Source organism: Homarus americanus, unplaced genomic scaffold (genome assembly GCF_018991925.1).
Source record: "Homarus americanus isolate GMGI-L3 unplaced genomic scaffold, GMGI_Hamer_2.0 scaffold52806, whole genome shotgun sequence".
NCBI classification, from domain to species: Eukaryota; Metazoa; Arthropoda; class Malacostraca; order Decapoda; family Nephropidae; genus Homarus; species Homarus americanus.
Window position 1 is genome coordinate 9189443 of NW_024720773.1, and position 72089 is coordinate 9261531.

The 72089-nt window shown below is 44.9% G+C and overlaps 1 protein-coding gene across 2 annotated transcripts; it reads right to left on the bottom strand.

Moving 5' to 3' along the window:
- Positions 1-13786: 13786 nt before the first annotated feature.
- On the bottom strand, positions 13787-52590 carry LOC121861043. Of its 2 annotated transcripts, none has more exons than XM_042358530.1 (4): positions 52210-52590; positions 16135-16494; positions 14344-14469; positions 13787-14118 (listed from the first exon to the last, which is right to left on the bottom strand). In XM_042358530.1, exons 2-4 carry the CDS (start codon positions 16489-16491, stop codon positions 14041-14043), a joined length of 561 nt encoding a protein of 186 aa, XP_042214464.1. In that variant the 5' UTR covers positions 16492-16494; positions 52210-52590; the 3' UTR covers positions 13787-14040. The 2 variants fall into 2 exon arrangements, with proteins under 2 accessions (XP_042214464.1, XP_042214465.1); XM_042358531.1 differs by having other exon boundaries at positions 16135-16497.
- Positions 52591-72089: the final 19499 nt, after the last annotated feature.

The window sequence follows — 72089 nt, forward strand, 5'->3', positions numbered from 1 at the left end:
GTCTCACTCATCCCAATCACAGACGCTATCCTTCCACAGGTCACGGAGAATTCATTTTGTTAGTAAATTTAAGTGTTCTTGTGCTGGTTCAGATTTTTCTCCAAGGGCGCCTTCCACTGCAATTTCCGTCTAATAATATAATTAATAAACCCCAAGTCAAGTGAAATTAATGTCCAGAATTCCGACTGATATATATATATATATATATATATATATATATATATATATATATATATATATATATATATATATATATATATATATATATATATATATATATATATATATATATATATATATTTATATATAAAATACAGAAAATGTTTCAACAATATAACAGAGATTACAGAATTTATAATTTTTAACACTGCAGGTAAGAATGTTAATATCTATTCTGGTATTGATTTTGCGATATTTTAGTACATGGTAAGTAGTGTGTGTTAGTAGGGGGTCACAGGTCTGTCCTACCCTCCCGTCCCATCCACCCCACCTGTTCTATCCACTTGTTCCATCTATCTGTCTACTCCCCCGTCCGTCTATGTCACATGGTGCCTCACATGACCTCGCCCAACCCCCACCCCTTCTCACCTCCTCACCCCGACACGCAAATCCTTCCCTGCCCCCCCGAGACCTCGTGGCCTGGGTGTGCCTGCACTATAGTCATGATAATAATAATAATAATAATATTCATACGTGGATGAACTGGGAGCAAACCAGTCGAGAGAGAGAGAGAGAGAGAGAGAGAGAGTCGAACAAATATATACCTTCACGCTGACAGGAAGGTCGCAAGGGAATAATTTCCTTCCTAACTGATTGATCTGAGAACACAGTTTACAACCTCACTTAAAGTTACGGTACCTTCAGGGATTTTCATCGATCGTAGGAGTTCTCCCAAAGTGAGAACTAAGGTAACCTAACTCTAACCTAAAACACCATCGTTTTACCGTGACGCGGCAGATGATAGAGGAAGTCCCTACCCAGACGCAAGTATCCCGTCTCCATATTACAGAAGCCTGCGGTGTGGGGGGGGTGGGGTAGTTTAGACGGGGGGAGGGGGATGGCTGGTCCAGAAAGGGGTGGGGTGATGGGGGCTGTGTGGCTCAGAGGGTGTAGGGGGGGAGCACGGTACTCTAAGGAAGTGGTGGTGGGGGGAAGGGAGCTTGACCAGAGAGGAGGAGGGTGTAGAGACGTTAGGGGGGGTGTAATGGGGGTGGTTAACCGTAGTCACAATGAACCACCAAACACACAAAAGAGAATCCAAAATGGCCACCCTCAACCCTACATGTTATTAAATGAACCCGGAATATATTTTTCACCCTCTCCCTCCTCATCTCTTCTCCATCTCCTACCCCTTCTCCTACCCTCTCCATCTCTTCCCTTCCTTAACCCTCCACCCTCCATCCCCCTCCCTTCCATCCTCTCCCCTTCCCTCCTTCAGCTGATCGTAAATATCCAGAGCACCAGAAAACAAAAAAACTTGTCGACCTTGAAGTTAGAACTATACATTGAGTGATATAATTCAGACAAATACGAGAGAGATTAAACACACGAACAGACATGACTATGATGGATGAGGTTTTGAATCCGCATATCGAATCCGACTTCAAGCGATTAGTAGATTGTTTATTGTACGTATTAAGATGCTTCTGTTTTGTGCGTGTGTGTGTTTTACCTATACGTCTTCCCCTACGCCTTGACTCTCGCCTCAGTGTTAAGGCACCAAAGGAGGGTGATGATTAGGGCAGTTAGTGAAGGCTAGAGGGAGTGATGTACCTTAAGTGGTCTGTTGGATGACTTGTCAAAAATAGCTGCCTGGTGCTATCATTATCATTGTCGTTGTTGTTGTTGTTGTTGTTGTTGTTAACGTTCGAATTGAATACCATATTTACCTGTTCGAGCTCGGAGGTGAGGCAGGTATGTGGTAATAGACCAGGTGTGGAGGACAGGTGTACCCCGGGGAGAGGCAGGTATGGAGACCAAGTGTAGCCCAGGCAGGCAACACTGGCCTACCTTGCCTCGCCTTGCCTCGCCTCCTCTCACCTTACCTCACCTCGCCTCGTGACTTCATGATACCGTTTTCCTAAGTTTGTCATTATAACTGAATTTCGTTTTTTTGTCGTGTTTGAGTTTTTCTTCATATTTCGTTTTTTTTTGTTGAGCTTAGAATATATCAATGTTTCTTAGTGCGTTTAAATAAGGATATATTGTGTAAAGTAGATAGATAGATAGATATATACTCGTAGATAGATAAATAGATAGATAGATAGATACTTGTACATAGATAGATAGATAGATATTTAACCACACAGACAGACTATTAACCACAGCAATACAGAATGATTAATTACTCTACGTATGATTTTTTTTTATATAAACAGTATAATTATCATACCACGGCATCATACAACCATCATACTTGGGTAAATGTTAATTAATTGCTATAGCATTTACCTGTCACACTCACCTGGGATATTGGTTGCAGAGAGGGTGTGTGTCAAGTTAAATGAAAATAAGTTTGTGTTGCAATTGTGAGAGGAAGAAAATGTTTGGTGAAGTGTTAAACCGGATGTTTGTGTGTGTGTGAATTTTGGGTCGTGAAAAAATATACAGTATATACAGTATGTAGGTCTCACACCTGCAGTTGACCTACACACAGTATCTCTCTCTCTCTCTCTCCTCTCTCTCCTCTCTCTCTCTCTCTCCCCCCCCTCTCTCAGACTAGCTCAGGTGACCCCCAATATGTCATTAACCCGTGGAGTCTTGGTGTCATTAACCCGTGGTGAGTCTTGGTCATTAACCCGTGTGAGTCTTGGTGTCATTAACCTATGAGTCTTGAGGTCATTAACCCGTACGAGTCTTGAGGTCATTAACCGTGTGAGTCTTGGTGTCATTAACCCGTGTAGTCTTGGTGTCATTAACCCGTATAGTCTTGAGGTCATTAACCCGTACAGTCTTGAGGTCATTAACCCGTGTGAGTCTTGGTGTCATTAACCCGTGTGGTCTTGGTGTCATTAACCCGTGTGTCTTGGTGCCATTAACCCGTGTGAGTCTTGAGGTCATTAACCCGTGTGAGTCTTGGTGTCATTAACCCGTATGAGTCTTGGGGTCATTAACCCGTACGAGTCTTGAGGTCATTAACCCGTGTGGTCTTGGTGTCATCCCGTGTAGTCTTGGTGTCATTAACCCGTGTGTCTTGGTGCCATTAATATGAGTCTTGAGGTCATTAACCCGTGTGAGTCTTGGTGTCATTAACCCGTGTAGTCTTGGTCATTAACCCGTGTGGTCTTGGTGTCATTAACCCGTATGAGTCTTGGTCATTAACCGTGTAGTCTTGGTGTCATTAACCCGTGTGAGTCTTGGTGTCATTAACCCGTGGAGTCTTGGTGTCATAACCCGTGTGAGTCTTGGTGTCATTAACCCGTGTGAGTCTTGGTGTCATTAACCCGTGTGAGTCTTGGTGTCATTAACCCGTGTGAGTCTTGAAGGTTAAAGGTTAAAGCTCCTTGGGTCACTTGTCTTCTGTCTCGTTCCTCTTGTCTTCATTATCCTTTCTTCATCTTTGTCTTGTCTTCTTATTGTCTCGTTCCTCTTGTCTTCACCTTACTGTGTTGATCATCCCCTTCTTTCACCCTCTCTCTTCATCTTCTTCTTCGTCTTCCTTCCACCCTATCTTCCTCATGTTTTACCCCTCTCTGTCACCCTCCTCTTCCCTCCCTCACCCCCCCCCCTTCTCCACCCTCTTTATCATGTTTTGTCACTGTCACCCATCTTCCTCCACCTTAATCTCTCTCTTCCCTTTGTCTCCCTTTCTTTGTCAAATTTCTTTTTCTTCTATCTTCAACTAACACACCAAGAGCAGCAGCAGTGGCGGCAGTCTGTGTCCCGTAAATTGTATATCAAACTTTATTTCTCCTTTATTGGAATTCACTTTTAGAGAGTTTGGGTTTGGTTGCGTTGGGTGGGGTTGGGTTCGGTTGGTAAGGTTGGGTTAGGTTAGGGTAGGGTAGGGTTTGGATCTTACGTTAGTTTAAGCTAGGGCAAGGTTTGTTAAGTTAGGTTAGGTTAGTGTTAAGGCGGTTAATCTTGGGGTGAAATAATATAGGTGTGGCTAAATCTTCAGGTGATCCGAAATTTGTCCTATAACTCGAAATATTTGTTTGGTTAAAAATCCCACGACCTGAATATCATCCAAACAAAGGTAAAAGCGACAGGTACAATATCCACCTGTTCCTGCATTCACCTGACGAAATACAATTGTGTCATGGGCTGAAGAAATTGAGGTTAGGTTAAGTTGGGTGAGGTTAGGTTAGGTTAGGTAAAATAAGGTTAGATTAGGTTAAATTAATCACTTTATACAAAACAAATAATTGCGTCCTTAGATTATTCTATTTTTATTGTATTTATCATTTGGTCTCCCTGACACTGAAATATCCCGCTGCGCAAAAAAGGTCACCGTGAACCTTGACCTCTGACCCGGCTGTAATTAATATTTTCTGATTTTTCTTTCGTCAATACTTTCCACCCCCTCCTCTTTCAATCCTCCCCTCCTCCTCCTCCTCCTCCTCCTCCTCCTCCTCCTCCTTCTCCTTTCTCCCTCCTGCTCCCTCCATTCCCCTTTCTCGTTCTCCCTCCTCTTACTCTATTCCCCTCCTCCTCCTCTTCTATTCTCCCCCTTCCCCCTTCCCTTCCCCCTCCTCATTTCCTCCTTTTCCCTTCTCCCCCTTCATCTCCGCCCCTCTCCTTCTCCACCTCCTTCCCCCTCCTCCCCCTGTTTATACACGTCTTGCCGTCAGCCAGTTTAGGGGACAGATAATTGTGTATATCTGTCTTTCTTTGTTTATATATGTGTGTGTATGTGGGTGTGTTTGCATGTGTGTGCTTGTGTTTATGTATGTAATGTATGTGTATGTATGTATGTATGTATGTTTGTGGTTCAAAATTAGGAGAATAGAAGGAAGACTACGAATGAGGAAGAGGTAAATGAGAACAGGAAGTAGAAGAAGAAAATGGAGGAGACGGAGGAAGAACAAGAACTCACTCAGACTCAGACACGATAAGCAGGTGTGTCAGACAGGTGTTCCCAGGTGATTAAGGACCCCCTGATAACCTCCTTTCCTACCTGTCTGATTAATAATGACATCATTATGACCTGACCTCATGTTTAATAAGGTCACCCTGTATATTTAAGCCTCTCTCTGTCCATGTAATTCAGTTGCCTCTGAAGATGTCTTGAAGAAAGACGTAAGCTAAGGTGCTCCGTTGTTTCCCTTTTCCCGTGTGATTTTATCAAGATTTATCTTATCCACGTTTTCATTGTGGATCTACATATATATTTATATATATATATATATATATATATATATATATATATATATATATATATATATATATATATATATATATATATATATATATATATATATATATATATATATATATACAAATATATATATTGTTAAATTACTGTACTGTACTTGAGGAAATATCAATTATTGTACACCTTCTAGTGTCATGTACGGTACTTAGTTAATCTGTCTAGTTAATGTAACTCGCTCCTAAAAAGTAACTTGACGGGGGGGGCGGGGGGGGGTTATTGATGAATTCCAGAATGAACACTATGACTCCTGTTGTCTCTGTAGCGTTGTCAAAATTCTTCGTCTGTTGTCATATCGTCTCACACAAAGTCGTAAAGGTACATTTTTGTAGCGAGTGTTTACACGTATTAGTTAAGCTAGCCAATTATTAAAACTATACACTGAGTTAAATTATTAAACTAAATTATTTTTGGCGCTCGTGAGAGGTGGAGAGGGGAGGTGTGTGTGTGAAGGGTGGGCCGTGGTTCCCTTCCCTAAGTAGCATATCTCTATAGTAAGGAGTGAGCGCCTTAGGCATGGGTGGAGCCTTAGTGGCAGTTAACCTTGAAGGAGTGCTCAGCGGGTGGTGGGAATGGCAAGAGACGTAATAGTTGTTTTAATTATCGCATTGTTAAGACCTCAGCACCACGACACGCTTAAACTTCTAATGATTAAAACAACAACAAAAATCTTAAAATTAAACCATAAACCAAGAGTAATGATTTTATTGTTAAGTAAATATTTATCTAATTTTAATAAACACCTTGAAAATATATTAACTAATTTTAAAAACACCTTGAAAATATATTAACTAATTTTAAAAAACACCTTGAAAATATATTAACTAATTTTAAAAACACCTTGAAAATATATTAACTAATTTTAAAAACACCTTGAAAATATATTAACTAATTTTAAAAACACCTTGAAAATATATTAACTAATTTTAAAAACACCTTGAAAATATATTAACTAATTTTTTTGTTTTGTTTTTGTTTTAAGGATAATATTTTACTTATTATTTGTGTGATTTCCTTATATGTAAATGACAGTCTTTGCATGTAACAATCTAGCTACTGTCGTTGTTTTTGTTGTTGTTGTCGTTGTTTATTTTTTCCTACAAACAAGATGGTCATATTAGGCAGGTTGGTATGTCCTCTGTGGTGTCCAGGTGATTAAGGACATCTGCGGTGAAGGAGGACATGAATCGCGGGCAGCTCGAGACTCTGAACAACAACATTTCCTCGCTACACCCTGGACTGCATTCCTCCCTTCTCCTCCCTTCACCCTCATCTTTCATGGCTGGTGACACATATCCCCCCACCCACCTACACTCCCTCACCCCCCCCTCCCCTCCCTCCCTCCTTCCCACTCCCTCACCCCTCCTTCCCCCCACTCGTCCTTATATGTGCTAGTTCTAATAGGCCCTAGTCTTAGTATCTGTCCTATATAGGTATCCCTAGTCTTATTAGTATCTGTCCTAATAGGCCCCAGTCTTAATTAATGTCCTAATAGGCCCTAGTCTTATTAAGTATCTGTCCTAATAGGCCCCAGTTGTATCTTATTATTATCCATACTGTAAGTAAAACAAATCCAATTACTATAGCGTTAATTATCGCAGGTGTTGAGGGACATCTTCATCACCCTGTTTGTTATCGTCTGCACTCTACCTTCAGGGCCTCCGTCAGTAGTGTAAATAACCCCTACAGCGCTTGAATCTCGTCTCCGCGCTTTAAATAATTATCTAGTACCGTGGTAATTACTCTTCCCCGTGATGCTTCAAAGGTGGGAATGGGACAACTGGCCGCCGCCATCTGGCCGCCGCGGACTGGGGGTAAACTGCAAACGCCTAATTTTGCGCTCTCAAGGCAGGTTAGGTTAGGTTAGGTTAGGTTAGGTTAGGTTAGGTACTTCATGGGCTGCGGTCAGATGGCGGCGGCCAGTTGTCCTAGACCCTTCAAAGGTCCAGAAGATTAATTGTTTGTGTTTATTGAATTTTAGTGATTTAATGGTGAGAAAAAATTATGATGTGTACTATTTGATGTCAGGTGTTATGTTGTTTGGTGTAATTATAGACAGGTGACTAATTATGTTTACTTTATATAGTCGCAACAACAGCACTCCATACACGTTGCCGCCATTGTCGTTCTGTCTGTCCGTCCGTCCCTCTCTCTCTCCCCACCTCTCTATCTCCTCCCCCTTCTCTCTCTCTCCTAGTGATGCTTCTACGTCTCTCTCTCTCTCTCTCTCTCTCTACGTCAGACAGCCTCCAGGTTTCCAGGAAGGTCTTGGCAGTGTCTGGAAAGTTTGCCTGTATCCTGGACTCACTCACATTCCTGCTGCTTTTACCTGGATTTTGTTTTTTTGTGTCGTTTTTGTTTGTGGTAGTCCTTCGTGAACCCGGTAGTGGTGTGGTTGTGTGGTGCTGTGCTTTGGTGTGGTGGTAAGAGGCCGTATGGTGTGGTGTGGTGTCGTGTGGCTGTATGGTGTGGTGTGGTGGTGGTGAGAGGCTGTATGGTGTGGTGAGTGGTCGTGTGGTGGTGGTGAGAGGCTGTGTGGTGTGGTGTGATGGTGAGAGGCTGCATGGTGTGGTATAGTGTGGTAGTGAGCACGTTCATTTTCATATTCTTCAACTTAAATGCTCATAAAATAATCCTCTAGTGAATATTACCTGTGACGCCTTTCAAGCATTTCAATAACCTTTTGTGGTATTAGTCCCTGTTATATTTTTTTTATAGACGCTGAGAGACCAATAAAAAAAGTGTGTGCGTCTGTGTGTGTCTGTGTGTGAGATATAAGATAGCTACCCCTTACAAATGGATAAAGCACATGTATTATTCAGAGAAAACGACAAAGAAGCAGTAACTATTAACTTTCTGTAACGCATCGGACGGCATATTGTAGGACACTTTGGCACCAGGATTTTTTGGGCACCAGGACACTTCGGCAGCGGGACACATCAGGTACCACTCAAGCAGGGCTGTGGAGTCGAAGACAAAACCTTCGACTCCGACTCCGACTCCTCAAATTTTTATGCTTCCGACTCCGACTCCGACTCCTTGGCCTATTTGTAACAACTATTTCTACCATCCTAATTGTAATTTGTATGTTGTAACCTGCATAGGTAAAAAGTAAAACACCGTGGCTATACTGCTACAGCTTTATTAATGATCTGGACGATATTTAAGAACTACAAAAAGATGATAGGCTTGACTTTCAAAGTTTCAATCAAAAGAAAAATAAATTTATTAAGAATTCAAGATATTAACTAGAAAACACCATTTACATGTATATCTAAAAGTTCGATCTCAGCATATGAATTTTGTTTAAGCTCATAATCTGATGTGGATCTAAATGATGATCCTACAATTCCTTTTAAAGTAAAGTTATATATTTATGTACATTAAAGAAATGAATACCTTATTAAGGAAAATGGATAAACCTTACATGATTAAGTTATTAAATTAAATTTGCCTTAATCTCACCAAAAACAGGTTGTAGCTAATTGTTTTGTAGCTGAGAGCCTCTGTGCAGTTTTCAACGAAACAAAATTTGATATAATTCAAAATTTCAAATGGTAAAGAAGAGACTATCGTCCAAAATTATAGTGCTATACTGTGCCTGCTACAATAAATTCATAATAATGCTTATAAAATGGAAATAAATTCTTTTAATAATTTAAGAAAATTAGTGGGATCAGTGGAATCACTGCAATGAATATGCCTGAGTTCATATATTTGTTCTTAGGAACAGAATAGCTTCAGTCGGAGTCGGAGTCGGAGTCTGGACAATTTTACCGACTCCGACTCCGACTCCACAAGCCGAAATTTCCTCCGACTCCTCGACTCCGACTCCGACTCCACAGCCCTGGGTACCAGGACACAACATCACTAGGGGGGAGGGGGGTTTAAACTGCAATCGTAGCCAAATAAACCGATCTCTGGAAACACGTACTCTGAAATTATATGCGTTCAACACACTATATCGTCTAGGCCAATGAGAGGTCGGAGCTCGTCCCATGAACTATTTACAATGGGGGGGTGAGAGGGGGAGGATGAAGCTGTCGTCACATCTGAAAATAGCTCCAGCAGTCGTGAATAAATGAGGGTGGTGGCTGGGTGTGTCGACGGAGGTGAGTTAAATGCGCCTCTTACCTGTATGGAAATAGTAATTTTTTTTGTATGCGTCACTGGTTTATTCCCCCCATCTCCCTCCCACCCTCCCTCTTCCATCTCCTTCCCCTTTTCTCCTTCCTTTCCCCCTCTCTCTCATCTCCCTCTCTTTCCCCTTTCCTCTCACCCTCTCTCCTACCCCCTTCTCGTTCCCTGTCCCAATGCAAGAATGCAAGATGAATATAAACTATCCCAGAGTTACCCACAATAAACTTGGCTTTGGCAGGTTAGGTACAAACTACGTATTTCCGAGCCACGTAGTTTAGGTTAGAGATATAAACTACGTATTTCAGAACTAAATAAATCTTGATAAAAAAAAAAAAAAAAAAAACTTACCTATACAAACCAAAATTCCCTCACCAAATGACGTCATCCTGGACACAATCCGACCAATCAGACGCCAGGATATATATATATATATATATATATATATATATATATATATATATATATATATATATATATATATATATATATATATATAAGGAAAAGAAGCCAACAATGGCGCTATTCACGTCTAAGGGATTACGTAAAAACTACACCCTATTGAAGACTACATATTTATTTACATTTTTTTTACGATAATTCCCACTAAAAGTTAAAAAAATAGGCATACACATTTACGGATATATAATAAAGGTAAAAAAAAGGTAAATACACCGTAAACAAAAACGCAGAGGGGATGTTATAAATGGTAGAAGGGTGAAGGGTGAAGGGTTGACTCGAGGCTGGAACAGGGGATCTGATCTGGGATAAGAGGATCCAATCAGACGCTGTGTCACGGGATCCGAAGCTTCTTATTCGCCCACCTGTTTTACTTATATTTTTTGTTGGTATTATTATTATTATTATTATTATTATTATTCCTGTATAGGAGCTGAGTCGGTTTTCTGTCTGTCTTTCTGTCTGTTTGGGATTTTAAGACGGGGATTAACAGTGTGAGACGGGTAAGTTTTAATACCGAGTGATTAAAAAAGTATATAGGCATGGTAGGATGTAAAAGTATAGATGTGAGAGTGTATGAGAGTATAGGTATAGATGTGTATATAAAAAGTATAGGTATAAACGTATGTAAAAGTATGCAGTATGTGGAACAGGTAATAACACCATTTGATCTATACTCTCTCTCTCTCTCTCTCTCTCTCTCTCTCTCTCTCTCTCTCTCTCTCTCTCTCTCTCTCTCTCTCTCTCTCTCTCCTGTTCCTGTTTCCTCTTCTCTTCTTTCCCCTCCTCTTCCTTCCTTTATCATTTCTTTGAATCCTCCTCCTCCCCCTCTGCGATTCCTTCTACCTTTCTTCTCTACCCACTTCCCCCTTTCTCTCTTCCACTCTCCTTCCTCTCTTCTCCTCCCCTCTCTGCACCCTTTTCACCCCTCCCCCCCTCTCTTCCTCTTCTCCCTCTCCCACTCCTCTTCCCATTCTACCCTTCTCCTCTTCCCTATTCCTCCTCCTATCCTCTCTTCTCCTTCCTACTCCTCCTACACCCCTATCCCCTCCCCCTCCCCTCTCCCCCCCTACCCCTCTCCCGCGTCACCAGACAGAGGGGTAGTGGCATCAGGATACCACTAAGCCACTAACTAAGCCACTTACTTCCTCCCGATTGCGTCACGCACTTCCTCCCGATTGCGTCCCTCACTTGTAATTATCACCCTGTTACTAATGAGTGACAGACCGAGTGACGCTGGTGAGTGAGGGACGAGGTGGCTGATAACTGGCCGTATATATGTAGGTAGAACAGGTATACATGTGTGTGTGTGTGTGTGATTCTGTGTAGGTGACGTGTGTATATGATATGGTATTTGTATGTATGTATGTGTGTATGTATGTATGTATGTAACAACACCTTCTGGTATATACAATAATAAAAAAACACCCAGTTTATTATTTTGTTTATTGATCTACAAGTTTATTTTAACAAAGAGTAAACAACAGACAGGTTAATTACACAGGGACTCCGTAGTAGAGGTGTTAACTAAGTCAGCATGTATATAATAATGCACCTTTTGTGAGCATGTGTGTTGGTCTTTATACGGTGGGTAACTTTGAGCCTGTATGTATGTGTGTATGTATGTATGTGTGTATGTATGTATGTGTGTATGTATGTGTGTATGTATGTATGTGTGTATGTATGTATGTGTGTATGTGTGTATGTATGTATGTATGTATGTATGTGTGTATGTATGTATGTATGTATGTATGTATGTGACTGACAACACCACAGACACACACACCAACATACAGTGCAGTAAGCATCACCAGTAAAGACTCTCCACTGTTACGATAAGTCAACAAAAAAAACTATAAAAAATATTATTATTATTATTATTATTATTATTATTATTATTATTATTATTTATTATTGTTATTATTAAACATACAAACAAGAAACACTTAAATAACTGATAAATAAGTCGACTAATAAATTAATTTATCTCCCGTGGCAGGAAGATAATGCAATGCCACATGATCCATACATACTTTGATACGTGTCATGATACATATTTTGATACGTGTCATGATACATACTTTGATACATATCTTGATACAAATCTTGAAACATAGTTTGATACATATTTTGATACATATATTGAACCTGACATGACCTGACCTGACCTGTGACTGCTACCAACAAGCCACAGAATAAATTGCAAAGCCTAAACAGCCACCAAATTTGCAACAAGACTAAAAATAACAATAATATATAATTGCAAGAACTGCTAGTTTTGTTACAGTTGCAATAACAACCTAAACACTTGCAACAATAGCTATAATCTTTGCAACAATAGCTATAACCTTTGCAACAATAGCTATAACTTGCAACAATAGCTATAACCTTTGCAACAATAGCTATAACCTTTGCAACAATAGCTATAACCTTTGCAACAATAGCTATAATCTTTGCAACAATAGCTATAATCTTTGCAACAATAGCTATAACCTTTGCAGTAATATATATAACCTTTGCAACAATAGCTATAATCTTTGCAACAATAGCTATAATCTTTGCAACAATAGCTATAACCTTTGCAGTAATATATATAACCTTTGCAACAACAGCTATAACCTTTGCAACAGCTATAACCTTTGCAACAACAGCTATCACCTTTGCAACAGCTATAACCTTTGCAACAATAGCTATAACCTTTGCAACAATAATTGTAATAACTACTGAATTTTTGCAACGCCAGAGTTTTTTTTTTTTTTTTTTTCATACACGAGCCAAACTTTTCTCAACAAATCAGGTACTACATAAAAGTATACAAAAGTTTTAAAGCATTTTTTTATCATAGTTAAAGTTTATAGTGTTTAAAAATAAAAGGATCTACACATACTGTAGACATACACACGCTGTAAAACGTACATAGTTTTTTTTAGTCACATACAAACGTGTGTAAACTTGCACTTGTGTACGCTCATAAATGTACATGCACAAAAAACACGTACAAACACATACTACACATTAGAATACATATTCATACACATAATGTATTAATATACAAACACGCACATATATTACACAGGTACACATACACAGGTACACATACACGCTCGTACAAACACATGCAAACACAGACATAAAACCAATACACATGAAACGTATTACAAGGAGAAACAAAAACAAAAAGAGTGAGACATTATACTCAACACACACACACACACACACACACACACACACACACACACACACACACACACACACACACACACACGGAATTATCATCAAATATGTGTGAGGAGAAAATCGGAAAAGGTCAGACGTCTTGTGGTTGAGTATAGAAAGTGAACAACCCATGAATCGTACAGTAGCGAGGGGGGGAGGGGGTGATGGGGGAGGGTAGATGGGGGTGGGTGGTGGGTGGGAGGGGAGAGGGGATGGGGTGGAAGGGGAGGGGGAAGGGGTAGATTGAGGAGAGAAAGGGGAGAGGATAAGTGATTGAATGGGGGTGATGGGATGGCGAGTTATAATGAGGACTGGCTGGAGAGGAATCCTCCCTGAACCATTCCTCTCTCCCTTCCCTCCCTGAACCATCCCTCTCTCTCCCTTCCCTCCCTGAACCATCCCTCCCTGAACCATCCCCCTCTCCCTTCCCTCCCTGAACCATCCAACCAGTTAGCGACTTCCTGGATTATTCAACCCCGGGGCGAGGTGTGACGTCAAGCAGTCCCCACGCTGGGAATTGGCACCGCGGATGGCTCTCTCTGGTGTCACTCTCTGTTTACCTGCGCGTTATTCCATTATATTTACCTCTCTCTCTCTCTCTCTCTCTCTCTCTCTCTCTCTCTCTCTCTCTCTCTCTCTCTCTCTCTCTCTCTCTCTCTCTCTCATTCTTTGCAATATCCTTATGTTAAGGTTAGAAATCCTTGCAATATCCTTCAATCCACTTCCTTGCTGGGTCATTACCGTCTTGAGCCAGGGCCAAAGATCCTTCAAAACGGCCTTCCTTCTGCTGCTGCTACTTCAGGATGTAGTTGGGTCGTATAGATGAAGGAGGGGAAGAGGCTGAAGGGGGGTGATCAGTAGGTGTAGTTAATCCGACTGCCGTAGATGAAGGGGCTGTCCTTGCTGTTAAGACGGTCTGGATCTCTGGGGCCCTGTGAAGTAGTGAAGGTTAGTGTTGGGGCCATATTGTAAAGTGGTAAGTGTTAAATATAAGTGTGGAGCCATATTGTAAAGTGGTAAGTGTTAAATATAAGTGTTGGTTCATATTGTAAAGTTATTATTATTATTATTGTTGTTGTTGTTGTTTATATAAGTGGTTGTAATAGTAAACAGCTGTAGTAGTGGTAGTAAACAAATGAATCGGGTGGTCGTGTTACCTTGATGACGTCAGAGAGGACAGCGTGGGCGGTGCGACACCTGTTGCCAAGTGCCCTCGTCATCGTCTCCCCCGCCACCACCAGTTCAGCATCCAGCGCCGTCACCAAGCTGTCCATCATCGTCACCTGAAACAACACAACACGTCACCTGGATTGTCTTATTCTCGTCACCTGGGCTATCGTCGTCACCTGTCTTATCGTCGTCACCTGGGCTATCGTCGTCACCTAGCTGTCTTATGATCGTCACCTGAAACAACACAACACGTCACCTGGATTGTCTTATCGTCGTCACCTGGGCTATCGTCGTCACCTAGCTGTCTTATGATCGTCACCTGAGCTATCGGCGTCACCTGTCTTTATCCTTGTCACCTAAAACAACACAACACGTCACCTGGGCTGCCTTATCTTATCCTCGTTACCTGGCCTGGCCTCTTCACCTGTTCTCGGTACGTGTTGTTTAGTGATTACTTTGGGTTTGTTCTTTTACCTTTTGTTTACCTGTGTTGATTGCCTCTATACCTGCCCTCTTGTTACACCTCCACACCTACTCTCTAGCCCACCTCCACCACACCTGTCCTATCCTACCTCCACACCTGTCCTAACCCACCTTTATACCTATCCTACTCAACCTCTACACCTGTCCTCCTACCCAACCCCTCCACCTATCCTATAACCCACCCCCACCACACCTGTACCTAACCCACCTTCACACCTGTCCTAGCCCACCTCCTCCACACCTGTACTACCTCACCTCCACACCTGTCCTACCTCACCTCCACCCACACGCCACCAAAATGAACCACGTCAAACACCCGCCTTTGAATTATTAATACATGACTCGATTCAGATCTCATAACCAAGCCAGAACTAACCGCTTAATCCAGTGCCCTTACCCTCCTCTCTCTCCTCCTCTCCTCTCTCTCCTCCTCTCCTCTCTCTCCTCCTCTCCTCTCTCTCTCCTCCTCTCCTCTCTCTCCTCCTCTCCTCTCCCCCTCACACGACTACTACTACTACCACCACCTCCCCACCAACACAATCACCACTACCACCACCACTATCACCACCACCCATACCACTACTACTACCATTACCACCACTCATACCACCACTACTACCATTACCACCGACAAGAGGGACAGCATCAAGCCTAGTTAAATGCTCCTCTCTCTCTCTCTCTCTCTCTCTCTCTCTCTCTCTCTCTCTCTCTCTCTCTCTCTCTCTCTCTCTCTCTCTCTCTCTCTCTCTCTCTCTCTCTCTCTCTCTCTCTCTCTCTCTCTCTCTCTCTCTCTCAATAATATTCACCATTCTCTTCTCCTACGCTGTACGAGTATAGTCATATGCATATCATCATTCAAGTACCAACTACCTCTCAACTACCTCCCAACTACCTCCCAACTACCTCTCAACTACCTCTCAACTACCTCCCAACTACCTCCCAACTACCTCTCAACTACCTCCCAACTACCTCCCAACTACCTCTCAACTACCTCTCAACTACCTCTCAACTGCCTCTCAACTACCTCTCAACTGCCTCTCATATTAGGGATCTTTTTTAATGTTGCAGTGTCATAGACGGGTCATTTACCCCTCGATGGCGGCGTGTCTATACGTGATGGAGAGGGCGTGTGTAGTGGTCGGGGTCTCTGTGGGGGGTGTGGGAGGGATTTGTCATGGGGCGTGGAGAGGTTTTAAGCCTAACCTAACCTATCCTATCCTATCCTATCAATATCAATACCTATCCCAACCTCACCTCACCTGAACCCCCCAAAACACAGGTCAATTGTAACTCACCGTATCCATGATGTACTTCCTAACCATCTTGATCCTGGCGAGCCCGTTCGCCTGGCGCACCAACTGATCACACAGGGAGTCGGCACACACGTCGAAGGTGCTGAAGTGCCTCGCCTGCCGATAGAACTGCTGGAGGGTATCCTGTAGGGGCGTCAAGTTCTGCGTCGTGTCCAACTCGGGATCGTAAACTTCCTGAGGGGGATCCAACACTCGGGCTCCCCTATTATTGGTGTCCGTCTGTTCTTGGGTGTCCTTTACAGAGGTGTCCGCAGCAGGGGCGTCATCGGCGGCCCACACGTGGAGAGTGGACACCAGCGCCACCACCGTCAGTAGTAGTAATCGTTGGGCACCGGACATCTTCTGCTGGGGGAGATAATATTTACACGGTGTTAAGGTCTTGTCTCTCATAGTCCAGCTGTAGGGCACAATAGTGTGGTTTTAGAGGAGGAAGAGGAAAGGGAGGAGGAAGAGGAAAGGGAGGAGGAAGAGGAAAGAGAGGATGAGGAGGAGGAGGAAGATGATGGTGATGGTATTGAAGAGGAAGAGGGATAGTAGCAGTAGAAGGTGAAAATTGATAATGATGATAAAAGACGAAAAAGAGGGAGAAGACTCAGAAGAAGAGTAAGAGGAAAAAGAGCTAGAAGAAGAAGAAGAAGAAGGATGTGGTAGAGTGAGGGAAGCATCTATTTAATCTTGACGTGTATGTGATAGTGAACATCAGGCACGGGTGACTGATGTCGTGGCCTGACTCGTAAAGTTTGGGGGACGAACGTTGGAGTGGGTTGGTGTCTGTCTGCCTTGAGCTCCTAACCTAAGCTGATCTAACCTAACCTAACCTTTCCTGACCCAACCTAACTTAACCTTATTTAACCTAACGTAACGTAATCTAACCTACCCTACCCTAATCTAATTTTTTTTTTACTTAACCTAACTTTACCTGACCTAACTTGACCTAACCTTCCTCTTCCTCCATCTCTCTTCTTCTTTCTCCTCCCCTACCTTTATCCTCTTCCTCCTAGTCCTTCCCCACCTCTCACTTCCTTTCTCTTCCCTCTTCCTCCTTCCCCCTCTTTCCTCTTCCCTGCTCCTCCTCCTCCCCCCAAAAAGGTCAATAGGTATACCACTAAGGGATTTCCACAACCTATGAATATATTATTTTTTTCTGGAATTAATTTTGTTTATTTTACTTTTTATTTTTTTCTATTTGTATTATTTTTTATTTTATGTTATGTATATATTTTTTATTATTTTTTATTATTAATTAATTTTTAGTGATTTTTATTTAGTTATTTATTTTTATTTTTATTTATTATTTTAATATATGAATTAAAAAATATATATATAGATAATAAAGTAAGACATTGGGAAGAGAGAAGTGTGTGTGTGTGTGTGTGTGTGTGTGTGTGTGTGTGTGTGTGTGTGTGTGGCTATGGACGTGTGTGGGGAGGGTGTGTGTGTGTGTGTGTGTGTGTGTGTGTGTGTGTGAGATAACGGGTATGGGTGAGTGGGCGACCAGACAGGGTGGGAGGGAGAGAGTGGGAAGGAGAGAAAGACAGTGGGAGGGAGAGAGTCCACAGAGCAACAACTACTTTCCACCTGCCTTCCCTCCCTACCCCCCTACCACACCTGTACACACTAACTAGCCCTCCTTACATGTCTCATTAACCACCGAGTCCCCCCCCCCTCCTCCTCCTCTCCCCTAAGCACACTCTATCTTAATTACCTCAATATAGATTTTTTTTTACCCTTCGTGTGTGAAGTTCCATCAAAGGTAATGCTGTTGAAGTACACAGTATGCAAATTAGTAATAGATTTTGGCCTGTTTCTGTGTTTTTTTTTGTTTTTTTAGTTTACATTATGTATGCAAATTAGCCATGAGGATCTTGCCGCTTCGTGTGGATAAAATAAAAGGAGCCACAGCTGCTTTAAACTCTACGGGGTAAATTGTATGTAAATTACTCCCAGGCCTTTCCTATACTTGTTGTTAAAAGGAGAATGTCTTATACGATGTGTCCGTTCTAGCAGACAAAGTATATATATGTAAATTAACAGTAAGGTAGTTTAGTTTACTGTTGAAGAAATGTATATGAAGATATTGTTACGAGTGATCAAAGCTGGCGTCATCCACCCCAGCAGTAGGGAGGGAGAGAGGGAAGTTGATTGTGTTGCCTTCACTGAGAAATAGGTCAAGTTTGAAGTTGTCAGACGTGTTCATGTTGCCAGCAGGAGGCGTGTGGGTGGGTTTGGTTGCAGGGGGCGTGTGTGGGTGGGTTTGGTTGTGTTGCCTTCACTGAGAAATAGGTCAAGTTTGAAGTTGTCAGACGTGTTCATGTTGCCAGCAGGAGGCGTGTGGGTGGGTTTGGTTGCAGGGGGCGTGTGTGGGTGGGTTTGGTTGCAGGGGGCGTGTGTGGGGTTGGCTGCAGGGGACGTGTGGTGGGGGTTGGCTGCAGGCGTGGTTGGGGTTGGTTGCAGGGGGCGTGTGGCTTAGCCAGGACACCCCCCAGGACAGCTGCTTGGGCAGGACAGCAGCTTGAGAGGTGACAGCAGCTTGAGAGGTGGACAGCAGCTTGAGAGGTGGACAGCTGCTTGAGGGGTGGACAGCTGCTTGAGGGGGTGGACAGCTGCTTGAGGGTGGACAGTTGCTTGAGGGGTGGGACAGCTGCCAGGGGAGGTGGATAGCTGCCGGGGGGGAGATAATCCCAAAATACACACACTTCTCCCACAAGCATAATGCAAATCCCTACTGAGGTTTAGGATTCAGATGTTGGTCGAGCGGTAACCCAGGGTTTTCAGAGAATGAGATAAAATGATTTGCTGTGAGTTGGGGTAATGGTGTGTGGGAGGATGTGGGCTGTGTGATGTAGAAGGAGGAGGTGATGTGTGGGGAGGGTATGGTGTGTGTGTGTGTGTGTGTGTGTGTGTGTGTGTGTGTGTGTGTGTGTGTGTGTGTGTGTGGTGTGTGTGTGTGTGTGTGTGTGTGTGTGTGTGTGTGTGTGTGTGTGTGTGTGTAGCGTAGAAAGTAAATCCAAAGGGGAGTGAATGAGGCAGTTAGACGAGTTGAGTGTCTTGTAGCGTTACCAGTTAGTGCTGTTGGCTGCCCTACCACACACACACACACACACACACACACACACACACCCAATAAGGATCGTTATTTAAAGTCTTTTTCTGTTTTAACTTGTGTGTCATCTGAGAAGTTTGCCGCCAGTGATGTAACAACCAGCGGTGGGTAAACAAGCTTCATTTAACACCGGGAGGAAGGATGTACTGATAGCTAATTGGTCGAAAAGTCCCCGTACACCTGTAGTAATTAGCAATACCTGCGTTGTTATATATACCTTGTTATACCTACGTTGTTATATATATCCGGTACCGTGTTATACCCGGTACCTTGTTATACCCGGTACCTTGTTATACCCGGTACCTTGTTATACCCGGTACCTTGTTATACCCGGTACCTTGTTATACCCGGTACCTTGTTATACCCGGTACCTTGTTATACCCGGTACCTTGTTATATTGTTCATTATTTATTGTTAGTAGAAGAGGATAATGAACTATATTTTTGAAGTGTTGAAGGTACACGGGGACCCTTCGATCACCTTATGTATACTGTGTGTGTGTGCAGCCACCCCTCTATCGATCACTGCCTGGGTAGAACAACATTCCTACTCCTTGGGGTCTTTGCTCAACTGAGTACGATTTTAATTTATCGCATATATAACGAGGAGAGAGAGAGAGAGAGAGAGAGAGAGAGAGAGAGAGAGAGAGAGAGAGAGAGAGAGAGAGAGAGAGAGAGAGAGAGTCTCCCTATAGCAGGACAGATGAGACAGAGGGAGTGGAGGGAGAGGTCAGTGGTCAGAGTGTGATGATGGTGGTGACGATGGGTGGCCGCGTCTTTGTGACCTTGAGTCTCTTGAACAGATTGGCATAAATGATTTAATTAGTTACATAAGAACCTTTGATACCTGAGGGTTTATATTCTTAATTACAGGTGAGAGAGAGAGAGAGAGAGAGAGAGAGAGAGAGAGAGAGAGAGAGAGAGAGAGAGAGAGAGAGAGAGAGACCTTCAATGGACTTAGGACACGTCTGACACCTGTTGACACCTGTGAGGTATAACAAAAAATAATAATGCTTTGATTAATTAACTCCTGACTGGTGATAATACTAGACCGGTTGTAACGCCTCGACTCTTATGGACCACTTGCCACACTCCGACACTTACACCACCACACCACTTGCCACACCCCGACACTTACACCACCACACCACTTGCCACACCCCGACACTTACACCACCACACCACTTGCCACACCCCGACACTTACGCCACCACACCACTTGCCACATCCTGACACTCTAATTACACCACAATTAATTTGCCACATCCCGAGATTAATTCTAACTACACCACACCACTCTGCCACACCCCTGACACTCTACACCACCACACCACTTGCATACATCTCGACACTTAATTACACCACACCACTTGCCACATCCCGACACTTAATTACACCACACCACTCTGCATCCCTGATACTTACACCACCACACCACTTGCTACACCTGACACCTCTGACACCACACACACCATACTTGCTACACCCTGACACTTACACCCACCACACCACTTGCCACATCCTGACACTTACACCACCACACCACTTGGCACACCCCCTGACACTTACACCACACACCACTTGCCATTGACCTGGACACTTACACCTCACACCACACCACTTGCCACATCTCGACACTTAATTACACCACACCACTTGCCACACCCCGACACTTACACCACCACACCACTTGCCACATCTCGACACTTAATTACACCACACCACTTGCCACATCCCGACATTTACCACACCACACCACTGGCCACATCCCGACATTTACCACACCACACCACTGACCACATCCCACTACAAGTACCTCCCTTAAAAACAACACAAATCAGGTAAACAAAATAATCTATAAACTCCTTGATGCTTTTGTTTATTATTCAGTAAATTCCACCAAAATAGTTACATGAGATAATATAGTGTTAAAGCGCCCCCAGTCACCACAAACTTACTGGTTAATTAGCGCTCTACTGAACAAGCTTGTCTCCTAATCACCTGATCTTACTCTCATGTACTGACTAATCCAGGTGAGTTTTTTTTTTGTGTATATTGTTCAGGTGTCGCTAATGAGTTCAGGTGCCAATGGACTCGGCATACACGTCAATACATACATACATACATACATACATACATACATACATACATACATACACACACACACACACACACACACACACACACACACACACACACACACATTTAGTCTCCTATAACAAATTTATTTTTCCTACGTGTAAACATTTTATCCTTTAAGGACTTGATCTGCATTAAATTACCCGTGAAATGTCAGGACTGTTTTTAACGAGTAGTGATGATCTTTCTGTGCTTAATTAGCATATAGTTTTAATTTTCTGTATACAAAGTGGAAATAATCACTCGACTATCATTCGTACACGATATTTTGTGAGCCAATCGGGTGTTAGTGTCAAGAACCATCCGAGCTTGACGACCAATCATCACGCTTGTTGAGTCCGTCCAATCGGGTTTTGTTTGGCCTCTTCGGTTACCACACATACACGAGATGTCCATTACCTGACCCCCTGGACGCTTGAGGCTCCTTAACCCTTTGATGAAGATGATTTAACCCTTTGTGGACGATGAGTTAACCCTTTAGCGATTATGGTTAAACCCTTTAACGACGATGATTTAACCCTTTGTGGACGACGATGATTTAACCCTTTGTGGACGACGATGGCTTAACCCTTTGACCACGATGATTTAACCCTTTGTGGAGGATGAGTTAACCCTTTGTGGACGACGATTTTAATAAAACTGTCCACCTCACTTAGTCGAGAATTTGTTCCATTAAGATGAGACCTGTAACTCTTGGTGTGTGTGTGTGTGTGTGTGTGTAAGGGAAGTAAATGAAGAGGATGGGTCTGCTGCACACCTGCCTGTCCCACCAATTATGCAGACACGGGACACACCTGGTAACTCTATCTTCATCTGCCTGTTTTTCCTCCCCTCTTTTCCTTTTCTTCCTCCTCTCTCTTCCCTCTTCTCTTCCTCCTCCCTCTCCCTTCCTTCCTCCTACTACCTCTCCTATGTTTAATCTGTTGAAATAATGGTTCACTTGGCGATTAGTTTAATACACCCGCTCCTAGTTTATTCCACGTGAATATTAATTACCCTAACCTAACTTAACCCAACCCAAATAAATAAATACCTTAGAGTAGTTAATCATCAGGTGAAATTTGGCCAAAACAAAAACAAAAACCTGGTGATTTTTTTTAAGCAAACACCGAATTTTTTAAACCCAGGTTGATTTAGGCTTTTGTTACCCGTGAGTCGAAGGAGTTATCTCTCTCTCTCTCGTGTGTGTGTGGGTTATGTTAATGAGAATGATTTTTGTGTCTGTCCAAGGTTTGTCCAGTGTGTCATTAAGAGCCTAGGGAGGGAGGGAGATGAGGGGAGGGGAGGTTAGAGGGAGGGAGGGGTGGGGGGGAGTTGCTGGTTTGTAGGGTGAGGTTGTGTTTGGTTGTTAGGTTAGGTTTTGGTTGGGTTTGGTTATGTTGGGTGTTTGTGTATATTTGATAATGGTGATGACGTCTTCGAGTTACGAGGGCCACCCATTATGCCACTCTTCATTCTAAGTTGCACCCACCCACCGACCCTCATGCCGTCCACCTACTACTTTTACTGCCCCCCCACACCACCATACTGCCACCCACCTACGACCCGACCACCCACTTTACCACACTGCACCCACCAATCCTCTCCTCCACCCACACTCTTTACCTTCTCCATCCACCACCTGCCACCATCTGCACCCCAGACCCCCACCCACCACTCCAACACGCCTAACAGCTGTCTTACCACCCACTGGATCTCACCCCCCACTCGTCTCACCACCCACTACCCCCACACCCCACCCACCCCCAACACCACCCACATCCGCCGCCTCCGCCACCCACAAGTTTAATTGTGTAACTTTGGGCAGAGGTAGAAGTTGTTTGTGATGGTGGTCGGCAAGTTGCGTCACCTCCACCACCACCACGTCACCACCACGTCACCACCACCACCACGTCACCACCACATCATCACTACTACCACGTCCTCACCACCACTATATCTTCACCAACACGTCACAACTACTACCACTACTACCAGGTTATCACCACCACTACGTTATCATCACCAACGTGTCACCGCTACTACCACCACGTCATCACCACCACCACGTCATCACCACCAACACGTCATCACCACTTCCACGTCATCACCACTCATCCTCACCCCCAGACTTGCTGCCGACGGGGTGATGTAGTTTACCTCTGTGTAATTATGTAACATGTGTGTGTGTGTGTGTGTGTGTGTTTGTGTGTGTGTGTGTGTGTGTGTGTGTGTGTGTGTGTGTGTGCAACTCATGTAGGTGTTTTTAATGCGTGTTTGACTGTTTGGTGTCTGGGGTGGTCGTGGTCTGTTGGTTGAGGTGTGACGATAGGAGATTTGGGATAGTGTGGGACCGGGGACAGGATGAAGTGTGGGACCGTGTGGGAAAGTGTGGGACAGACTGGGATAGTGTGGGACCGTGGGAAAGTGTGGGACAGACTGGGATAGTGGGACTGTGGGACAGATCAGATAGGGGACAGTGGTAGATAATAGTGGGATAGGATGAGTCAGTGGGGACAGTGCGGGACGTTGCTAGATGGTGGGCGGGGCAGGAGGGGCACAGACTGGAACAACGAAGCGGAACGACGACTACGGGGCGGGGCGACGACGACGGGGCGGAGGGGGGACTATCCAACCACAAATTCCAAGACAATTAAAGGAACACTGTGACGCGTGGATGAGTGGGACCTTCTAGCGCCTCCTCCTCCTCCTCCCTCCTTGGCTGGGTCCACCTCGAGTCATCATTACCTCATGTATTATTCCTGTCACGTGTGTACCTCCTCCCTCACACACCCTACCTCCTCTCCCTCCATGCTATTTCCTTCCTCCCACCCAACTACCTTCTCCTCTTCTCTTTCTCCCTCCCTAAAAATCTCCCCCCCACGTCTTTTCTTCCCTGTCCAACCTCGAAGATTTTTCCCTGTGGCTGTTGACATCACACACACACATACACGTCACGTTTCTTTTAAGCCTGTTGTATACTGTATTACGCAATGTGGACATCAAATACGAACAACTGCACTCATCTGGGATTAATTTCCACCTTAGGACGAACGAACCTTTTATAGATGTTCTCAAAGGACCGTACTGGGAATAAACGCTTTGTTGGCTGGTCGTGGTCACATTGTCTTACTGTTTGCCGTTGTTTACATACCTGCAGTGTCTAGGTATGGTGTTTGTATACCTGCAGTGTCTAGGTATGTTGTTTGTATACCTGCAGTGTCTAGGTATGTTGTTTGTATACCTGCAGTGTCTAGGGTATGGTGTTTGTATACCTGCAGTGTCTAGGTATGTTGTTTGTATACCTGCAGTGTCTAGGTATGTTGTTTGTATACCTGCAGTGTCTAGGTATGTTGTTTGTATACCTGCAGTGTCTAGGTATGTTGTTTGTATACCTGCAGTGTCTAGGTATGTTGTTTGTATACCTGCAGTGTCTAGGTATATTGTTTATATACCTGCAGTGTCTAGGTATATTGTTTATATACCTGCAGTGTCTAGGTATGTTGTTTGTATACCTGCAGTGTCCAGGTATGTTGTTTGTATACCTGCAGTGTCTAGGTATGTTGTTTGTATACCTGCAGTGTCTAGGTATATTGTTTATATACCTGCAGTGTCTAGGTATATTGTTTATATACCTGTAGGTATATTGTTTATATACCTGCAGTGTCCAGGTATGTTGTTTGTATACCTGCAGTGTCTAGGTATATTGTTTATATACCTGCAGTGTTCAGTATATTGTTTATATACCTGCAGTGTCTAGGTATATTGTTTATATACCTGCAGTGTCTAGGTATGTTGTTTGTATACCTGCAGTGTCTAGGTATATTGTTTATATACCTGCAGTGTCTAGGTATATTGTTTATATACCTGCAGTGCTCAGGTATGTTGTTTGTATACCTGCAGTGTCTAGGTATGGTGTTTGTATACCTGCAGTGTCTAGGTATATTGTTTATATACCGAGTGTCTAGGTATATTGTTTATATACCTGCAGTGTCTAGGTATGTTGTTTGTATACCTGCAGTGTCTAGGTATGTTGTTTGTATACCTGCAGTGTCTAGGTATATTGTTTATATACCTGCAGTGTCTAGGTATATTGTTTATATACCTGCAGTGTCTAGGTATGTTGTTTGTATACCTGCAGTGTCTAGGTATGTTGTTTGTATACCTGCAGTGTCTAGGTATGGTGTTTGTATACCTGCAGTGTCTGGGTATATTGTTTATATACCTGCAGTGTCTAGGTATATTGTTTATATACCTGCAGTGTCTAGGTATGTTGTTTGTATACCTGCAGTGTCTAGGTATGTTGTTTGTATACCTGCAGTGTCTAGGTATATTGTTTATATACCTGCAGTGTCTAGGTATATTGTTTATATACCTGCAGTGTCTAGGTATATTGTTTATATACCTGCAGTGTCTAGGTATATTGTTTGTATACCTGCAGTGTCTAGGTATATTGTTTGTATACCTGCAGTGTTCTAGTATGGTGTTTGTATACCTGCAGTGTCTAGGTATGTTGTTTGTATACCTGCAGTGTCTAGGTATATTGTTTATATACCTGCAGTGTCTAGGTATATTGTTTATATACCTGCAGTGTCTGGGTATATTGTTTGTATACCTGCAGTGTCAAGGTATGGTGTTTGTATACCTGCAGTGTCTAGGTATGTTGTTTGTATACCTGCAGTGTCTAGGTATATTGTTTATATACCTGCAGTGTCTAGGTATATTGTTTATATACCTGCAGTGTCTAGGTATATTGTTTATATACCTGCAGTGTCTAGGTATATTGTTTGTATACCTGCAGTGTCTAGGTATATTGTTTATATACCTGCAGTGTTCAGGTATATTGTTTATATACTGGTATATTGTTTATATACCCAGTGTCTAGGTATATTGTTTGTATACCTGCAGTGTCTAGGTATATTGTTTATATACCTGCAGTGTCTAGGTATATTGTTTGTATACCTGCAGTGTCTAGGTATATTGTTTGTATACCTGCAGTGTCTAGGTATGGTGTTTGTATACCTGCAGTGTCTAGGTATGGTGTTTGTATACCTGCAGTGTTCAAGGTATGGTGTTTATATACCTGCAGTGTCTAGGTATATTGTTTGTATACCTGCAGTGTCTAGGTATATTGTTTGTATACCTGCAGTTCTAGGTATGTTGTTTGTATACCTGCAGTGTCTAGGTATGGTGTTTGTATACCTGCAGTGTCTAGGTATGGTGTTTGTATACCTGCAGTGTCTAGGTATGGTGTTTGTATACCTGCAGTGTCTAGGTATGGTGTTTGTATACCCAGGTATGGTGTTTGTATACCTGCAGTGTCTAGGTATGGTGTTTGTATACCGCAGTGTCTAGGTATGGTGTTGTGTGTGCCTTCACATGTCTAGGTATGGTGTTTGTATACCTGCAGTGTCTAGGTATGGTGTTTGTATACGTGTGTTGTCTGTATACTTTCTAAACTATACACATGTTTTGTCTCAATACATACAGAATTAATTTATACTTTTATAACAATTACGCTGTTTATCTATGTATTTATCTATACATCTATCTGTCTATCTATATCTGTGTCTGTCTGTCTATCTATATCTGTCTGTCTGTCTTTCTATCTATATCTGTGTCTGACTGTCTATCTATATCTATCTATCTGTCTGTCTATTTATCTATCTATCTTCATTAGCTTTTGCTCTAACATTCCGTGGGGAAAAAACAATAAAAAGCAGGTTTTGCCCAACGACTCGTTAACTGGTATACCATTAACTGCCCATCAGTCATCAGTGGAGGTGACAGGAACCAGTCAGTGTACCCCCGATATAGCAGGCCACAGTTAGCATCTCCAGTTACGGTACTATGGCATTCGATGACGTTTTTCGGTAAGAATGTGTGTGTGTGTGTGTGTGTGTGTGTGTGTGTGTGTGTGTGTGAAGGTGTACAGACAGACAGACAGACAGACAGAGAGACAGACAGACCAGAAAGAAACGGGGCCAATATTTACCCTCGCCTCCACACCTACGCTGAAGGGACGTGTTTATCAAGCCCCGGGGACCCAACCAAGCAACCACTCGAGCGTTTGAGGGATAGACAGCTCTCGGTATCGTCCTCAAGCAGCAAGCACTAGAGCGAGTATTTGTTGACACTCAGTAATGTGTGGGGGGGGAGACCAGTACGGGGAGACCAGGTACCAGGAGGGGGGGGAGACCAGGTACCAGGTAGATTTTACGTCATCGTGGTACTAGGCTATGACACACACACACACACACACACACACACACACACACACACACACACACACACACACACACTCACTGAACTATACAGAGGGGTGGGTGGGTGAGAAAGCTAGCCAACAGTAGGTGAGACTCGCAACATCTTATACCTGCTTGTTGAGAACTGGTTTGTGTGTGTGTCGGTCAACACTTGAGGAACTTAATGGTAAAGACACACATCCTTAATGATCCTCTTGTTGTATTATTGTACCTGTGTTGTATTATTGTATTTGTTATTATTGTAGGTGTGTTGTATTATTGAAGGTGTGGTTATTGCACCTGTGATATATGAATTTAAGGTCTCTCTCTCTCTTCTCTCTCCTCTTCTCCACCCTATCTAAAGCTATGGTCGACCCGCCCATCGTCTCCCTTTTTCTCCCTTTGAAACCATCCAAAGCCTCCCTTAACGAGTACAGATGCGATCCATTTATCATTTGGAGGAGGGAAGAGGAGGAGAAGAGGAGGAGTGGAAGGATGAAGAGGAGGTGGAGGAAGGGGGTGAAGGATACGGAGAAAGAAGGATGGGAGGAGGATACCTGGGAGGAAGAGTTAGAACAGGAGGAGGAGTGGGGGGAAGGAAGAATCCGTAGGAGGAGGTAGAGGAGAAAAATGAGGATAACAACGACAGCGATGACGAAGACGAAGACGCAGAAGGCAAGAACCGTTCACCCGCACCCTTGTCCTGGCCATACGGGGCTGGCGAAGAACCTGCCCAGCCCAACTCCTCCTGACGGGGGTGTGTGGTACCTGTCAAGTGATGGAGGTCAGATGTGCTGCCCCCTATTTAACCTGAGGTAACGAGGGGTACAAGGTAATAGTTATAGGTGCCTAGTAGGTGGTATGTAGGGGGTATGTGGGGCAGTAGGTGGTATGTAGGGGGGTTAAAGCAGGTGGCATGTAGGGAAATCTATGTTGGACGGCAGGTGTTATGTCGGGGTTATGTAGGGCAGTAGATGGTATGTTGGGGGTATGTAGGAAAGTATGTGGGACAGTAGGTGGTATGTGGATCAGTGGGAAGTAGAAAGTAACCGGGCAGTACCTAGTGGTGGGAAAACTTATAAGAAAGTATTGAAGTGACGTGGTGGAAGAGGAGGAGGAGGTCATGGAGGTAGAGGGAGAGGTGGTGGAGGAGGAGGTCATGGAGGTAGAGGGAGAGGTTGGAGGAGGAGGTCAGTGGTAGAGGGAGAGGTGGTGAAGAGGAGGTCATGGAGGTGGGAGGGAGAGGTGGTGGAGGAGGAGGTCATGGAGGTAGAGGGAGAGGTGGTGGAGGAGGAGGTCATGGAGAAAGAGGGAGAGGTGGTGGAGGAGGAGGTCATGGAGGTAGAGGGAGAGGAGGAGGAGGGGAAGAAGGAGAAGGAGGTCAGTGACGGAGGGAAGAGGAGGAGAAAGAAGAAAATAATGAAGTAGAAAAATAAAATAAAATGCCAAATGTAGAGAGAGAGAGAGAGAGAGCACCCACGACCCACCACGACCCACCACCACCACCACAGGCCACCCACGACCCACCAGAAGGTCATGTTAAGGTCGGATGTAAGCACACTTCGAGTCTATCTGTGATCGAGGGAATTTTAACCACGTCTTAAACCTATCAGTGTGTACAGCCCGTCTTCCATCTAGGCTTTGTTTACGTTTGTGTGTGTGTGTCTGTGTCTGTCTGTCTGTCTGTCTGTCTGTCTGTCTGTCTGTCTGTCTGTCTCGGGCCGCCTCAGTAGTGTTAATGAAAGCGTCGCTGGAGGATTGTTAACGTCAGGTGTTGTTCGTGTCCGGCCACGCCCACCTCCTCCTCCTCCTCCAGGTGTAACAGTTCTCCTTTTACTGTCTGTCTCTTATCTTTTTTCTCCATTATCTCTGTATATCTGATACTCTTTGTCTCTGTCACTAACCTTGTCTATATATGTATTTTCCCCCTCTTTTCTCACACATTTCTTCACTATCTGTCTGTCTGTCTGTTTCTTTGTGTGTCTCTCTCCTGCCACTGTATATCTTTCACTCTCTCTGTCTCTGTCACTATCTAGGTGTCTCTCTGTTCATGTTTTGTTTCTCTCTCTCTCTCTCTAACACCTCTACTTCCCTCCCCTACATCTTATTCCTTCTCCTTTCCTCCCTCTTCTTCCTCATCCTCCTTCCTCCTCCTGTGGTTGGAGATGTATACCCAAACTTTATATCGTCAGTAGGATACGATAAAGGATTCTCGATTTTTGGTGTGTGTGTGTGTGTGTGTGTGTGTGTGTGTGTGTGTGTGTGTGTGTGTGTGGTTTGTTTGACTGTTTTTAACCTTGTGTCTGTGCGTGTTTATGATGTTAGGTTAGATTATTAGTTTAGGTTAAGTTGAGTTGCAAGGTTGCTTAGGTCAGGAACTCGCCATGATAATTGTAAATCCCATTCTGGTGTTAAGAGGGATATAAGTGCTGACGTTCTTCTCTTGAGATATGTGTCGGTGTCGTGCCATTTGTCAGCTCGAGTAGGTAAAGCTTTAGGGGTTGTGTTTTCCTAGTGGTGTTTGCCTGCTGTCTGCTGCTGCAAACAATGACATATCCATCCTCCTACTGTTACAATATTCATCTTGTTTCTCCTGTAAAAAGAATCACCATGTTGTCTGAATGTTCGTCGTGTCTGCTGTCTGCTCTGGTGTAAGTAACGACGCGTGTATTGATGTGTGATACGATGAACATAGGCTGGTGTCTGCTGTGTAATAAAGCAGGAACACGTGCCTGATTATGAGCAGAGGAACCTTCCCCTATGGCCCCAGCACCTAGCAGGGAGGTTCTAGTAGGGGTGTGCCCAGGAAGGTGCTACAGACAGCAAGCAGAGTCGGTCTTGCCCGATCTACCCACTTGACAGCAAGCAAGTCAGAGTCATCTAATACTAATCTGATTCATCTACAGAGCAGACACACACACACACACACACACAAATAGCCACACACACACACACACGCACACACACACACACACACACACACACACACACACAATAATAATAATACACACATGATACCTTAAATCTCTTGTTACTGTATGTTATTTTAAGTATACAGTACAGTATTATAGTATTATTACTATATCATCATCATCATCATCAATATCGTCATCATCATCATCATCATCATCATCATCATCATCATCAATACTACTCGCTACAGTGTCAGCAGCTGGGAGGGTTGCGAAGAGATACGGTTTATCTGTTGTCCAGCTAAGGTGCTGAGACGATCTGCACTATGTATGTTTAATTAGGTGAGGCACATGATGGTACAATGATGAGTCTCTTCTCTCATCCTTCCACTCTTCTTCCTCCATCTTTCATTATCCTTTAGTTTCTCCTCCTTCATCCATCCTTCTTCCGTCCACATATTCCTCCTCCTCCTCCTCCCTCCTCTCTCTACCCCCAATAGGCTCACTCTCCTACCTCATCTCCACAATTTACACACGCACACACACACACACACACACACACACACACACACACACACACACACACACACACACACACACACACACACACACACACACACACACACACACACACACACCTCAGTGAATATTTTTCCTACACCCTCTCCTGACAAATCTCCACTCACAAGTCTCCTCACACTTGTCACTTCCCCACACACACACACTCACTCACACACACACACTTCTCCTCAGCACACCTTTTCTCACTTAACCATTCTATTTTTAATACTTTTCCAAAACAGAGAGAGAGAGTACATTATAAACTCAGTTGACAAATAAATAAATAAAATAACAACAGTAATAAATGGTAGATAAAATAAAAATAAAATAATAAATCTAAATATAAAATAGGCGATAAATCATAAATAATAGACAATAATTCAATAAAAAGAATAAAAAAAACTTAAAATACATTAAATAAAACCGTAAATAACCCGAACATACAATATTAAAATGGAAATAACCCGAACATACAATATTAAACCGGAAATAAAAACTACATCCTAAAATCCGACTCAATAACCAAAAAATAATAAATAACAAATAATAATAAATAGAAATAAACCAAGAATAAATAAGAATAAACGTCTTTTGTATTTCTATTATTCTTGACAAGTGCACACCAGCCAAGCAGGGTCGGGGAGTACAAGCAGCAGAGAATGGTGATTTTATACACACGTGAATGCTCCCGTCTTCTGGCTCATGTGAATGTATTGCTGCACAGGCTGAATAGGTGAGAGAGAGAGGGGGGGGAGAATGAGAGAGAGAGAGAGAGAGAGAGAGATGCATTACAGAATCTCGTTATATTCACCAACATCACAACATATTCATTAGTTTATATTAAGCTATCAACACTCACTACATGGGTTAGATTCACCAACAATATAAACAAAGATTCATGCTGTTATATTTACCAACATTATAAAGGATTGAGATAGACACGTTACACACCCGCCCACCATCACCAGCAACCTAATGATCTTTGCATAGGACCGTTCAGAGCCCCGCCTGCCATTTCAGAGGGCGGCTATCACCGTACAAGGACATGCCACAGATTTACTCCCGAAGTAAAGATGTAGGGAGCAATGGTGATGGTGAGTAATGGTGGTGATGGTGGGAGAACGGTGGTGATGGTGGGAGTAACGGTGGTGATGGTGGGAGAACGGTGGTGATGGTGGGAGTAAATGATGGGATGGTGGGAGGAGGTAGGATGGTGGGTAATAATGGTGGTGATAGTGGTAAAGATGGTGGTAATGAAGGATAATGATGGTGATAGTGATGCTGATGACAATGGCAAACCACCATACGTCTATGGATTCAAAAACCATCCTACTACTAAAGTGTGTATTCCATTTAGTGTATAAACCCAAGGGCAACCACGCCACGATACACACAGCAGGATCCTAGAGTCCTTAAAAACCAATAATCCTACCCTCACATCTCTGCAATATATAATCATCTCAAATCCCACCCACGTCTTAACCCCAACCCACAAATACAATACCCCAGACTAACCACTAAGACAATTACAACTAACTAACCAACCCCTTAAAGGTTTCAACTACCCCAACTAACTACCCACCCGTCTCATGTAAATCAACGTGTAGGGTCGTGTGGGTATAACATGTGAGGGAGGGCCAGACCTGACACTGGAAGTTGTTTGTGTGTGCCATACAAAGGTGATGTGACGGCCAAGTCAAGCCGTTGTTGATGCTTCTGTTTACATGGGATGGGTGAGGAGGGGTGAGATGTAGGTCGATTAGGAGGTATGGAAGGAGGGTAGGAGGGAGGGTGGGTAGATGGGGCGATAGGAGGGAAGGGTTGGGGTAGGGAGAGAAGGGATGATAGAGAGGAAGGAATGGAATAAGAAGGGGAATGAAATGGGGAAGGGGAGATGGAGAGGAAGGAAGGGGAAGGGGTGGAGAGAGGGAAGGGAAGGTGAGAGGAGGAAGGAAAGGAAGGATAAGAATTGGAAGAAATGCTAGAGGGAAAAAGGAGGAGGAGGGATAGAAAGGAAGGAAAGGAAGAGAAGCAGCTACCCAAGAGAGTTCACAAGAGGAGATGGGGCAGTAAAGTAAAGAAAGAAGGGAGAGGATAAAACTTAAGAGATGAATGGAGGAAGATAAAAAGAGAGAGAAAGGGAGGAAGGAAGGATATAGAGAGAGAGAAGGAAGAAGGAGGAGGAGGAGTTGTGATGTTTGTGAGGAACTTAAATGTTAAGCTCTGTTTTTATTTGGTGTGTGTGTGTGTGTGTGTGTGTGTGTGTGTGTGTGTGTGTGTGTGTGTGTGTGTGTGTGAAACTGAGGGACAGATGAAATATAAACAAAGAGAAGAGAAGTTGTGGAGGAAAGCAAGGAGAGGTGAGGAAAGACTGAAAGAAGAAAGTAGGGTGACGTGGGGTGAGGGGGGGGAGATGAGGAGGGGCAGGAGACGCTACGCCTTGCAGGGAAGAATAATGAGGACTTGTATGACCCTGGTGAAAGCTGGTCCGGATCTCTCACCTTTGACAGGAGGCGACACACACACACACACACACACACACACACACACACACACACACACACACACACACACACACACACACACACACACACACACACACACACACGGTGGAATGAGACGTGTAAGGAAGACGAAGAAAACACAGAGAAGAGAGAGAAAGCGTAGAAACAGAGAGAGAGAGAGAGAGAGAGAGAGAGAGAGAGAGAGAGAGAGATGAAAGTTAATTTATGAAAGTTAGAGAGAGAGAGAGAGTAAATAAATATAAATTATCAACCAGAAAACGATAATAATATTAATAATAATAATACGATAGAGTTAAAGCCGCGTTAACCAGAGCTTTAGCCAGAGGGAAGACGATGATTTAGTAATGGGAGTAAAGAGGTCAGTTTATTTGCTCGCTAATGCTTCGTGTGTCTGTCTGTTCAATATGTCTGTCTGTTTTCTCATCTTTTTCTGTCTGTTTTTCCTTTTCTGTGTCTGTTTTCCTCTTTCTGTGTCTGTTTTCTCCTCTGTCTCTTTCTGTCTTCTCTGCCCACTGTCTGTCTCTGTGGGTGAAGATGAAGAGGAATAAGTGAATAAAAATAAGAAGAGGCGGAAGAAGGAGAGGAGGAGGAGGAGGAGGAGAGTACAAACATTTTTATAGACTGGGAGTACACACACACACACACACACACACACACACACACACACACACACACACTACAGCACCTCCTGCAGTTCTAGCCACGTCACCCAGATAGACAGATATAACAAGTTTATATCGTCTGAATATGGGTGGTCGATAGAGGCAGTGAAGTTAAGGGTCGTCAATTATAAGGTAGTGAAGATAAGGTGGTCGTTATATCTGGCCGGCGGTGAAGGTAGCGAAGATAAAGATAATCGTTATCGGTAGTGAAGATATGCGAGTGAAGTCTTTACGAATGATAGAATTAAAATATTAGTCAGCTGTCAAACACGACTACATATATACCGGTACGTAACTTCAAGGTGACGGTAAGGAGACAGGGTTAGGGTCGTTAAGCTACAGAGAGTCGTGTTACCAGATTATGTCTAGTGACCAAATATGTCTCTCGGTGAATTGAGACAGAGAACCCGAGTATATTTTGAGGTTTGTTTATGATGACTTGACCTAATTGAACCTGACCTCATCTAGCTAAGCACAAACCAACCAGCCAACCTGGCTCCTGACGGACTAACCAATCCAAACTAACTTGGACTTAAATCCCAACCCAACAGGGTACACATTTGGGTTTGTTTATGATGACTGACCTATTCTAAACGAACCTCACCTGACTTAACCTAATCTTAACTAACTTGATGTAGCCTAAACCCAACCTTAACCAAATATGTACACGACTGTGGCTTGGGGAGAGGAGACAGGAACTTGTGCTATACCATCATGGCTACCAAACATGTTTGGTGTCAAGATTAGAAACACACACACACACACACACACACACACACACACACACATAGAGTGGTAAATGGAAGGTATTTAACCCTGAAGTGTGGCTGACCCCTTCCATGTAAGCACCTCATGAACTACTTCTCTTGCCCTCACCCTACCCATCCACCCACTTCACACCACCCACACATCCACCCACACCACCCAGACCACTAACCAAATCCATACAGGCAAGGACGCACCTCACACCATCCTTCCGAGTTACATACTTCTCCTCCTCCTCCCCTCCTCCCTCCCTCATCCCATCCTCCTCAGTAATTCAGTTGTTAGGCTCTTGTGCTGAAGGTGGGTGCAGTTTATACCAAAGGACACGTGGGTTACGCCTGTATCCTAAGAGACACATGACGGACACCTGTATCCTGCATCCTGAGCGTCATTTATCTCAGCAGAGACACATACAGCCCGGGAGGTCAGAGGTCACAGGCTCCGCCCCATGACAAGACTCACTTTATCAACTCCACCTTACAGTCTGCCTTCCTGACCGGCCCCCACTGTAGTCACTGCCACCTGGCCACCACCCGGCCTCTACTGTAGTCACTCACTCCCCGGCCCTTTCACTGAACCCCCACCACCTGGCCACACACCACCCGGCCCCTGTAATACCACCACCACCTGGCCACACACCACCTGGCCTGTACTGTTACCACCACCACCTGGCCACACCACCCGGCCTCTCACTGTAACCCCCACCACCTGGCCACACACCACCCGGCCCCTGTACTGTTACCACCACCACCTGGCCACACACCACCCGGCCCTGTACTATTACCACCAATCACACCCACCCGGCCCCCACGTAACCCCACACACACACACAAACCAGCCTGTACTGTTACCACCACCACCTGCCACACACCACCCGGCCCTGTACAGCCACCACCACTACACACACCACCCGGCCTGCACTCAAACCACCACCACCTGGCCACACACCACCCGGCCCTCCACTGTACCACCACCCGGACACACCACCCGGCCCTGTACTAACCACCACCACTGGCAACACACACCCGGCCCTCATACTGTAACCACTCACTACCTGGCCTACCCGGCCCTGCATTGTAACCACTCACCACCGGTCAAGACACCACCCGGCCTCATAGTAACCATCACCATTCACACACACCACCCGGCCCTGTACTATAAAGACCCTACCACCTGCCCAGTTACTAAGAGACAATCCAGGTGACGCAACGAGAGACACACCTGTACAAAGAAAGCATTATATAACACACCTAACATAATACCTTCATTATGTTAATCCCCCCAAAAAACTCACACAGCTGTTTTAATGTTACGTGTTTAGGTAAGGTAAAGTTGGCTCTGTGTACACCATGACAGGTAAAACAGTGTCTGGGGGTACACCTGTGGCTAATTAGAAAACAGGTATATTCATTTATTCCTACACAGTTTACGTTCTGTGTATTATAATGATAAACATCTACCGGTGTTAAGAGTCCACAAAGGGCATACAGTCGTGGTGGACAGTGTGTGGGATGCACTGAGTAGAGCTGAGGTCGTAAATATGAGACACACACAAATGGAACGGTTTAGGAGGAGTTGCTGCTAAGTACATTGGTGGTGTGTGGTGGGGTGTAGGGGAGGCTGGGGGGGTGTAGGGGAGGCTGGGGTGGTGAGGGAGGCTGGGGTGGGTGTAGGGAGGTTGGGGTGGGGTGTAGGGGAGGCTGGGGGGTAGGGGAGGCTGGGGTGCAGGGAGGCTGGGGGTGGGTGTAGGGGAGGCTGGGGTGGGTGTAGGGGAGGCTGGGGGTGGGGTGTAGGGAGGGGGTGGGTGTAGGGGAGGCTGGGGGGAGGCTGGGGGGGTGGGGAGGCTAGTAGGGGAGGCTGGGGTGGGGTGTAGGGAGGCTAAGGGTGGGGAGAAGCAAGTGGGGTGGTGTGTGCTGGGGCGGGGTGTAGGGGAGGCTGGGTGGGTGGAGGAGGCCAAGTAGGGAGGCTAAGTTAGGGGAGGCTGGGGGGGTGTAGGGAGAAGTGTGCAGGGGGGCTGGGGTGTAGGGGAGCAAAGGTGGTGGAGGCCAGGTGGGGTGTAGGGGAGGCTGGGGTGTAGGAGAGGCTGGGGGTGTAGGGGAGGCTGGGGTGGGTGTAGGAGAGGCTGGGGTGTGTAGGGGAGGTGGGGTGTAGGGGAGGCTGGGGGTGTAGGGGAGGCTGGGGTGTGTAGGGGAGGCTGGGGTAGGGAGGCTGGGGGTGTAGAGGAGGCTGGGGGTGGTGTAGAGGCTAGGGTGTAGGGGTATGGGGCTGGGTGTAGGGGAGGCTGGGGTGGTGTAGGGGAGGCTGGGGTGTGTAGGGGAGGCCAGTGGGGAGAGGCGGGGTGTAGAGGCTAAAGGGGTAGGGAGGCTGGGTGTAGGGAGGCGGTGTAGGGAGCAGTAGAGGAGTGGTGAGGCTGGGGTGCAGGAGGCAGGTGGGAGGAAGCCTGGGTGAGTAGGGAGGCTGGGGTGTAGAGGCAGAGAGGCTGGGGTGTGTAGGGGAGGTTGGGGTAGGGAGGCTGGGTGTAGGGGGTGCAGGGGAGGGGGTGTAGGGGAGGTTGGGGTGTAGGGGAGGCTGGGGTAGAGGCTGGGGTGTAGGGGAGGTTGGGTGTGTGCAGGGGAGGCTGGGGTGTAGGGGAGGCTGGGGTGTAGGGAGGCTGTGTGAGGGCCTGGGGTGTAGGGGAGGCTGGGGGGAGGTGGGTGTAGGGGAGGCCAGGTGGGTAGGGGAGGCTGGTGGTGCAGGGAGGCTGGGTGTGTAGGGAGGCTGGGGTGGGTGTAGAGGCTGGGGGTTAGGGTGAGGAGGCTGGGGTGGGTGTAGGGAGGTTGGTGGGTGTAGAGGATGGGGTGGGGAGGGGGGTGTGCAGAGGTTGGGGTGTGTAGGGAGGTGGGTGTAGGGAGGTTGGGGTGGGGTAGAGGTTAGGGTGGGTGTAGGAGGTTAGGGGAGGCTGGTGTAGAGGTGTAGGGAGGCTTGGGGTGGGTGTAGGGTGAGGTCAGGTGGGTCTAGGGAGGTTAGGGTGGGTGTAGGGGAGGTTGGGGTGGTGTAGGGAGTTCGTCGTGGTGGTCAGCTGCAGGAGAAGTGGATTAAGCTGGTACTGTGTATACTCTCTAAGGGCGTGTTGGTTGTGTTAGGTTAGGTTAGGTGAGGTGAGGTTAGGTTAAAGAAAAAACGAAGGAGATTTAAAAGGGGTTAAGATTTAGTTAGACAGTCACAGGTACACGGCGGTGGATGTCGCTGGGTATTGTCTCGTGGATGGCTGGCGGTCGTGGGCGTCGTCAGTGCTGCAGTTGTATTGTGTTGTCGCAGAGGAGAGTCGGGCGGCGTGGGCGGTGATGGAGGTGCGAGATGGCAGTCAGGAAGGTAGGAGGAGGGAGGGAGGGAGGGGTGATGGACCGTACTCACTGCCCCCCGACCCACGCACGAGAAATATACATACATACATACATAAATACATGCATGCATGCATACATACATACATACATACATACATACATACATACATACATACATACATGCATGCATACATACATACATACATACATACATACATACATACTCTCTCTCTCTCTCTGTTGGTATTGACTTTACACTAATGGTCTGAAACGTTAAAATAGTGTGTGTGTGTGTGTGTGTGTGTGTGTGTGTGTGTGTGTGTGTGTGTGTGTGTGTGTGTGTGTGTGTGTGTGTGTGTGTGTGTGTGTGTGTGTGTGTATGTAGTACCTCGAGTCGTCTTATACTTGCCCCATTGCCAAAATTTACGAGTCACTTTATGTACCAACAGACTGTGTAAACCACAAGACTTAATAAGTAAACTTGTATATAATACTAACTATGGTCGGCATAATATACGAGTGAGTGGATAAATGGATAACAACAAGAACAACAACGACAACAATAACAAAAACCATCAATAATAATAATAATAACAGCAAAAACAACAAAAAATAACAAAACAACAACAAAATATCGACAATAATAATAATAATAATAATAATAATAATAATAATAATAATAATAATAATAATAATAATAATAATAATAATAATAATAATAATAATAATAATAATAACAACAACAAATAACAGCAAAACAACATAAAAATAACAACACAACAACAAAAACATCATCTTGGAAATAAATATGAGGCTTGAGACACTATTAGAAGATGACAAGTGACGCGTCTTAGGGCAGATGTCACTATCACCAGCTGGAACATGACATCTGAATGATCTTAAAAGTGGGGCGACTCCAGGAAGAGGATGGGGCGGGGGGTCAGGTCCTGGTTATAACCTCGTCGTCGCCTTCTGGAGGAGTGACTGTGAGAGGGTATTGATGTTAGGTTAGGTTAGTCGTGTTTTTTCTCCTGCCACTGTAAAGACGATGAGGGGCTTGGTTATTCGTCCGTTGATAAGTCGTCCGTAGATTAGTCGTCTGTGGATTAGTCGTCTGTAGATTAGTCGTCTGTGGATTAGTCGTCTAGATTAGTCGTCTGTGGATTAGTCGTCTGTGGATTAGTCGTCTGTAGATAAGTCATCCGCAGGTATTATCTCCCAGAACCAACAAGACGAAAACGACATCGCCAAGATCGGAAGTTTATCACGTTCACAAGGATGATTACTATACCCCGGGTCGTCCAAAAGGTCGTTACTGTACCCCGGGTCGTCCAAAAGGTCGTTACTACCCACCACCACGAAATAAATAACTAGAACTGAGTAGTGGACCATTCAGTGCCCCGGGGTGGAGGAGGGGTCCCTAGTGGTCTCCGCGGGTGCCAGATGAAGAGATAATGCTGTACAAGACGGGACATGTGAGAACCCCCCGTATTTGGTGGTCGTTTTGCAGTCGTTTCCTCCTGTGAACTCGCCGCCGCCGTCAGCCCCTTCAGATATACTACACACACACACACACACACACACACACACACACACACACACACACACTAATACAATACAGACCAACATGTGACAGTAAGTTATATATGAGATGACTTGCTTTTGAGACGATACGCGAGGAACCTGTTGGATCATCACGAATAAGGCGAGGCTAACACCCCCCCCCCCCCCTCTCTCGTTATATATTTTTCTACCTGGATTAGGGAAGAGGAGGAGGAGGAGAAAAGAATTCGTGTTGTAACTGTGTGCCCGAGTGAGAAGGAAGGATGGGAGGAGAGGAGATGGTCGACACTTGGGGGGGAAATTATTCAGAGATAAGATTCCTTCTCTCATAAATACTAATGAGATAAAAGTGTTCCTAGGCCAAGAGAGACGTATTTGGCCTCCGGAGACTTAAGAGAAATAGTGGGAGGTGGGGGTTATGTGTTTAGTGGTTTAAGTAATTATGGAGAGATGAGTGTGGCTTAAACCCTTTGAGGACGATGGTTTAACTCCTGTGTGGGTGAACTCCCCACCACCCAACACCCCAGACGGCCAACACCACATCTCTACACACACACCTCTACACAGCCCCCCTCTACAGCCCCCACACCTCCACACCTACCACGTCCACAAAATGGCGATCATACATAATTCCATCTACGACAAAAACAGCTATTGTCCCTTGCTATTATTGGTCAATAAATCTCTGTCAGAACTGTCATATCGCCGTCAGAGAGGCGCCCGTCACCACATGATAGACTGTCAGGTAAAGATGGTCTCGTGTCAGGGTGATGGAGAGTGGAAGTGACGAGGTGCTGTAAGGTGAGCCAGGTGAACGGGGCCATCATTCAGGTGCTCTAAGGTGACACAAGTATTACCAGGTACACACACGCACATGTATACACACACATACATACACACACACACATACACAATCACACACACACACACACACTCATACACAATCACACACACACACTCATACATACATACATACATACATACATACATGCATACATACATACACACACACACATACATACATACATACATACATACATACATACATACATACATACATACATACATACATACATACACACACACAGGCTGACTTAACATAAACATCACAGATACGACGAAGGAAAAGCAGAATATAAATTAAATGTGACGCTAAACTCCCTAGACTTGGGGAGGGAAGGAGAGGGAGGAAAGGGGAGGGAGAGAGAGGGAAGGAGGGGGGGAGAGGAAGGGAGAGGGAGAGGGAAGGAGGGGGAGGGAGGGAAAAGTCTTGTGGAGGGTGATGACACGACCCTGACCTCCAACACCGTCCTTCAGCACCCCCACCCCAACACACCAACACCCCCCCAACACCCACCAACACCCCTCCCTTACAATGCCTTTGTGTTGATGTGTCACCCTCTCTCTCTCTTTCTCTGTGTAGTTGTGGGTGTGGTCGGTGGGTGTAGTGTGGTGGTAGTCATGGGTTAGGTTAGGTTAAGACTGCCGTAAGAGCGTGGTTAGGTTAGGTTAAGAGCGTGGTTCGTTAAGGTCTTATATAATGGAGGTAAAACTGCTCCAACGACTCGATCATCTACGGACCCTGGAGAGAAACCCGAGTACTGTATGTCCTATTATTACCGTCAGGGTGAAGTGGTGTGGTTAGGTTAGGTTAGGTTAGGGGTTAAGTGAGGTTAGGTTAATGTTAGGGAGGGGTTGGGTTAGGTTATGGAAGGTTAGAGGTTAGGTTAGGTTAGAGTTGGGTTGTGGAAGGTTAGGCTAAGGTTGGGTTGTGGATGGTTAGGTTAAGGTTGGGTTGTGGAAGGGTTAGGTTAAGGTTGGGTTGTGGAAGGTTAGAGTTAAGGTTGGGTTGTGGAAGGTTAGGCTAAGGTTGGGTTGTGGAAGGTTAGGGTAAGTTTAGGCTCCCGCTCGAACTTATCGACCCCAGGTGAGGGTGAGTCACCTCTCAAATGTAAACCAGATGACAGAACCTGCTCGTGTCTTGGCCAATCTAAACCAATTAGAATCCTCCTCGTCTCCCATAACAAGCAGTCAGGTAGGTCATTACGGACAGGTGAGGTGATTGTCCTGTACAACCTCGAACTGATCCGTGAAGATATATATTTGTGATCTATCTATCTATCTATATATCTATCTATCTATATCTATCTATCTATCTATCTATCTATCACCCTGGAAGTCAACACACACACACTCTCTCTTCTCTCTCACCTCCACCCCTGACGGAGGACACCCTGTCTTGTCCGGGATTTGAAGAGCTGTGTGTGTGTGTGTGTGTGTGTGTGTGTGTGTGTGTGTGTGTGTGTGTGTGTGTGTGTGTGTGTGTGTGTGTGTGTGTGGTGTTTACATACCGAGAGATCCGTCTTGTACGCCTTCTGGTCCCAGCTGGTCACCAACCTCACTACCTTTAACCATCTGCCCGGTCCCAGCTGGTGGTGTCACGAGGAGGAAGAAAAGAGGAGGAGGAGGAGGAGAAGAGGGAGAGGAAGAGGAAGTAGATGATGTGAAGGGAGGAAAGGAGAAGAAAAAGAAGCGTTAAGTTAGGTTAGGTTGAATCAGTTTAAGTTAGTAATTTTCTCGTCTCCTTGTGTATAAACATGGACATAACCCCACTCACCCCCCCATAGGTACCTGCCGTGTGGTGGGGGGAGGTGGGGTAGGAGTGGGGGGGAGAGGTGGGGGATGTTGTTTACTCAGGTAGTCAGTAAATAATGAGTCTCCAGCACTTTTTTCCTTTTGAGGCTCAACTCTGGCTCGTCATGCTATAGGAGGTAAATGGCGCCACCTGAGCCACTAGAAAGGGATTAATGGCGTTATCTGAGCCACTAAAGGGGGTTAATGACGTTACCTGAGCCACTAAATGGAGATTAATGGCGTTACCTGAGCCACTAAAGGGAAATTAATGGCATTACCTGAACCACTAGAGAGTTAATGGCGTACATTACCTGCAAAGAGGACAGTTAATGAACGTCACCTGAGACACCAAGTGACCACCAGGTAACCGGCCCACAGGTGTTTTAATGGCGTCTTCTCCACTGCCACTACCAACACCTTATATGGCAACCAAACAACCAAAAACACATACATGAACACAATGCTACTACCTGACCACACCTCCCCACCTAACCAAACCCTCCAACCACACCCCCCAACCACCTCTCACCAACCATACCTCTCACCAACTGACACCCTGCCCCAACCACACCCCAACCCAACCACACCTAAGCAACCACATCCCCCTAAACTACTTCCATCTGGTGGGGAGGAAAGGAGGGGTGATAGTAGCTTCCTGCAGCACCATTGTAAGCTTACGTCTTAGAGGGGTAGTGACGGTAGTGGGGGTGTGGGGTTAGTGACGGTAGTGGGGGTGGTAGGCAGATGTGGGGGAGTGACGATAGTGGGGTGACGGTAGTGGGGGTAGTGACGGTAGTGACGGTAGTGGGGGTAATGACTCGACTCCATAAACCACATACAAGACAAAAGATGTAAACATGAGCGAGAGAAGAAAGATCAAAGGGAGGCGACGTATCCTGGGGAGGAGGAGGACAAGGGAGAGGGAGGGGAGGAGGACACGGGAGGGGGAGGGGGGGGAGGACACGGGGAGGGGCACATGGTTGATGTTCAATTGTTTAGTTAATAATATCAATAGTATCTTGAGATTGTGATATTAACAAACAAAATCATTGTGTTTTATTGTTGTTGTTGTTATTGTTGTTGTTACTGTTGTTATTTTAATCATTGTTGTTATTATGATTGTTTTCTACTAATTATTATTATCATTACACATATCTTCAACAAACAACAATATCAACTAATCTAAAATCAACAACAACAACAACATAACTCCTCACCTGTATACAGTTACCTTAATGACTGACACACCTGATAGCTTACCTGAACCAAGACACGAGACAAGACCACTCCCATATACTGTACCTCACCAACACAGGAAGATGAATGTTGACCTAAAGCAGATGATGAGCCGTAGGTAATATGAGGTGCTGTACCATTACGATTGATTAACGACCATAAGTTAAAAGCATTCTACAGTATTTACGTCTTGTGTTTAATGTTTACTCACAAGGGATGACTAAAGATATGTCGAGATTGATACTATTACTACTACTACTACTACTACTACTAATAATAATAATATTATCAACAATGGTCTAATTTACAGCTAATGTCTACAGTATCTCAGCTCACAACACACACACACACACACACACACACACACACACACACACACACACACACACACACACACACACACACACACACACACACACACACACCAGAACAACTATCAATTAACAAGACCTATAACATCGTGCCAGCCTACTTCAGCGGCGTATATTAAGGTATGTCAGGTATTGACAGGTAATCAGTAATCAGTCTTCCTATACCTGTTATACGCCGGTGGTGGTGGCACAGCAGGTAAGGGTTGGGTGGTGATACATCACAGGTGTGTGTGTGTGTGTGTGTGTGTGTGTGTGTGTGTGTGTGTGTGTGTGTGTGTGTGACGCCTGGGGACGCCAGGTATCCTGTTCGAGTGTTTACCTTATATGTGTCTGGGTGAGTGTTTGGGTCTGAGTCACAGTGGAGAGTGGATTGTGGTTGGTATTATGGTGCTGGAGAAAAGAGGGGGGGAGAAGTGTTTGGATAGCAAGTCACAGGTATACCAAATTCAAGACTTTTTAGCGGTTGTGTGAGAGAAAGTAGAGAGGGAAGGGGATGAGTGGGGAGGAGTGGGGGGGTAGGGTGGGAGTGGTGGGGGGTGAGAGACATGGTAGAGGATATTTGACGGTGCATTTTCACAAGAGCTATAAACTTGTACCTCTCTCTCTCTTCTTTTTCACTCACATTATCTCAATTCTACCTCGTTTTCCAACTCCTTTACTTTCTTCCTTCCTTCCCTCTTTTCCTTCTTCCTTCCTTCTTCCCTCTTTCCTTTTCTCCTTCCTCTCCCTCCCCTCTCCTTCCTTCCTTCCTCTACTCTTGTAATAGATATAAATCAACTCATGAATCCCAGGTAGTGTCAAGGTAGGAAACGGGGGAGAATGAAGGAAGAAGGAAAGCGGGAACAAGGAACGTTGAAGGAAGGAAGAAGAGAACGAGGAAGAAGGAAGAGGGAACAAGGAAAAAGGAAGTAGGAAATAAAGAAGAAAGGAAGGAAGAGGGAACAAGGAAGAAGGAATTAGGAAACGAGGAAGGAAGGAAGGAAGTCGGAAAAGAGAGAGAGAGAGAGAGAGAGAGAGAGAGAGAGAGAGAGAGAGAGAGAGAGAACGAAAAGGTGTAAACTGAACAATGAGATATTCCCTTCCTGGTGGACCACGTCTCTACACCTCATAGGAGCCTCTGAGACACCTCCTAAAATGGTCGGCGGTTCTTACGGTCCAAACAGTATTGCCAGATAGGGTCAGTCACCTCTTACGAGAAGGAGGAGAAGGAAGGCGGTGGTTGGGATAATTTGGTGCTCCCAAGACGTATCTAACCTAACCTATACCTAACCTAACCATCTCGTCGACAAATCACAACATTGTTTACACTCACAAGAAGGGTCTCATCATGAGCTATTCTGAGCAGTGACGATTTACTGTAATTTAAAGGTTACCGAATCTTGTGGCGCCAGAGTAGACGCCAATGACCTGTAATTATTTAGGTAGGGGGGTAATGACGTGGGAGGAGTGGGAGGAGGGAGGGAGAGGGATGGGGGTGGGGAGGGATGTAGAGAGGGTAGGAGGAGGAAGAGAAGGAGTGGTAGGAGTTAATAGAGGGTATGGGTGATGGAGGAAGGTAAGGAGGGAGGGAGTGATGGAGGGAAGTAGGGATGGAATAGAGATGGAGGTAAGGGGAGTAGAAACGTTGGTAGGGAGAGATGGAAAGGAAATGGAATAGATCTTCTTGCTTTTGCCTGGGTAGATGAGTGGGCGTGAAGGTTTTGTGGGATAGAATGGTGAATATCACACACACACACACACACACACACACACACACACACCATATAGGAGGCGAGAGGTCATATTCACCTCGATGTATAGTGGAGTGATTCAGTGTTTACCCTCATGAGGCAGCAGCCTCGTGTGGACAACTGCTCCTCCCTTTATTATATCCTTTGTCCCGACCTCACCCCCTCTAGCTATGAAAGACTCCACCGTCAGGAGAAACGTCAGCGGGGGAGAGAGGGGGGTCAGGATCATCAGCCAAGGACATCATCAGACCTCAGGGAATCGTCAGCAGGGTGGTGGTGAAGGAGGGACCTCGGGTTACTACACCCCTAAGTATGTCAACACATGTGGTAGAGGTCCCCACCGCCCCTGCCTACCTACTGCTACGCCCACACGTCTCCCAACCCCTCCCGACGCCCTGGTATTCGTGACGCCTCCTCTAACACGACCTCCTTGGTATAGCGACGCCCTGTTTAGTCTACAATACCCTCTCTATAACGTCGACCCGTCGACCACATCCGGTTCCACATCTAACTCCTCCCACTTCATCCCTCCCCTTTCATCTCACCTCCTCCTTTCCCCTCCCATTCACCCCTCCCCAGAACATGCGGAAGAGGAAGGCGTACGGGAAAATCTGGTTTTGTACAGTTCTCACGTCCTGAATATGTTACGAGGTAGTTTAATGTGTTGGTGGTTGTTGACGATAGAGAGTGGCTGTCCTCCTCTCTTGCTGGGGGAAGGCTGAAGAGAGAGAGAGAGAGAGAGAGAGAGAGAGAGACACACACACACACCGCAACTCTAACCTAACCTCACCTAACCGCCGATTAATGTATCTCACGAACTCTTTAACACTACCTGGCCTTAGCCCCCCTTAGGATATGCTAATGTTAATAATAAGAAAAAAGGGAAGGGAGATGATCTATGGCTGACCCAACACATAATTACTATCTGGTCTCAGGGCGTCTTTGGTGGATATGACAGGTGAGTTTAGACCAGAGAGAGAGAGAGAGAGAGAGAGAGAGAGAGAGAGAGAGAGAGAGAGATTACAATGGGACACTATTTCTACCATCTGCTGGGACACGACTTTTGACCATCTGTGAGGAAGGTGGTTGTAAAAGATGGTCAGGGTGTCTTATATAGGATTTAAGGGCTAGGCCTCTCTTGTTTCTTGCCTGCTCCTGGAGGTGTTGTAGCCCCCAGGAGACAGACAGACAGACACACAGACACAGACGTTGTAGCGCACAGGAGATAATAGAAGTGACCAACAGACAGACACAGACAGATGTAGAGGTGTCGTAGACGGAGAAAGGGCGTCGTCGTCATTATCATCGTGGTGTGGCTGGACCCGTTGATAAGAGGAATGTTATAGTGTGGGGGACTGAAGGGACACACACACACACACACACACACACACACGTCAGTTTATCGTAAGTATCGCCTAAGACAATTTACATTCTCAGACGTCGGGGCATTTTTCACTTAGCAAACCTTCCATTATATTTACCTAAGACGTGCCGCATGCATTCCACACACACACACACACACACACACACACACACACACACACACCCTCTTATGGGAATGGGAGAGGAAGATGGGGTATGGAGGGGGGAGGAGGAATTAGGTATGGGTAGATAGTATGGGGAGAAGAGGGTGAGGGGGGGTGGTGGGGGGTTGGAAGGAGGGACTGTGACAAGAATATTGAGAACAGACAATAAACAAAATCAATAAATAGAAAAATAGACAAAAATAATAATTCACAGATACAGGTTAAAAAATTATTTGATTACAGTTGACGTAAATGTGTGTGTGTGTGTGTGTGTGTGTGTGTGTGTGTGTGTGTGTGTACGAGCAGGTAATCACGTAAGCATGTCAGGCAGTACATGAGTGAGATTTCTGGCCTGAAGAAGAAGAGGAGGAGGAGGTGGAAGAGCAAGAGGGGGGAGAGAGGGGAAGAGGGAGAGAGGAAGGAAGAGATGGTAGATAGGGAGGGAAGAAGGAAGAAGAGAGGGAAGGAGAGGTGAGGGAGGGTGGGGAGAAGAGAAGAACGAGGGACAAATGAAGAAGAGGAGGAAGAATAAGAAGAGGAGGGGGAGGAGAAGAAGAAGAAGAACGAAAAACAGAAGAAATAGTAGAAGAGAATATTAAAAAAAAAACATAACAACAACAACAAAACAAATGAACCACGAACCACAACATACCCATGACATCACCACCAGCAGCTGCCAGATGCATAACAATAACACACACACACTAAGTCAGGTTCACGATGTCTATATCTCTTCTCTCATCTATTGCCACCAGATGTCAGGGTCTGTCTGTCGCTTGAGGGGCTGTTGTGATGTGTCTGTTAGCTTGTGTGTGTGTGTGTGTGTGTGTGTGTGTGTGTGTGTGTGTCTGTCTGTCTTAATAAGCTTCCACACACACACACACACACACACACACAAACACACATAAACACATCAAACACACACACACTCAGTACCTGTGTGTGTGTGTTGAACCTGCCTGACTTACTTGACCAGCACACACCTGGTCTTTAATTAGGTTGACTTCACCTGTAAGCATCACCTTCACGCCTTCTCCCTAATTAACTCATCAAACCCACCTGGGCCTGTGAGCTATTAAGACTGAGCAATCAAGTGTGTGGAAATTGTTAAGGATGGTGATGATGATAGTATGATGATGATGATGATGGTGATAATGACGATGAGAATGATGGTCAAAATGATGTTATTATTGTATTACTTTGTTGATATTTTCGTTGTTATTATTATTATTGTTGTTGTCGTGGGATTCCTGCCTTAACTATACCATAAGAGACAACTAATGACATTTTTTTACGGCTCTATTCTCTACGTCACTTAACACCTCCCCCCCTCCCTAATGTCTCGTACTGGACGTGAGGGAGTAAATAAAAACGATCTTATTACCTGTGGTGTCTACGAGGTGTTGTGGGGTGTGCGACCTGTTTTGTGTTGTTTACTTTTGGTATGAGGGGAGGAGTCTGTAGTGTTTCAAGATGGCGGCCATGGTGGTGATGCCCGTGGAGTAAGAGTGTTAGTAGTAGTGATCTATTATGCCCGATAGTCACCCGTCAGCTATCGTCAGCCACTGTCAGCTCTTCGTCATGCATACCAGTCATCCATCATAACAGATGCTATCCACCAACCCGTCAGCCGTCTGTTCCTGCCACCCCACCCCAACCCTCCACCCCCACCCCTCCACCTTCCACACTCACCCCACACCCACCTACCCCACCCCACCCACCCTACCACACCACCCACACCACCCCATCAATAGCTAAATCAACAAAATAAATGACGGCGGATTTGAATGTTGATGGGATAGTCGTCTTGGCCAACAGTGGTGGTGGTGACGGTGGTGGTGAATGGTGGTGATGATGGTGTTTGGTCTGCCACACATGACCACACTCTTATTATGATTCAAGACACACACACACACAACCACACACACACACAAACGACACACACACACACACACACACAAACGCACACACACACACACACACTTTATGTTATTATGAAAGATTTACCTGAGGGTCTTGAGAACAGCTTAATTTCTTCAGGTGAGTCTAGAGGAGGAACTTTGTTGACTCTCTCTCCAAAAATTAAATAGAATTCACAAAATCCAAATAAGAGAAATAATCACTTTGCAATTAGTTATATATTCTGGCTAACCTAACCTAACCAACCTCCACCCCTCCCCCAGGTATGAATATTGTGATTAATCTACAGGTAAAAAAAAGCTAAGGTGTTTAACTTTCAATTTGCCTAAATAAACAAACTCCAGTAACCGGATTGATCAGATAAAGACGACCGTAACCTCTTAAATCAATGCTGTTACCTCCTCCCTGTTACCTCCTCCCTGTTACCTCCTCCTCCTCCCTGTTACCTCCCTCCTCACCTCCTCCTCCTCCTACTCCCCCCTCCTCCCCTGTTATCCTCCTCCCTCCCTGTTACCTCCTCCCTCCTCCTGTTACTCCCTCTCCCTTACTCTCCTCCCTCCCTCCTCCACTGTTATCTTCTCCCTACCGTTATCTCCCTTCCCCCATTAAAGGCCGGGGGGTGAAGGTACTACATCTACCCACATAAGGAGAGAGAGAGAGAGAGAGAGAGAGAGAGATCACCTCCCTCAGCTAGGTATTAAAGCTTATCGCCTTTATTGCTAGGTATTAATTCACCTGACATTATGTGTAGTGTTTATGGAGAAGATTATATGTGTTCAGTGTGTGTGTGTGTGTGTGTGTGTGTGTGTGTGTGTGTGTGTGTGTGTGTGTGTGTGTGTGTGTGTGTGTGTTGGATGGTCGCCAATGATGGACAGAATCTCAAATGTAAAGAGAACTGATGAGAATATTTTGTTTAATATGAGCGCACACACACACACACACACACACACACACACACACACACACACACACACACACACACACACACACACACGCTAATTTGTAGACGGTGAATAATCATTTAAACTTGACTCGGCGCCGTCTTCAGGTAATAGTTTCTAGTACACCAGAAATTAGACCGTATCGACTGAACGTTAAGTGAACTTGTCAAAGAGGAGGGGTAGGAGGAGGAGGAGGTGAGGAAGAAGACGGAGGAGGAGGAGGTGAGGAAGAAGACGGAGGAGGAGGAGGTGAGGAAGAAGACGGAGGAGGAGGAGGTGAGGAAGAAGACGGGAGGAGGAGGGAGGGAAGGAGACTGAGGAGGTGAGAAGAAGAAGGAGGGAGGAGGGAGGAGGTGGAAGAAGAAGGAGAGGAGGAGGTAAGGAAAAGACGGAGGAGGGGAGGAGGAGGTGAGGAAGAAGAAGGAGTAGGGAGGCGGTAAGGAAGAAGACGGAGGAGGAGGAGGAGGGGTGAGGAAGAAGACGGAGGAGGAGGCGGTAAGGAAGAAGACGGAGGAGGAGGAGGTGAGGAAGGAGTAGGGGGAGGTGAAGGAGTAGAAGCAGGTGGTGAGGAAGAAGACGGAGGAGGAGGTGAGGAAGAAGACGAAGGAGGAGGAGGAGGTGAGGGTGTACAAAAACTGGCTGGGTTAACACTCGACAATATATACCATTTGGGTTTACATGACAGGTGGGTGGTGTGGTGGGCGGTGGTGGGTGGTGTGATGGGCGGTGGGTGGGTGTGGGAGCGTTTAGAGAGTCCTCTGTCTGTCTCTCTCTTGTCCGGGTCGTCAGTCTGTGTCTGTCTGTCTGGGTCGACTTGGGTTGTGGGGGTCCCTTGGGTTCGATCCATGCGACTCTTAGGGCAGGAAACGAATACTGTATCCACATAGCCACACGATATCTTGATCTGCTCAACGTTTATCCAGTGTTCTCACGAGGGTTTGTTTAATTTTTTTTTAACCATGTCACAGCTGTTGCCTTGACCATAAGCTAAGGCCACACGATAACCATATTAGCTGTAAAGTAGTAAAAGCTAATGAAGGCTAATATAATACTTTAGAGTTGATTAATATGTCTCTGAATTAAATAGCTTCAGTTTTGATTGTGTTAAGCTATTTGTGGTGTGGTATTTAGCTTTCGTTCTATGTTAATTTGTGTCTTAATTTAGCTCGGGTTTACCTGCATGGCGATCTTACCTGTGTGTGTGTTAAAATCATGTTAGTTATGTTAGCTTTGATTTAGCTTTCTGAGTATAGCTTAATTGTTTTAGACTTGATGTAGTTGGGACTGAATTATTTTTAGTCTTGTCTTAACTATCTTATTGGTGTAATTTTAGCTACAGGTAGTTATTAGTGATGACGCAAAATATCATGGTTTAATTTTAACTATGAATATGTCTTTTTGGGGGGCAGATGGGGGCGTGGTAGTGAAGGTAACATTAGCAAGTCGGGAGTATACACGACATGAGTACAATTACTAAAGATTGTTGTATTATGGCCATTAATAGATGTTATAGATGGCCATTAATAGTTCTTTTACAGTATATGGCCATCAATAGCTCTTATGAGTAAGTATATGGCCATAAATAGCTCTTATAATTGGCCATTAATAGAGTTTATATATGGTCATTGATATCTCTTATAAATGGCCATTAATAGCTCTTACAGATGGCCATTAATAGCTCTGAGATGGCCAATAATAGCGCTTATAGATTGCCATTAATAGCCTTATAGATGGCCATTAATAGTTGTTTTAGACGGCCATTAATAGCTCTTATAGATGGCCATTAATAGCTCTTATAGATGGCCATTAATAGCTCTAATAGATGGCCATTAATAGTTGTTTTAGACGGCCATTAATAGTTCGTTACCTCATGGTATTAAAAGTACAGTATATTAAAGTCTTGTAAAAAAAGATGTACCTTACCGTGACAGTCGCTGACGAAGAGAGCACAAATGCCTCCTGAGGTTAATCCCTTCTGGATAGTGATTATCTGTCCTGGTGACGGAGGTACTAGTGAAGGAGGTACTACTGACGAAGGTATTTGTGACGGAGGTTCTACTGACTAAGGGTTGGTGACGAAGGGACTGCTGACGAAGTTACTAAATTGACGGGTGTCCTTTGGTGAGTCACAGGAATCCTATACTCAAGAGGGGGATAGAGGATGTCTAAAAAGAGGGGGCCACCAGACCTCAGGATGTTGAGGGAGGAGCGCGGAGGGTCACGAAGGGCACGAGTGTAGAGTACAGTAGGTGAGGGAGTGGGCGCGTCCTTCAATGGTGAGCGCGAGGGGCTGACTGGTGTGGTGACCGGCCTGCTGGGTGACACACTGGGACTCTCTCTCTCTCTTGCCTGCCCTCTTCTCTATACTCTCTCTCCCTCCCTCTACTCCTTTTCCTTTTCTTTTTCTTCCCTCCCCATTCTTTTTCTTTCTCCTCCTACCTCCTTTCTTTTTTTTCTCTCCTTTCTTTTCCTTCCTTTTTTTCCCTCCTCCCTCCCTCCTCCTTCTTTCTTTCCCTCTCTCCCTTACTCCCTTCTTTTCTCCCCTTCTCAATCTCTTCCTTCTTCCGTCTTTTCTCCCTCCTCCTTTCTCTCCCTCCTCACCCACCTTACTCTTCGGCGTCCTCTCTCTCTCTCTCATTATTCTTTATTCTCATTGTTACTCGTCTCTTGATTATCTACTCTTCCTCATTGTCAACCTTACGCTTCGGTTACAAACATCCCTCACACACGAAGGACATATATTAGTCAGGTCGGTAAAGGCGGTGTGTGTGTTGGCGGTGACAAAATGCTGCAGTGGTTTATCATCCATTATATCGAGTGTCCGTTAGATGAAACCCCATTCACGGATTATATTGAAAAGGTCGTTATATGGAGGTTTCACTATACCTGTGTTCGTTATAGCACAACAACCGTGACGTCACCATACCCATAACGTCATAGAATACTCCTGACGTCACAGCACCTGTAACATTCGCCAGGTGTCGCACGGAGCGTCACAGGTCTCAGCCAAATACCAGAACATCACACCTTTCCGCCGGGCAGGAGCATAACGGTGACCAGCGAGCGACAAGTGGCACTTTCTACCTGCTCCTGTGTGTGTGTGTGTGTGTGTGTGTGTGTGTGTATACCTTAACAAGACCCTGAGGAAAAGTTTCGAGTACTTCATATAACAGCTACATAATACTACTACCATCACCACCACCACTAATAATAATAATAATAATAATTTTGAATGATGATGATAATAACTTCAAATATAATAATCACAAACTCACTCAAGAGGTTAAACAAAATTAACTAAACGTCATTGACTGTAATTCGCAATGGAGACGAATTAGAGGTGGAGGGGGGGTAACATCGACCTCGGAGGTGGGGGAAGAGGTAGAGAAATGAGGCATACGTGGGAGGGGGTTTTGTGAGAGGGGGGTCACGTCCTCAAAGTGTACAGGGTGGGAGGCAGGCGGCCCCTGTAGACTACTGAAGGATTTAGGAGCAGAAGAGGACCACCCACAGTGTCTCCTGCAGTGATATGGCGTTTAGGAAGCTGGAAATGGTGTATGTCTGTCTGTCTGGCAGGTGTGTGTAGGAGGAGGCCAAAAGGTGTGTGAATGGAGGAAAAAACACATGAGGAATTAACACGAGGCAACAAAATATGAGGAAAAAACACTACTAAAAACAAGACAATAAAACACCGTGACTTCTAAAAACACTGCATAAGACTGTCAACTCAGGAGGCCATAAAGGTGTGTAGTGTTCCTCTGGCGTGTTTACCTCGTCTGATGGCTGTGTGCTGTACAATTATATTATGTATTAGAATGTGGGGTCTAAGTTAGTGAGTAAAATAAGAGAGACGAAATTAAAGAATATTCGTAAATAAACAACAAAAGTTCATATGAGATACAAAATTCCAGAATATTCGTAAAAAAATAAATAAGAGATGAAGTTGAAGAATATTCGTAAATAAAAAAATAATAAAAACAAGTCAAATTATACACGACATTGAACAACATTCATAAAAAATCAAATGAGAGACAAAATTGCAAAATATTCGTAAGTAAACAACAACAAAAGTCAAATGAGAGTTCTCTTATTATTATGCAAAGTGACGTCTTGTTGATATTTATGACACTTAAGATCTCTCAGTTCTATATAATTTTTATACACAGAAGCGACACGACCAGCTTAAAACTCCCTCAAGCTGATGATTCAAGCTGGTGGTGGCAGTGAAGCTAAGCTGGGATGTCCAATATATTATACGTTTGTACAATTCCTGTGTGTGTGTGTGTGTGTGTGTGCGTACAAAAAAGATGAACCTGCTGTCGGAAAATTAATACACACACACCTGTTTAACTCTCTCTCTCTCTCTCTCTCACAACAAAGCTGAAAGCACGACATTCTCCCCACTCACCCCTCTCCTCCCCCCCACCACTACCACGCCCGGGTCACTTACTGTAAACTTCTAATGATATTTTGTACATATATGCCCGTACCATTCACACACACCCCCTCCCCCTCCCCCCACACATACAACCCCCCTCCCCACGCGCACACACACACCTTGATGCTGGGACGTGGGGAGTAATATTTGCCTTAATGATAGTGAAGATTCCTCACCTGTCTGGTTTGGTCACTTCTTAATGAATGTAGGTAAAGGTGTTGCTTTTATAGTAAGGTGGAATTGTAACGTAATTGTGGGTTCATTTATTTCTTTTATTTTATTATTTTTATTTTTTGAGAAGGGTGGAGCGGGTTGTGTGTGTGTGTGTGTGTGTGTGTGTGTGTGTGTGTGTGTGTGTGTGTAAGAGAGAGAGAGTACTGCTCCAAATGACTACTCGAGCGAGGAGTCTCACCTGACATTAAGAACATCAGGCTCCCTCCCCTCAAAAAATTGTAATGCTTGTTTTTTTGTGATCACTGTAGCTAATATGCCTCGTTATGGTGTCAAGGGACTCCACTATCACTATATCTACCCCTGATAACTGAAATCTCGTCGAGTGATGGTGAAAAGATGGTGAAATTATCCTTACGTCTTAGCATTACTTGTCAAGATGGTGAAATTAATTGAATCGTGTGGTGTTATGGTGAAAATGTCTCACCCTCACTATACCTGACGTACTCTCTCAACAGGTGTGTTCGCCCTCTACCTGTTGTTTACCTGCCTCGAACCCAGACCGGAACCAATTAATATTCATGTCGGTCTCTCGTTTTGTAGGTGCTGTTAGTACGTGTGTGTGTGTGTGTGTGTGTGTGTGTGTGTGTGTGTGTGATTCTTGTCGCCCATGAGAAACACTTCATAGGATTATTAACTGAATGACGAGCTGTTGCATGATCAGCTGGTGGACATATGGACACTCACCTGGTGGACAGATGGTGGACACTCACCGGACAGATGTGACAAAACCCACCGGTGACATATGCTGGACACTCACCTGGTGGACAGATGGTGACACTCACCTGGTGACAGATGGACACTCACCTGGTGGACAGATGGTGCGACACTACCTGGTGGACAGATGGTGGACACTCACCTGGTGGACAGATGGTGGACACTCACCTGGTGGACAGATGGTGGACACTACCTGGTGGACATATGCTGTGGACAGATGGTGGACACTCACCTGGTGACAGATGGTGGACACTCACCTGGTGGACATATGCGACACTCACCTGGATGGACACTCACAGATGTGGACCTCTGGTGGACACTCACCTGGTAAAGAATATACATTTTTTTTTTGGGGGGGGGCAGGTGGTGATCGCGAAACCTCCCTTTCCTCACCTCACCTTCCCCTGACTCTCCTTCTCTCCCCTTACACCCGTCTACCATATAACAGGTGGTCCCCATGACGTCATTATTAATTCTGGCAGGTGTTACTGATAAGGATTACCCCTGCTGGAGCCGTCGTCATGGTGACAGGGGATGAGATGGCGTGTGAGCTGGGGATATTTTTTTCCTGAGAAGCAAAACCTTTGGGAAACAATCGTCTATAAAATTGTAATATATTCAAATAAAAACCAATTAGATTAAACTTTTAATAATTGGTCTTGGGTTTGTTTTTTATATTTGTTTTATTCAAATTGTGTTTTTTTATATAGTGATTTTAAGTAATGTAAGGAATTACGGCTTTGGTCATCCTGGGAAATATATCAGGTCTATTGTGTGGTTGTGACGTCACTATAGCCATACCTGAGATAGGGTGCCCAGGCGAGTCAGTGTTGCCAGCCTCCTATTAGCTGGCCGCCTCGTTACCTACCGTCAGAAGGGAAGGGATAATCACCTCCTTTAACTGAACTTGGTGACCTGACACTTAATTATTTGGGCAATTAAGGTGATTAAACCAGGTATTTTTATGTCAGCTGAATGATGTATCTGTCTGTTTTTTGTCTCTATCTATCTATCAATCTATCTACCTGAGTGATTAAATTGACCGCGTTATCTTCAGGTGTGTGGAGTTATATTTGCTTTCAGGTTTTATTATTAGGAGATGGAGAATGGGAGGAGAGGGGAGGCATTGTCTTATGTAAGGGAGACATTATGTATGAGGATAAACTGGCACCACCATCACCACCATCACCACCATCATTGTCATTATCTCCATCACCATCTCCAACACTTATCACCACCACTACCGTTATCGCTACTATCACCCCCATCAACCACCACCACTTCTACTACCAACCACCACCCACTACTACTACCAACCACCACCACCACCACTACTACCAACCACCATCACTACTACTACTACCACCACCAACCACACTACTACTAACCACCACCACCACTACTACTACCAACCACCATCACCACTACTACTACCACCAACCACCACCACTACTACTACCAACCACCACCACCACTACTTCAACCACCATCACCACTACTACTACCAACCACCATCACCACTACTACTACCACCACCACACCACTACTACTACTACCAATCACCATCACCACTACTACTACCACCACCAACCACCACTACTCTACTAACCACCACCACCACTACTACTATAACCACCATCACTACTATATACTACCACCAACCACCACTACTACTACTACCAACCACCACCACCACTACTACACACACACACTACTACTACAACCACACACTACATACCACCACCAACCACCACCACTACTACTACTACTACCAATCACCTCACATACACACCAACACACTACTACTACAAACCACACCACCACTACTACTACCAACCACCACCACCACTACAATCACTACTACTACTACTACCAACCACCACCACCACTACTACTACCAACCACACCACCACTACTACTACTAACCACCCACCACTACTACTACCAACCACCACTACCACTACTAACCAACCACCACCACCACTACTACTACCAACCACCACCACTACTACTACCAACCACCACCACTACTACTACTAAACCACTACCACCACCACTACTACCAACCACCAACTACTACTACCAACCACCACCACTACTACTACTAAACCACCACTACTACTCCAACCACCACCACTACTACTACCACACCACCACCACTACTACTAACCAACCACCACCACTACTACTACTACCAACCACCACCACTACTACTACCATACCAACCACCACTACTACTACTAACCACCACCACCACTACAACCACCACCAAACCACAACCACCATCACCACTACTATACAACCACCATCACCACTACTACTACACCAACCACCACCACTACTACTACCAACTACTTCACCCTTCTCCCCCTCCTACCTATCCCCGTCCCTTCCCTACCCCCTCCTCCAGTATCCCCTTACCACCTAGCTGCTCACCACAATATATTCCTACCTCACGTCTATCTCTGCCATAAATCTTAATGAATATACACACTGGACAAAACGGCTGTGTGCGTGTGTGTGTATGTGTGTGTGTGTGTGTCCTCAGCCCAGGTATACACAAATAACCAACCCAGAACGGTACAAATAAGAGGCGAACATCCCGAAGGAGGCGACGACGCAGAAGTATGATGACATTATGAAGTGAAAGTTTTTAAAGAGGAGAGGAATATGATTTGCACCTGTATCCCACCTGACGATTTTTACCTCAACATTTTTATTTTAGTGAGTGAGTGAGTGAGTGAGTTTGTGAGTGAGTGAGTGAGTGAGTGAGTTATTTTCAATCGTCATTCCGTCGTGGTGTTACCTTGATAAGAATCCTGATTGATACATCGTCTGGGTAAGATAGTTGATTCGATTCGTCTCATGATTTGTGTATTGTAACCTCCAGAAGGTCATATCCCCCCTCCCCTCCCCCCCACCCCTCGCATTAGGGTTCAATATTGGTCTTTATGTGTATGTGGGGGGGGGGGTGACGATGCTCCCTCTCTCTAACACGCGATAGGTTTTTGGTTTTTTTTCGCCACCGTCATCAATAAGACAAATATGGGCGATAATCCTCTCTGGTCGAACTATTAAAACCTAGAAAGTGGTGATCAGAGACGCCTGAGGGTGGGGGGTGTGAGGGTGAGGGGGAGGGGAGGGGTGTAGTGACGAGATACTTACCTGAGAGAACAAGAGTTTTAAGGAGATGGCGGTGAGGAGAATTGAGATATTGAGATTAGGTGAGAGACAAGACGGGGGAGGGGGGTGTGAGGTGAGGAAGAGGATGAGAGGTGAGGAAGAGGACGAAGATAAGAAGGAAGATGGTGAAAAGGAAGAGGAAGAGGAGGTTTGATAATTAATTAATGGGAAAGTGTAACAGGTGTGTGTAGGTGTAACAGATGTGTAGGTGTGGCAGTTGTTATGTAGGTGTATCAGGTGGTGTGTAGGTGTGACAGTTGTTATGTAGATGTGACAGGTGTGTGTGTGTGTGTGTGTATCAGGTGGTGTGTAGGTGTAACAGATGTGTAGGTGTGGCAGTTGTTATGTAGGTGTAATAAATGTGTATATGTAACGGGTGTATGTAGGTGTGTCAGGTGTGTGTGTGTTGGTGTAACAGGTGTGTGTATGTGTGTAGGTAGAATGATAAATGAGTTAGTGTCTAAAGAGCTGGATAATGTTTGCTGTTATAAATGGCGGCTGTTAGGTATTTGCATAAATTTCTCCCACCCTCTGAGCGACATTCTCTCTCTCTCTCTCTCTCTCTCTCTCTCTCTCTCTCTCTCTCTCTCTCTCTCTCTCTCTCTCTCACACACACACACACACACACACACACTCACACTCACGCAGACACACACTAATCTGCCTTTGATCACTCACACCTTCAGGGTAGGTCAATCACACTACCTCACGCACGGAGGCCACAAGGTGACACAGGTAAGATGATTGGAGGTCCGGAGGTAATAATGGAGGGTTGTGGAGGCCGGCTGATTGGTTAGATTAGGTTAGGTTGTCGTCTGTATTTCCCCAGGAGTTCTTTGACATGGGGAGGAGGAGTGAAGGAAGAACGATGGGAGGGAGTGAGGGTGGTGGGGGAGGGAAGGAAGGGGGAGGACGGTGGAGCACGGAATGAAGGCGGGAGGGGGGAGGAGCACAGGCCAGGAATTTCCGTATATCTTAACTGTTGTGTTAATTTAGGTTAGCGGAGGCAGAAGTTTGTTTTGATGAGATACTGAAAATAGATGATGATACTACTACTACTACTACGACTATCAACTTATTATTACGACTACTACTACTACTACTGCTACGACTATTATCTAACTTCTACTGCTATTATTATCTACCTACTACTACTATCATCATCTACGGAAGCTACTACTACTACCACCACTGTTTTTATTGTTCTTATGTACTACTAACAACAATAACAGTAACAATAATAATCCAAACTAAAGTGATAATAACAACAACAATAACAACAAAAATGATAATAATAACAATAATAACAATAATAACAATAATAACACCAAAACAACAGAGACAATAAACTGTTCTCGTCTCCTCAATAAAATGTAGCAACTAATCGTCTCCTTTACCTGAAGGGGGAGACTCTTATAAGGTGTTCCTGCCCCCCTCAACACACCTGCTTGGGAGACTTGGATGAAGGTAGTAGTAGTGATCCTAATCATGTGTGGTTAGGTTAGGTTTGGTGTGGTTAGGTTAGGTCTGGTGTGGTTAGGTTGGGTTCTAATTTCGGTGACATATGACCCAAGCAATTGCGTCGTCAGGGATGTAATTACCTGACTCACCCACTTACTCACTCACACACTCTTATATACAACCCATTCACTAATGAGGACAGGTAACTAATATGGAGTCTTTAAACACCTGGTGATGAGCCTAAACACAAAGAGACTACCGCAGGTCATCACCATAGTCGAATTTATCTCAGGTGACACCATACACCTCCGCCCAGCCGTACCTCCTGTCACCGGACACTACCCTACCTGGCGGATAATGAAGTCTGAGCAGCAGCTTAGGCACCCTGGTTTATTGCACCTGAGGAATGAAGAACGTAACCTAAACCTAATACAACCTTACCTTACCTTACCTTACATTACCTTACCTTACCTTACCTTACCTTACCTCACCTCACCTTACCTTACCTTACCTTACCTTACCTTACCTTACCTTACCTTACCTTACCTAATCTAACATAACCTTTACCTTACCTTACCTTACCTTACCTTACCTTACCTTACCTTACCTTACCTTACCTCACCTCACCTCACCTTACCTTACCTCACCTCACCTTACCTTACCTTACCTTACCTTACCTTACCTTACCTCACCTTACCTTACCTCACCTTACCTTACCTTACCTAATCTAACCTAACCTAACCCTCCCCCAGGTAGCGATAGGGTGTATAATCAGGTGAATTAAGCTAGGGTGTCTAATCTTCAGGTGATCTCAGTATTCTCCATCCTGGTCATTGAGTATTCACCTAGGAGTTGCTAGGTGAAGGTCGGCGTGTGTCACACCATATTCAGCCAGAGAGGTGATAGGTGGTGCAACACAGCATATCAGTCACCATCAAGGCTCAGTGCATGGTGATAGTGTATGGTGATAGTGATGGTGGTGGTGGTGGTGATGGTGGTGATGGTGGTAATGGTGGTAGTGGTGATAGTGATGGTGGTAGTGGTGGTGGTGATAGTGATGGTGGTGGTGATAGTGATGGTGGTTGTGGTGATAGTGGTGGTGGTGGTGATAGTGATGGTGGTAGTGGTGGTGGTGGTGATAGTGATGGTGGTAGTGATGGTGGTGGTGATAGTAATGGTGGTTGTGGTGTGCTCTTCGTGGATCTACCCCCATCACTCACTCACCTTCCTGTTGTGGTGTTCCTCGGGGGGGGGTACCTGGGTCCTGAATAGTTCTCCTCTAATGGTTATGCAATATCTACCATCTGGGACGTAGACAGGTTGAGAGGTAGAGAGAACGATTTAAGAGAGACAATCTGAAATAGAGAGATAAGGAGACGTTTAAAAGAGACAGTATGAGATATATAGAGAGAAGTTTTTAAGATGCACACATTACAAGAGAGAGAGTGAGTTAAATATATCACCTTAACACCTGGATAGTAATGTGTGTCTGTGTGTGTATGTGTGTATGTGTGTGTGTGTGTGTGTGTGTTCAGGTACGATCATTCATATTCTCCTTCGTATTCTGGTGCGTCGTAGACAGAGGGACGCATAGTGATGGTGGACCCAGAGTGAGGGGAGTGGAGAGTGATAGGGAGGAAGAGAGGAGAGTGACGGGAAGGGAGGGAAGAAGATGTATATCGAAAGGTAAACACACGTACTTCTCTACACAGGTAAATTCATCTACCCTACTTACCTTAATTACCTTACTAATTACCTACTAACTACTCATTAAACATCAGAATCAAGGATGTTTTATCACCATCTCTTAAGACAGGTGTGGAGGATGTTGAGGTGATCTGATTAGCTTCATCCAGGTAACATCTCCCCCCCCCCCCCTCCTTCGTATTAATGATAGGTTATCTCTGTACCAGAGTGTGTTAAGCCTTCTACTCTCTCTCTCTCTCTCTCTCTCTCTCTCTCTCTCTCTCTCTCTCATACATACATACCTACACAGGGTCGTTTTATGTAACTCGTGTGGGTAGAAGAGTTAGGTTAAGTCCCCCCCACACGACCTCCGCGGTGTGTAGTTCCTCCATTAGTCTGTCTGTCTCGTGTGACACCTGCATTATATTGCCTCACGCCGTCATGTGGTGAATAAGGTTCTTGTGTGTTTGTTTCTCTTACACTGTGGTGATGGATGGTCCTCTCTCTCTCTCTCTCTCTCTCTCTCTCTCTCTCTCTCTATCGTTCTATCTTTCTGTCTATCAGTAGGTGTATAATTGGTTTCTATAGGTGTATAATTTGTTCATATAGGCGTATAATTGGACCATATAGGCCTATAATTGGACCATATAGGCCTATAACTTAGTGAGCTAATTGGAATCTATCATCCACACACCACTAATTATATTCAAGGATAATTTACCAAAACTCTGAATCTCAATTTTTTTTATCGTAACTTAAGTGAAATAATTAACTTATATTTGTCGTCAATTTTAATATCTTGAGTTACGATAAAAAAAAACCCTTAAGAGTTTTGAGAATTTAAGCTCTATTGAAGTCTAAGCACGTCTCACGCCCACTGTAGTCCGGCCCTTACCACACACACACACACACACACACACACACACACACACACACACACACACATCAGTAAAAGAGTCAATTCCCAGAGACCAGACGCTAGAACCTGCTGGACTTGGTGCATGATTGGAATGGGAATGTACCTCTTTTTCATGATGGGAATGGGAATGCCTCTCCTGTTTTCTTCTAGAGTGGAGTGGGAATTCCCTGCCTAAAGGTCTCAGAGGTAATAGGGGGAGAAGGAGGTAGAGGTAGGAGGAGGAGGTAGAGGTAGAAGAGGTAGGAGGAGGAAGAGGAGGTATTTCTTTTAAGACTTGACAAAAAAAAAGACTTGATCCACCTTCTTCTTCTGGGAGAGTAGGAGGACAGACAGACACAGACAGGCAGACAGAGAGACAGACAAGCAATATCATGGTCACCACACCCCTTAGGCCCTCACAACTGCTCTCAAATGGTGGGCGAGTATATCTTTATTATTGGATTACTGACACACACACACACACACACACACACACACACACACACACACACACACACACACACACACACACCTACCCCTACATAAACTTCTTACCAACAGGTCTACAGCCGCAATGCGTGTGTGTAGAATGAATTATTTAGTAGTGGCGTCCTCTCCTCTTCGATGTGTGCCGGACATGATAACACTGTCGAGTACCTTCTATAGGTCAGAGGTCAATATGTAGGTGAGTGGTATGGGTGTGGAGGGGTAGGTATGGGTGGGTGGGTGAATAGATGGTATGGGTATGTGGATGTAGGTGGGTGAGTGTCTCTCTCTCTCTCTCTCTCTCTCTCTCTCTCTCTCTCTCTCTCTCTCTCTCTCCTGTGTAGGTATGATGACCAGGCGAGTGGAAAAATATTCAGATCCCGTTTTTTGTGATGAGTTTTATTTTGCTGGGATAAAGGGGGTGACTTGAGCTGTTTGTGACGGAGCAGGGGCGACGAGGAAGAGTGGGGAGGGAGAGAAGGGTGGGGAGAGGGTAGGAAGAGGGAAGGAGAAGAGAAAGGGTGGTTAGATGAGAGGAGGTGGAGAAAGAGGGGGTTAGAGAGGGAGGAGGAAGATGGGTGCAGCTGGGAGGAGGGAGGAGGAGGAGGAGGAGGGCGAATCGGGGAGGAGAAGGAGGAAACGGAGAGAGATGATTAAGAAAAGAAGAAGAGGAGGGGGAGGAGGAGAGAAAAACGGGTGGGAAAAAGAAAAGAACAGAGAGAGAGACACAGGGACGACAAAACAGACCAAACACACACAGACAGACAGACAGACACACACACACACAGACGACAGACAGACAGACGCACACTGAACATCCACCGTCCCACTTAGAATGCAACAAGCAACCTACTGGCCCCCTCTCAATATCTCCAACCTGCGGCAACCTGCCCTTATTTGCTCTGACCTTAGGGATGGATGGAGGGTAAGTCCTTTGGCCCTTAATCCCTAACCCTTGGACCCTTATCCTGGCGCCCTTAACCAGTCTCTCAGGACCTAAACAGGGACAGGAGGACGGGACTCGGGGAGGTATTTTTCTGTCTCAACCTCAAGAGGACATGACTCCTCCCTCAAGTTCTATAGGTTGGGTTGAGCCATCGTGGTCCTTCCTTCTTTCCTTCCTTCCTTTATTCATTCATTTCCTTCCTTCAATCATTCATTTATTCATTCATTCCTTTCCTTCCTTTCTTTCCTTCATTTATTCATTCCTTTCCTTCCTTCATTCATTCATTCATTTCCTTCCTTCCTTTCCTTCCTTCATTCATTCATTCATTCATTCCTTCCTCCCTTTCCTTCCTTCCTTCCTTTCCTTCCTTTCTCCCTCCCTCTCTTTTGTTCTTCCCTACCTTGTTGATGTTCTCTCTCTCTCTCTCAGGTTGCTAGTCAACATAAATAGCTACCAAGCATTACTAGACAGCAGATATTGCTAGCCAACATTACTTTTTAACCAATACCCATGAACTAGCTTTACCCCAATAGCCACCTACTAGCATTTCCTAATAGCCATCATTAGCCATCCCCTCACACATATTCCTCTTTCCATAAATACATCTGTCTGTTGTGTTAATTATAGACGTGTTAATTGTTCTCCGGGTGAGTGAAGGTGAGTAATTAGTGGCTCATGTAGGTTGGGATTACCTGCTGATGGGCACTAATTAGTGTTTCAGGTGATCATTAAGCCATAACACCTGACCAGTCTGTCGCTTGTCTACAACTACTACTACGACTAATCATCATCATCATCATTATTATTTAATTGCTAAAATATTTGTTTGTTTTTTTCAGGTAAGTCGTCATTTTGATTCTCCACAAGGTAAGGTAAGTTGATTCTTGATTATGGCTGTTGGTTCTTGATTCTGGCAGTTGATTGTTGTCTTTTACCTTATTAATTACATGTTGATTCGCTGTGTATATACCTGATTCTACAATTGATTCTCTTTAAACATTAAGTCACACACACACACCAATATCTAACAGGTCTGATATAGTGATGAACATGCAAATCCCTCCCCCCCCTCCCCACGGGCCAGGTAAGAGGTTAAAAAAACTCAGGTATAGATAAAGTCAGTCAAATGGTAAAACACACACACCCACACACACACACACACCACACACACACACACACACACACACACACACACACACACACACACACACACACACACACACACACACACACACACACACACACACACCCACCCCCCACACACACACACACACACACACACACACACACACACACACACACACACACACACACACACACACACACACACACACACACACACACACACACACACACACACACACACACACACACACACCACACACACATCCACACACACACACACACACACACACACATCCCACACACACACACACACACACACACACACACACACACACACACACGCTTCAGCAACATGAGAAGAAGCAGCCACTCTTTGATGTTTATCTCACGTTACATGCGCTCATAAACAAACACAAAAACAAACTAAAACAAAACAACCAAACAAAAACACTGCCGACTTCAATGTGATATTTGTTTATTGTCATATACTTAAAAGAGAGGATTTAGTTGTTTTTAGTTTGTGTGACGTACCTGTAAAGTATTAGCATACAGGTATACGGACATACAGACAGACACAACGACATACATACGAGCGGTGGGAGCATTATTAACACTAAGCCTTAACCTTTGACCTGACCTCTGACGTTTTATTAAACAATGACCTTGACCCCGAAAACTTTATCCAGGGAACGTGTTGACCTCTGACCTTCAGACTGTGTGTGTATGTGTGTCTTATAGCTATTAGAGAGAGAGAGAGAGAGAGGTTAGGTTAGATTAAGTTAACCAGGTGAGTGACCCGCCCTGTGATGATGTTTGGTGCTTCAATACTGGCAGCTGGGGCTTATCTGAGAGCAGTGTGTGTGTTAAGCTTAATGTGTTGGGATCACACACACACACACACACACACACATTCTCTCTCTCTCTATCTGTCTGTCTGTCTGTCTGTGTCTCCCTCTACATAATACAAAACATAGACACTCTCTCTCTCTCTCTCTCTCTCTCTCTCTCTCTCTCTCTCTAACGTAAAGGCTTAATTCACTCGTGTAAATTTAATGCGAATGCTATTACTATATGCCTGACTGCCTCTCTGTACCGGATACAATATAACACAACTCGACATTAATACCGAGTAATGCTTTTAATACCGCTACAGTTTATGGCGGTAACACTGTATCAATGTAACTCTGTATTAATGCGTCCGACTAGCTCTATACACCTCACTGTTACAGGTACACAATTTATGAGGTAGACATTGTAATTTTGTATTTATGTATTCCGCTGTATCCCACGTTCCAATGTTACAGGTACACAGTCTATAGGTTTAATTAACACTTTACCAATGTATCCGGCTGTATCCTACGTTCCACTGTTACAGGTACACAGTCTATAGGTTTAACACTGTACCAATGTATCCAGCTGTATCCTACGTTCCATGTTACAGGTACACAGTCTATAGGTTTAACACTTTACCAATGTGGCTTTGAATTTGACCGTCAGGGCTGGGGATGAAAGTTAAAATTGAAAAAAAAAAATGGTATTTAATTCAAGACCTGAGTTCTCGTTTCTGTCTTCCTGTAGTTCCAAACGGCTAAAAGATACCCTTTCCTCAACCTACCCTCCCCCCCTCTACCCCACCTCCCATTCCTCTCGGACCGGCCCGGCGTCTAATTTCCTGTCGGATGAGTCCTACGGTCAGGTCTGGGCGTCTAACATATCCGACCTAACTCCCTATTTTCAAGGGTCATGGCCTTATTTTGCTTTTCACGCCAACTTGAAATTGAATGAAAAAGTGTGAGGCGATGGGTTGTTGGGAGGGATTGAGGTGAGGTAGACACTGTGAGGGACTGAGGTGAGACAAGGGGGTGTATTTACCTTTAAAAAAATACAGGTAGGTAGGTGTCCTGAGAGACGGATATGCAAATGTCTTACGAAATAGGTAAATAGGTGGATTAAAGAGATAGGTAAACACTCAACTTAGGTGAAAGGTAAACGTCCCATAGGCAAGAGATAGGTAAGGCCCCTCTGTACCTATCGACCTCCCATAATTAAGGGTTATATATCAAATGGCTCTTGTATCAACACTGTGAAACAATACACGGTCAGCTAAGCTATCCGTGATGGTGGTGGTCGTAATTGTGGTAAGTGGTGGTGATGATGGTGGTAGTAATGACATTTGCTTACAACCACGTTAAGGAGGACACACACACACACACACACCACACACACACACACACACACACACACACACACACACACACATACACACACATACACACACGAGTCTTTAGTTACCCATGAAAATATAAACAAAAAGATGGAACAAAAGAACATCGATGAAGACTCTCTTGAAGCCTCCAGGTGCCCTTTCCTCTAGGCCTCACCTCTCCCTCTCTACTCCCTCCTGCTAGCGTCGTGGAGAGGGATAGTGGGGTTAGAAGGAGGGAGGGTGGAGGGGCTAGAGGGAGGGTGGGAGGGTGGAGGGGTTAGAAGGAGGGAAGGGGTGATGGTGGGATGGAGGGAGGATGGAAAGGAAAGAAGTGGAAATAAAAAGTTGATGGTGTTGCTGACGTCGCCTAGATGGAGTACTCCCTTTTTCTTGGCGAGCATCGTGAGAGAGAGTAGAGAGAGAGAGAGAGAGAGTTGATAGCCACACAACACAAAACACAAGAGTCACCTCCTCCTCCTCCCTCCCTCCCTCCTCCTCCCTCCCTCCCTCCCTCCCTCCCTCCACCCTCCCTCCCTCCCTCCCATAGCAACACCAGGTTACGTAAGATGGCCAGGGAGGGTAAGGGAGGGGGTGTGAAGGGGGTGAGGGAGGGCGTGGAGAGACCCCCTTGACTATGTACACACGCACTTGAAGCTACCTGTAGAAGGGAGACCTGAAGGACAGACCAAAGAGACACTGCCTTCATTATGTACGAGATATCTCAAGGGGGTAGGGGGGTGAAGGTCAGTGTATGTGGGATGGAGGTGGGTGTGTGGTGGGGGGTGGAGGGTGTGTGGAGGAGGCAGAAGGACCACCAGACTAAGAACATCAGTCAGTCAAGTCAGTCAGTCAGTCAGTTCAGTCAGTCAATCAGTTTTTTCTATATTTTAATTAACATTTTCTCAATCTTCTTAACCTCAACATTCCCTTCCAACATCCCCTTCCAACATTCCCTTCCAACATCCCCTTCCAACATCCCCTTCCAACATTCCCTTCCAACATCCCCTTCCAACATTCCCTTCCAACATTCCCTTCCAACATCCCCTTCCAACATCCCCTTCCAACATCCCCTTCCAACATCCCCTTCCAACATCCCCTTCCAACATTCCCCTCCAACATTATGCTAACAGGTGTTGAAGCAAAGTAAGTTGGGTTAGTATGCAAATATTTCCCTCACCAAAACTTAGTAATGAAGTTAATGTTCTTTTTTTTCCTTTCCTTTTCTTTTCTTTACTTTTATTTTCTTTTGTTTTCTTTATTTTTTCTTTTCTTTTCTTTCTTGTGTATTTCTTTTCTTCTCGTTCTTTTTTCTTTTTTTCTCTTTTTCTTTTCTTTTCTTTCTTTTGTATTTATTTTCTTCTCATTTTTTCTTTATTTTCTTTTCTTTCTTTTCTTTTCTTTTTATAATCTTGGAGGTTTTTAATATTTTATTTACCAGCTAGAGTCTCTTGTTTATGCTTGAGGGGGAGGGGGTGAGAGGGAGGAGTGGGGATAGGAGGGTGAGAGGCCTTGACACACACACACACACGCACACACACACACACACACACACACACACACACACACACACACACACACACAGGTAGTCTATCTTGGGTAGGAGCGCGTCACCAACGTGTTAATTGTTTTATCAGGTAAGACTGGACAGGTAGGCCAGGTAAAGCTGACCGGCTCCTCTTCACTCCTGTACCACCTGCTATTTATAACTCACCCACGCACCTCACACACACACACACACACACATAAAAACATACATTTATACATACAAGGTCATATCTGAAAAGGTATACACAGATGCAAGTTAACGTCCGAGAACATACATACATGCATACATACATCCCTTCCCCCCAAAAAAAAATATTTATGAGAGTCAATATAAAAGAATTTCCCAGAGGATTTATTTGATCTAGAATTAATCCCTTAGGAGGATTTTAGATAGAATATTAATCCTTCAATAATTCAAGAGGATTTACATTAATGATTAAACCTTTCGAAAGAGAAGCTTTAATATAATTCATCATTCACGAGGATTTCTTTCATTTAAATCCCCTCCCCCCAGTGAGGATTTATGTAATGAATAATCCCCCCACGTGGATTTTACAAGTTTATATTCATTTAAAACCCAGAATTTATTTTAAGAGTAAATAAAAGTCATCCCTGTAAAATAAACTCCTGAAGTAGTTTTTCCCTCCATTTTTTCCCCGGGGATTTAACCTCAGACTGAAGAAAACAATACAGGGAAATATTTGTTGAGAGAGACAGAGCGTAATCTGCTCCCTTAAGCTCCCCCACATACCTGCGCTCGGAGCCAATCAGCTAGGGTATAGATACGGGGGATAGACGTGAAGCTCTTTTCTGATTGGTCAATTTATTGTGGTCGATGGTTGAGAGGTGAGCTGACGACCTGTCCTATCATGCCTTCATAAAGCTCCTCAATGTTGGGAGGGAAGGTGTGTGTGTGTGTGTGTGTGTGTGTGTGTGTGTGTGTGTGTGTGTGTGTGTGTCCATCGTCTCCAAACAATAACAAAACTAACTCAGCCTACAAGAGATCTGATTGGTGGATGGAGGTTACTCTCGTTGATATTCTCGGAGACAAACAAACACTCGGCAATATCTCATGAGGGGGAATCATGGGTCATTCAGAGGAGAGGAGAAGATGATATCATTTCTGGCGTCCAATGAAAGCGTCAACCTTCATGTGTGTGTGTGTGTGTCTCTAGTGATGATGATAATAAATGCCACAAAACACAACGCCACTATAGGGCATGAACCTCTCATCCTCGCCCAGAGGCTCGGCCAATTAGAACCTCATCCACAGAGACTCAGCCAATCAGTGGAAGGTAATTGTGGGGTGAATCCTGACGCTAGTGGTGGTGACGGCGGCCGGGTCTCTTGACAACACCTGAGAGACGACAAAGAGTCTTAGGGCGGCGTGATTTGTCGTTCCTGCCGTCGTTGTTGGGGGAGTCTATCATGCCCCCAGTAACCAGGTGAGCGACGGACACGAGCCTCCACGACAATGATGAGGGAGATATACTAATTTAAGCTCATAATTGTCTCTCTCTCTCTCTCTCTCTCTCTCTCTCTCTCTCTCTCTCTCTCTCTCTGGTGTCCTCGTTGGAGTCTCACTTGACGTAGTATGGAATCTGACCTCCTCCTCCTCCTCCTCCTGCTGCCTCGATGGTCTATTTATTTGCTCAACTTTTCAGACATATTTCTTCAGTTCAGCTACACAAAGTTTTACGACATTTTTCCGGTGATGTGGAAATATTGGCCCAAGAAATGTGTCAGTGTGTGTGTGTGTGTGTGTGTGTGTGTGTGTGTGTGTGTGTGTGTGTGTGTGTGTGTGTGAAGGCACATATGTTATTTATCGTTATATTTGCTCATCTTAATTACACCAAATTTTCAAATAACAAAACGGGAAATTAGAATATTGGCATAATCCACAAGTAAAAAAACACACACAGGTAAAATAATCACTTAATAATACCTGTATATAAGGTGACTGGTTAGAATATTTTAATGTTTTTCAATGTGGTTTTTTTTTTTGGTGACCTTGATCCCGATACTAATAATTGGATTAATTATAGGATTTACCTGTTGAGTGGATTGAAATGTTTACCTGTGTGTTGTGATGTTTTGAAGTGTATGGAGATGGGCTAGCTAGAATGTGACGGTGTGTCTGTCTGTCTGTCTGTCTGTCTTTCTTTCTCTCTCTCTCTCTCTCTCTCTCTCTCTCTCTCTCTCTCTCTCTCTCTCTCTCTCTCTCTCTCTCTCTCTCTCTCTCTCTCTCTCTCTCTCTCTCTCTCTCTCTCTCTCTCTCTCTCTCTCTCTCTCTTCTCTCTCTCTCTCTCTCTCTCTCTCTCTCTCTCTCTCTCTCTCTCTCTCTCTCTCTCTCTCTCTCTCTCTCTCTCTCTCTCTCTCTCTCTCTCTCCTGGTTCTTCACCCTTTAAAATCCCCAAGTACATCATCTCATAGCGACAAATTGAAGCCCAAGACCAATTAAAAACTTTTTAGTATTAATTTCGTAACCTAATTGACCCCTGTCTTCATTTACTAATTAATCGCTTACATGTCTGGGGACTAATGAGGTATATTGTACAGGTAAGTTCTTAATAAGGTGGTATTTTGTCTCCCAGAAATATAAACGACGTGATTATTGTCAAAAGTGGGATTATAGAGGGAGTTGGTTTGTTTTGTTATGGTATCTATTAATTGATGCGATTTTGTTTTTCTATAAGAATCGAGATATAGAGGGAATTTGAGATGGTTGATGCGTTTTTGTTTTTTGCCGTGAGAATCGGATTGGAGAGGAATTGGATTGTTTTGTTATAGTATCTGATGGTTGATGCTCTTCTCCCTCCCTCTCTCTCCCTCCTCTCTCCTTTCCTCTCTCCCTTCTTCTACTTCCCTCTCTCTCTCCCTC

Coding starts and splice junctions, on each gene's coding strand:
- LOC121861043 (XM_042358530.1), bottom strand. CDS start 16,491: ATGTCCGGTGCCCAACGATTACTACTACTGACGGTGGTGGCGCTGGTG. Junction 14,470..16,134: donor GGAAGTACATCATGGATACG/GTGAGTTACAAT, acceptor GTGTTGTTTCAG/GTGACGATGATGGACAGCTT. Junction 14,119..14,343: donor TCCTCTCTGACGTCATCAAG/GTAACACGACCA, acceptor ACTACTTCACAG/GGCCCCAGAGATCCAGACCG.